This window comes from Patella vulgata, chromosome 1 (genome assembly GCF_932274485.2).
Source record: "Patella vulgata chromosome 1, xgPatVulg1.2, whole genome shotgun sequence".
Taxonomy (NCBI): Eukaryota; Metazoa; Mollusca; class Gastropoda; family Patellidae; genus Patella; species Patella vulgata.
Window position 1 is genome coordinate 85635027 of NC_065879.2, and position 72089 is coordinate 85707115.

The 72089-nt window shown below is 37.3% G+C and overlaps 2 protein-coding genes across 2 annotated transcripts; one reads left to right on the plus strand and one right to left on the minus strand.

Moving 5' to 3' along the window:
• Window positions 1–2998: 2998 nt before the first annotated feature.
• LOC126821309 (methylcrotonoyl-CoA carboxylase beta chain, mitochondrial) lies at window positions 2999–25931 on the minus strand. The gene is made up of 17 exons (XM_050549714.2): window positions 25737–25931; window positions 24975–25041; window positions 22353–22437; window positions 21727–21828; window positions 19541–19668; window positions 18683–18795; window positions 18236–18346; window positions 17469–17533; window positions 16468–16567; window positions 15406–15501; window positions 13521–13593; window positions 12619–12695; window positions 11557–11623; window positions 10246–10402; window positions 9431–9545; window positions 6602–6687; window positions 2999–5568 (listed from the first exon to the last, which is right to left on the minus strand). Exons 1-17 carry the CDS (start codon window positions 25872–25874, stop codon window positions 5451–5453), a joined length of 1698 nt encoding a protein of 565 aa, XP_050405671.1. The 5' UTR covers window positions 25875–25931; the 3' UTR covers window positions 2999–5450.
• A 274-nt stretch (window positions 25932–26205) lies between these two features.
• Window positions 26206–43544, plus strand: LOC126808603 (fumarylacetoacetase). Its single transcript, XM_050533429.2, has 13 exons — window positions 26206–26365; window positions 27304–27414; window positions 28325–28446; window positions 28954–29003; window positions 30296–30386; window positions 31421–31518; window positions 32765–32917; window positions 34603–34733; window positions 35722–35797; window positions 37187–37233; window positions 37540–37641; window positions 38151–38268; window positions 39550–43544. Exons 1-13 carry the CDS (start codon window positions 26285–26287, stop codon window positions 39627–39629), a joined length of 1260 nt encoding a protein of 419 aa, XP_050389386.1. The 5' UTR covers window positions 26206–26284; the 3' UTR covers window positions 39630–43544.
• Window positions 43545–72089: the final 28545 nt, after the last annotated feature.

Consider the following 72089-nt stretch of genomic DNA (forward strand, 5'->3'; position numbering starts at 1 on the left):
CGACTTAATATCTCGATATTATTTTTTTTTTATTATTTTTTTTTTGCATTTCCTAATTCAGCCACCGTACAATTATCAGTAAAAATACGCCGTATAAAATGATAATTCGTATATTATTCTACCGTATCCCGTATATTATTTATGTTTCCATTTTATCCAACGAACAATTTATTGTTAAATCACGTAGAAAGATACAGTGTTAAAACGTGTTTCAAATTTTAGTCGTAGAGCTTATTTTATGTGAATTAATTGGTATATTGGTATATTATTATTTTCCGTATTACTTGGTAGACCTTATCTTAAACAGATTAATTGATATATTATTTTACGGAAATACAAACGTTATCGGAAATAAAATGGACTAGAAAGATATAGTTTTAAAACGTGTTGCAAATTTCCGTATTATATGGTAGAGCTTATCTTGTGTAAATTAATTGGGATATTGGTATATTATTTTACAGGAATAAAAACGTTATCGGAAAGTAAATGGACTAGAAAGATATTGTTTTAAAACGTGTTGCAAATTTCCATATGGCTTATCTTCTATAAATTAATTGGTATATTTTTTTACAGGAATAAAAATGTTTCCGTTTTATCCAATGAACTATTTATTGTTAATTCGAGTGGGAAGATATGGTGTTAAACTATGGCGGTATATTAGATTCAAAATTCTAACATATCGTCTAATTTCTAACTTCTATTCGTGTAAATTCAAAATTAAGACAATGTATAATCCAACTTCTTTATTTTTATTTTTATTTTTTTTTTTAAGTGTAAATTTTAATTATGTTTCATCTTATTTCTATTATCAAGACGGAAAATGTCTACTTCATTGTCGCTTTATGTTAAGCATGAACATCGAACAAATTTAGAATTCTAATACTTCTACCCAGCAACCATCATTATTACGCCGTTTGGTGTCGCCACCGTGTGCTCATTTTGTAGATATTAGTAGATATATTTTAAAATAAATATCCACATGGAAAAATTCGCCAGTATGGATTCTATGTTGATTGCTGTTTCAAATGTGGTGGGGGGGGGGGGTCACGATGGCTAAGTGGGTAAGACGCTGGCTCGCTAGCCTGGAGGTCGGGTGTTCCATCCCTGCATTGGCCGACAAGGTTCATCCAGATTTTCCGGCGTGGTTCCCCCTTGTCAGTGATGCAGGACGGAAGGCCTGACAAATACAGCTGTCTAGTCGTTCGGATGGGACGAAAAACCGAGGTCCAGTGTACACATTGACGTGTGCGTAAAAGATCCCTTGACAGATGGAATTCGATATAAGAGTAGGCTGTAGTGCCTCAAAGCACAATGTATGGCGTATGCCCGTCTTCATTAGCCCAGTTCGGAATAGAACAATAGGACGTTAAACTCATTTCATTTCATTTTGTTTTAAATGTATACCCTCTGGGCTATTCAAATTAGATTAACCTTATAAAAGACATATTAAAAACTCTGTACAGCCGAAGATTGTTTTACTTGTCTGTACTACACTAGGATCTGGAAGAGTCGTTATATAACAGGCGTTCTGAATGGCGTGGTGGATTAGCCAATGAAACTATCTGTTACGGCGACTTCCTGGCGTGCCATGCACGGAACTGTGGGTAAACCACTAGAAACGTCAACGCTGATTGATTAATCAATGCCTGATGTCATAGGGTCAGCAGTCGCTTGCACGACCCCTGACGCGACCTTGTAGTACAACTTGTCAGATCTTCATGTAGTGAAGACCATCGAAAATATAAAAAGTCGAAACGAAATATAGATCTGTATATTAATCAGATTGGAGTATACCCTTCAGATAAAATTCCACGCAAACTTGTTTCCCCTTAGTCACGTGGTTTAATGGCGGGTACCATGACACGCTTACATAGTGCATTCCGCTCTGATACTGATATTAATTACTGGGGTGTGATTGGTCGTAAATAAAGAATTGACCAATCAGGTTTTTTCTTGAAATATTCATAGTAATCTTGCAGGGCAATATTCTATATTGTAGCGTAGTATTCTGTTTCCATATGATTGCGATTGGCATAGCATGGTCATTGAGGGGGAATATATGAAATACTTAAAAACATCTAATAAGAGATATCCACTTTAATCACCATTATTTCGTGATCAGTTATATATCCATCACATTAAAACTAGTTCAAAATGATTCAATAATGCATATTATTATAATGAACGCTGATAAATGTATACAGAGAGAGATAGAGAAATGGCATTTAACGTCCACTCGACACAAACTAGGTCATTTGGGGACTATAATACATGGTTCTATTTTATTTCAATAATTCGCTTGCGCGTAGGGCTCTTTAGCAGTGGGAGGAAACCGGAGGACCCGGAGAAAACCCACGAGGTTGGACAGGCGACCCTACTCTTTGTCACGTACAACCGGGAATCGAAACCCCGACAGTTGACTCAATGGCAGACCGTATGATACAGCGCACGCGTGCTAACCATTCGGCCATCCAACCCCCCTAAATGTATACAAGATTTCTCGTTTCCAAAGCATTGTTGTGAATATACAGCTAGATCTATTTGTTAAGGCCAACTCAATTTCGTCAAGATCACTAAGATGTAAATAGGGTTAGGGCACGTGATTGTAGGTTAGGTTTAGGGTAATGAAAACGGGCATACGCCATACAGTGTGCAATGAGCGAAATGTTTCCCGGGTGGCGGCACTGTGGCCTACTCTTATTTCGAATTCCAACTGCCAAGGGACCTTTTACGTGCATTCTAATGTATACACAGGGTCATGTTTTTTGTATCGTCCGAACGACTAGACAGCTAGCTGTCCTTGTCAGGCCCTCCATACTGCACCACTGACAAGAGGAAACCACGTTGGAAAACCCCGAGGAACCTTCGCGGCCAATGCAGAACACATAGAGATCAGATTTCTTGGAGTTGTTCTTTCGGATAAGCTGATGTGTGGCCGTATTTAAATCTTTTCTGCCCATGTTTTTGTTTCATGAAATTAATGACTCAACGACTATGATTTGTTTCCGGCTATTTCATTTGATTTATTATATTTTGATGTATTTACATCAATTATACATATTATATTGTTATTCTTTTTTATAAAATAACATTTAACACAATCTGCTGTAGTCATCAGGATTACAGTTTCAGTGACATAGCATTCTTCTAGGAGAGAGAGAGAGAGAGAGAGAGAGAGAGGTTTAACTTCCACTCGACACAAACTAGGTCATTTCGGGACTAACATATGCTTCAATTTTATTTACATAATTCGTTTGCGCGTAGGGGGTCTTTAGCAGTGGGAGGAAACCGGAGGATCCGGAGAAAACCCACGAAGTTGGACAGGCGACCCTACTCCTTGACACGTACAACCGGGGATTCGAAACCACGACAGTCGACTCAATGACAGACTTTATGATACAGCGCGCGCACGCTAACCATTCAGCCATCCAACACCCCCCCCCCCCTGAGAGAGAGAGAGAGAGAGAGAGAGAGAGAGAGAGAGAGATGCATAATTCAATGGGATTAAAATTTCACACAACACAACTATGTCATTTCGGAACAAAAATATATTACATTTCAATAATTTACTATTGCTAGGGCCAGAGGTTTTAAACCTAATCACGCGGCTAACGCCAACAAGGTCATGTATGCGATCTTACCACAAGGTTATGTGATCTAAAGTGCTTCCATTAGACCATTTGCTATTGCCAGGGCCAGAGATAAGAAACTGAAGCACGAGGTCAATATCAGCCCTTACAAAGGGCCGTAACTAGCTCAGAGCAACGACTCGAGGGGGGGGGGTGGGAAGAGTTCTCAGGGGTGTTGTAAAATTGACGGACAATGTATATCTATTGTTTTTATGGTCCTCAATCTTTTCACAGGGGGGGGGGGGAAACTTTTTGCAGGGGGACTTTGCCCCATCCTCCCTAGTTACGGATCTGCCCTTACCACGCCATTTTACGCAATGTAGTATTTTATGATCTAAACGGTTTCCATTAGACCACTTGGTCATCTGTCATTCTGAGAAAATTAAATATAATTCTACATTTTACATATGAACTAATTTATACAGATATAGTGGAGATTTCAAAATAGACTGCATAAAAAAAGCTGATACAAATGTGCAAACCTTTCCCTAAGAAAAAGACATTTTAAAATTCTATGCCAATCTATACTGAATTCAGCTGGCACTGGTGTAAAATGCCCTACTTCAAATAAGTGAGTTATTTGATAATTGGATCACATATTTTATAATTAAGTTAGTCTGGTTTGTTTTGTATAATATAAACTATAACTTATTATCTTGTTGAAAGTCATAATAACCCTTTAGGTGTATCATTTCTTTCATATTCCATAATCAAGTTATTCTGTGGGTTTTATACCTCATATGAGAGAGAGAGAGAGAGAGAGAGATTAACATCCACTGGCACAAACTAGGTCATTTCGGGACTAATATATGGTTCAATTTTATTTCAATAATTCGCTTGCATGTAGGGGTCTTTATTAGCAGTGGGAGGAAACCGGAGAGCCCGGAGAAAACCCACGAGGTTAGACAGGCAACCCTACTCCTTGTCACGTACAACCAGGATTCAAAACCACGCCAGTTGACTCAATGACAGGCCTCATGATACAGCGAGCGTGTGCTAACCATTCGGCCATACAACCCCCCTCATCATTTCAGAATAAAAATAAAGAAAAATATTTATAAGATATGTATTTTAATCAGATTTCATTTTTGTTAAAATTAATTTCTGATTTATTCCCTGAAAACTCGAAAGCCTGGAAAAAATGCACCTGTCACAGACAATATCAGGCAGAGATTCAGGCTAACCATTCACTCATACATCGAATAAAATAAAATAAAATTTTAAATGCATGGATTAGTTACTCATTTTCTTTCCTTTTTTTTAAATGTACTAAATTTTAGTGAATCAACAATCACTGGATCAGAAGTATACCATATGCCCAAAAGACATTTGTTTATAATACTTTTAAATCAATTCACTCAGAGTAATCTCCCTTTATCACTTCTAAATATAAACACAACAGGGATACTTGATTGAACATTCCAGAACTGAATTCTCTCAATCCCCAAAATAGTGTCAATCAGAGAGGATTTTGGGTTACAAGGCATGCACCAACCGCATAAGAAAATATTTGAACCAATCAAATTCGTTGTGTTTAATTCTTCTCACACCACCTCAAATTTTGGAACTGACGGAACTGTGACAGGATTGAATTCCCCATCACTTGATCGTAATTCTGTCATGTCATTTCGCGACATTCCAGACTGACAATCCAGCATCCCCAATTGTCTATAATACATTCATAATTCCATACACAGAGAGTAACCTCCCTTTATCATTTCTAAATATAACAACAATAAGTTATGGAGGTACACACATCAGTTTTTGGTATAAAATTAATCTCAATCCCTTGTGTCTTAGTTTTTGATATTTACTAAAAGTCTACATTCTAAATACACCAAATCTAGTTTTTTCCGGTGGTTTATTTACGGAGGCACTAAGACTCAATCCTAGAACGGTTCTAGTATCAGCTGGATCTATCACACCATCATCCCACAATCTGAAATTATAAATATATTTTACTTTCTTTGTCAGACGTTTTTATCGAGAATATTATAGAGGATAACAAAATGAATTGAAATAAAATGAGGTTTAAAATCCTCCTTTCTTCTCTAACTGGGCTAATGAAGATGGGTATACACCATACAGTGTGCTATAAGGGAAATTCTGCTTGGGCAGCAGCACTACGGCCTACTCGTATTTCAAATTCCAAATGTTAAGAGTCTTGACAAAGAGTCATTTGCCGACAAGTCTAGAATGAGAGAGAGATGGGGTGGGGTTTAACATCCACTCGTCACAAACAAGGTCATTTTGGGAAGAACATATGGTTCAGTTTTATTTCAGTAATTGACTTGCACATAGGGGGTCTTTAGCAGTGGGAGGAAACTGGAGGACCCGGAGAAAACCCCTGAGGCTGGGCAGGTCAATCCTTCTCCTTGTCACATACAAGCGGGGAGTTGAAACCACGCCACTTGACTCAATGGCAACCCTTCTGATTCAACGCACATACGTTAATTAAGAGAAGTCCTTAGTGGCCCTGTCCTGGCAAAATTTCCCTCATAGCCCACTGCGCAAGCCTAAACCCAAAATGCAGATAGATGAATTTTCAATATAGAAATAACCTCCTCTACATCAAACCAGATGATGTATATCAGGGTCTCCACATCAAAATTTTCCCTATCCGTCATTTTTAATAATGTAGGATGGTAGCCCCTCAAACCAGTGAAGATAGATGAACTCCTAGTAGGTTTAAAAGTTGAATTTCATCTATCTTCACTGGTTTGAGGGGCTAACAACCTACTTATTTCTACGCTTTCCTGAACCCCTTGTGCATCGCTGAGATCCCAGTTTAGATGTCCTCCAGTTACTAGCCGCCAGCTACATCGGACACATTGTACGAGAGCTTTTGTCGTCTTCCTCCGCATTTTTAATAATGCATGAAAACTTTACAAATTAAATTCATATGTCATGTTTTTTATTTCAGGTAGGGTATTGTGAATTGTCCTGTCTAAATCAAGGTGGAAGTAACTTACCTGGCACTAGCATAATAAGGGTTGCCTTCTATTTCATATTTCTTTATAACTGGGTCTTTAAGAGCTTGTTCTTCCGCTTCCGTCCACTGAAATATTTTAATAAAAACGTGACTTTTCATACAAACAGGGGCCATAATCCATGAAGGTTCGATCTGATACATGCCAATATCGAAAGCAGCCGAGATCGTTTGGAGATAAACCATTATTTCAAGTTTCGTCAAAATCAGATAAGAATTGTGCCCTGTAGAGTGTCCACAAACAATTGTGGACGGACGGACAAGGGCGACGACAATATACGTCCACATGAAAATGTGGGCGTATAAAAACATTCATGTCACAAATAAACATTTCTGATTAAAACACAGATCCTATTTCGTTTCGTTTTATATAGTTCAAAATTTCGTTTTACTTGTCTTTACTACACTACGATCTTGAAGAGTTGTTATATAACCCGCGTTCTGGATGCTGTCGTAGGGTCAAAAGTCGCTTGTATGACATCTGACGCGACGCGACCTTCCACTACAACTGGTCAGATCTTCATGTAGTGGAGGCCATAGAAAGTATAAAAAAACGAAACGAAATATAGATCTGGGTTTTAATCAGATTGCTGCCCCAACAAGTGCAGGTATTTAGAAGATTTTGAATATTTTGGGTTCAGATTTGAGTGTGCTGTTTCAATTCTCTTTCAAACGTCCAGGATCGAAAGGCTTTCGGGATACTTAATTGAACCTTCCGGAATTGAATTCTCTAAACACCAGAAATAGTATTAATTATGTGAAATGGGGGGATTTAGAGAGAGAGAGAGTGAAATGGGGTTTAATTTTATTTCCATAATTCGCTTGCGCGTAGGGGTCTTTAGCAGTGGGAGGAAACCGGAGGGCCCGGAGAAAACCCACGAGGTTGGACAGGCTATCGGACCCTACTCCTTGTCACCTACAACCGGGGATTCCAAACCACGCCAGTTGACTCAATGACAGACTTTATGATACAGCACGCACGTGGTAACCATTCAGCCATCCAAATCCCTTTCGAGATAGAAGGCATGAGCTGACTGCATAAGAAAATGTCTGAACTAACCATGACAATTGGAACATATATGAGAAAAGGGGGTTTCCGACTACAAACCAACTGAATAAAAAGAAAATATCTTACATCAATCATGACAGATGAAACATAAATGTTGTGTTTAATTACGTCACAATTCTATTCACACCACCTCAGTTGTCGGAACTGATAGAACTGTGAGAGAACTAAATTACTCGTCACTTGTTTGCAATTCAGGATGCTCTGGACTGACAATCTAGCATTCCCAAAGAGAATCGAGCTGGCCCTCATATTAGTGGAGATCTATACCAATATTCGTGATTGACATTTGTCTGTCTCTTTGTTTGTCTGTCTGTTCAGGATTGGCTGCGACACTAGCGCTGACATTAGGGGTAGCTCGGACCGGGGAAAAACATGGGGTAGGTGGCGTTGGACTACCCAGGGATCTTAATCGGCTGTTTTTTGTCAACTTTAGCCGATTGATCTTTAATCTAGCTGATTGGTAAAATAATGAACCGGCCACTAAGGTATCACAAATCAATCTACTTTCGGCCGATTTACAAAGAATTAATTATCAGGCCTATTGGTAAAACAATGAACCGGCCACTATGGTATCATAAATCAATCTACTTTCGGCCGATTACAAAGAGTTAATTATTACTCGTCGATTAAGAAACCCATCAATGAGTCAATCATTACAATGAATACCTTCGGCTTATTTCATAAATAAACAACTTAATTGAGGTAATCATGCCAAGTACTTGAACACCTCGCAGAATGACACCAGGAAACGTAAACAAGATTTAACTGAAGACAGTGATGGCGGCGTTGACCTTGAACTTCAAAAGCCGGAGATCCTCCCACGTCCAATATAGGTCAACCAAATTATCGGCAATAAAAGACCGTATTAATCTGACGATCATACCTGCGCAGCAAAGAAAGATGATGACAGAACAAAGAGTTTTATTCCCAAATCTATAGAAATTGTTTCAAACCGGGCGTTAATCCGAAATGCGTATTTCATAGCAAAAAGAAACATTGCCATCGAAAATTATGAACAATAATTGAACGATTTGACAGAACAGCAGGGACATGAAATGACAAAAAAACTATATCGTGATTTTAATTGTTGTGGTGAATTTATTTCTTTAATATCCAGTGAAATTGAGGAAGAGATCCTCTCAGATATCCAAACTAGTCCTGCTGCATTAAATCCCGACAATTGTATACGGGTAACGCTAAAAATAACTAACCGGAATCACGACAATTGGCCACGTGACCTTTCACCCGTACAGCATATTTCCGAGTTCCGACTATACACGGAAACCGATTTGTGCTACTTTGTTATTTATATACTTTGTTATTATATATATTAACATGAGCTTACGAATAAAATAATTAAAAAAAACATTTGTAACTACTTGTAGTTTTTACTAATTTATAACTTCCGTTTAGTTGGATGAAACCAAAAGTAGGAATATGCAATCCAAGTCGCTGAAATAATAATATGACTATAAATGTCGATATTATAGCGAGTATGAATACAAGTATGCAATTACAAAGGTCTTGTTTATACGGAGTTTTAGCTATTATTATCCCAAATACATTATGCTATTAGTGAATTATGCAATTACTGTCGTGAATAGAGTATGCATAAACTAACATGTTTGTTGTTGAAAAGACGACTATCTGTTGGGCCTAACCGTGGCCGATTCATTTAAAAATGGATTAAGAACCCTGGGACTACCGCTTCCGGTTTCGGAGTTAGTTTAACTAAGTTCTCACCATCTTTCCTTCTCGTTTTCTTTGTTCACTTGTTATCTGAGCTAGGACATTAGCTGCTTGTTCACCTCCCATCACAGATATTCTAGAGTTAGGCCACATGTATAAAAACCTCGGACTGAAATAATAAACAGACTATAGTTATAGATATTCTAGAGTTAGGCCATATATATATAAAAACCTTGGACTGAAATAATAAACAGACTATAGTTATAGATATAGACTATTCCACTTAAGAGGTCCCTTCCAATCCCCCCCCCCCCTCACGACTAGCGGAACATGAACGTATGTTTTAAACACAGTGTGTGTACGAAAGCCTTAATATGCACATTGGCCACAGCCCCTCCAAATCTTGAGGCCCTATGGCATTCCACCTGCCAAGCATACAGATAAAGCTGGCACACCATGTGTACCTGTGCGGGCAAAATTTCCCTAATAGTCCACTGTATGGCATATGCCCGTCTTCAATAGCCATGTTTGTGCAGAAAAGTAGAACTCTAAATCCCCAGTTAATTTCTTATAATCCCCTATAGTCGTACCTGTAAGCTCGACCACACATACCTGTAATTACCAGCACCATATGATCGTCCTATTATCACCATCCTACCTGTAAGCTTGGCCACACATTCCGTAATTACCAGTCCCAAATGATTGTCCTATTATCACTATCGACTTACCTGTAAGCTCGACCACACATACCTGTAATTACCAGCACTATATGATCATCCTATTATCACTATTGACCTACCTGTAAGCTCGACCACACATTCCGTAATTACCAGCACTATATGATCCTCCTATTATCACTATCGACCTACCTGTAAGCTCGACCACACATGCCATAATTACCAGCACCATATGATCCTCCTATTATCACAGTAAATTTTGGAACTTTAGCACAAGACACGGCTGTCACCATTTTTGCACCATTTTTAGCAATTCCACCTGCTTCTGCATCCCTTCCCACCATAAAACCTAAACAGAAATAATATTTGTACAGTCAGAATCCTTCATGTATAATGATCTACAGCCCACCGGAGTTAAATGATAAAACAACAAATAATATTAAAAATAAGCTTTGTTCGTTTGTTCCTAAGGTTCTAGTCCACTTCCACCTAAGGTGATATAGTAGTCAAAAAAATAAGCTTTAGTGTTTCTCCCTTTTATAGACTTGCCAACAATGAAAGAGAGAGAGAGAGAGAGAGAGAAAGAGAGAGAGAAAGAGAGATGGGTCACCTTTAGTGTCTCTCCCTTTTATAGACTTGCCAATAATAATAGAGAGAGAGAGAGAGAGAGAGAGAGAGAGAGAGAGAGAGCTTAATGTCCATTGACACAAACCAAGTCATTTTGGGACTAACATATGCTTTAATTTTATTTCGATAATTCGCTTGCACATCGGGGTCTTTAACAGTGGGAGGAAACCAGAGGGAGGACCGTGAGAAAACCCCCCGAGATTGGACAGGCCAAGAATGATACGGAAAAATGTCTTGTGTCTGACATATTAGTAATGTTAGAGGAGCATCTAAAAAAAATTTTGCTACTTTATGAACTTTGATCGGTACTTTGATGTTTATTCTTATTGAAATTTGGCGTTCAGATCTTGACCTCAGCTTTAGTCATAACAATAATATTGCTTCGACTGTTCATCATGTTTAATATAAATAACCCAACCATAATTATTTGTGTTTTCCAATAGTTCTGTGCATTTGTAAATATTTATGTTTACATTAGTTTCGTTCTTTAAGTCGATAAATTTACAATATACAACACTAATCCAATCTGATTAAAACACAGATACTATTTGGTTTCATTTTTTATAGTTCAAAATTTCGTTTTATTTGTCTGTACTACACTAGGATCTGGAAGAGTTGTTATATAACCTGTGTACTGGATGGCTTAGGGGATTAGCCAATGAAACCATCTGTTACGGCGACGTCTTGGTGTGTGATGCACGAAACTGTGGGTAAACCACTAGTAACATCAATGCTGAATGATTAATCAATGCTGAATGATTAATCAATGCTGAATGATTAATCAATGTCTGACACCATGAGGACAAAAGGCCATAGAAAGTATAACAAAATGAAACGAAATATAGATCTGTATTTCAATCAGATTGACATTAATACCTGTTATGTTTTGTAAGAATATTAAAGGTATTCCTCTCTGTGAACACAGTTCTATAAAATGAGCTCCCTACAAAAAAAAAAAAAATCAAATAGAGAGATAGAGAGAGAAATGGGGTTTTAATGTCCACTCGTTATGTTAGGCGCGAAATGGCTTAGTTTGTGTCGAGTGTTAAATTTTAACTTTTAAGAAAGAGAGAGGATAATGGGGTTTAACGTTCACTCGACGTAAACAAGGTCATTTCAGGACTAACACATGGTTCAATTTCATTTCAATAATTTGCTTGCACGTAGGGGTCTTTAGCAGTGGGAGGAAACAGGAGGACCCGGAGAAAACCCACGAGGTTGGACAGGCGACCCTACTCCCTGTCATGTATAACCGGGGAATTGAAACCCCGCCTGTTGACTCAATGACAGACCGTATGATACAGCGCGCACATGCTAACCAATACCATTCGGCCATCCAACCCCCCCCCGCCTAAAATCAAATAGATTTTTATCTACAACTCTTTTCTAGAGCTATTAGTCATAATCACAACTTTATGCAGTTTTGAATTTAGAAATATTTTTAAGTTATGGCTCTACTCTAATGGCTGTATTTCTAAATGTTGATTAAGAGATAATTAATGTTTCAACCCTGTTTATCACTGATCAAAGTTTGACAATATGATCCTCAGTAGAGGTCCTGTGAGTCCGACACAAATCCGACTTAAATTGCATCGAAGACCTGAATAGCGACTAGTCTTGAAATATTTGTCACGACTCAAGATTTGGCAGTCGTGACAATTCGAAACTTGAAAACACTAAGGATTCGGTACATAACTCAAACTTGCTTTTTTCGCCATTAATTACTGACTCATTTGATGAACTGGCGACTCGAACGGGACATAGGCTTTGTGAAAACTTTCAACTCGACTAAAGTCAGCGATTCGGGATGCGACTCAGATGTTGCAACTTGGGACTTGACTCGGACCTTGTCCCCACCTCTGGTCTTCAGAGATTGATATCATTTAATACTAAACTATCATTATGTAATACTTTATGAGAGGATCAAATATTTCTTACCTTTAACGCAGACTCAGAAAATAGTACACCATTATTTCCTACAATACCAACTGGATAACCCCATAACCTAGCAAAACCTGGTTAAATACAAAACAAAACCTGGTTAAATACAAACAAAACAAAACCTGGTTAAAAAAACAAAACCTGGTTAAATACAAAAAAAGACCTGGTTAAATACAAACAAAATCTGGTTAAATACAAACAAAACCAGGTTAAATACAAACAAAACCGGGTTAAATACAAACAAAACCAGGTTAAATACAAACAAAACTGGGTTATATATAAACAAAATCTGGTTAAATACACGGTTATAAAGACTCTCTCATGAGTCATGCACAAGCATTTTTCAGATTAAACTGTATAAAACTAGAGTCGGTAAAAAAATACCCATAATTTTACCAGAACCAAATTTATGGCCCTGCTAAAAAAGTCTTGCTGTCTAATTCCTAAGAACAAGTTCCTGTCTGTAGTACAGTCAGAGTTCATGTGCTTTCATAAATTCAGGCCAGTTTTGGTTATTGTACAACTTGTACGAAATGAAATGGGGTTTAACTACGACCTACTCTTACATTGAATTCCAGCTGCCAAGAGATCTTTAATGTGCACAGCAATGTGTGCACGAGACCTCAGTTTTTAGTCCTACCTGAACGACTATACATTGTCCATTGGTCCTGCACCACTGATAAGGAGAAAAATCCCTATGAACTTTCCCAGCCAACACAAGGATCTAACATGGGACCTCCAGGATATCGAGCCAACATCGTACTCACAGAGCCACCGTGGCCCCCTTGGTATGCAGAAGGAAGTATATACTGACTGTTTGGAACACCTGATACCACTTAGTACTGTGCTTATCTGTAGTGTGGAAGGTGCAAATGAGCGTATAAAAATATTAAACATACCAGTGACTAATGTTTCACCATACATAGCTTTAAATTCATCAAATTGACTACCATCGACAATACGTGCTATAACCTACAATTATATATTTAATATCATAAACTACCCTCTACAATATGTGATATAACCTGCAATTATATATATCACATCATATAGTATCATATAATATACTGACTACCCTCTACAATATGTGATACAACCTATAATTATATATATAACATCATATAGTATCATATAATATACTGACTACCCTCTACAATATGTGATATAACCTACAATTATATATATAACATCATATTATATAATATAATATACCGACTATGATAGGGTGACCCACCATAAATAAATATCTCCAAATATCTCGACAATTACGCCACAATATTTATATATATGCCAAGCCTCAAATCAGTTTCACACAATTATAGTCACTAAATAAATGATCATGTTGTACTTAATAAGCTATGACCATTAATCATCTATAAATAATAGACTGAAAACTGGTTCCAAGTTGCGTCCATAACATCCAGACACTTTTGAGTAAAAGATAGGTTACGTGCCCTTGTTTTGAAATTAGTCTCGCTTAACCAGTCTATCGACCATTCTACGTCTGATTGACAGGTCGGGATAATCAAGACTACTTTTTTACGAAACATAACAGAAAGCTAGAACAAGAAATTGAATTTAGAAATAAGCACTTTAGACAACTCAACAATTGTTTTAAGAAACTTGTAAAAGTAAAATGAAACTACTGCTAGTATCATGTTCCTGCTAAAGAAAGTGATTCAGAGATAGTATTTGTACTAAACCAAAAGATGCCGCTCTTAACGGTACAGTTAATGATAAAGCAATTTAAAAAATAAAACAAACGTAATTACTAAAGCTGCTGTAATAACCAAGAAGCTAAATTTTACTGCTATTCAAAATCGTCAACAATAGATTTTTTACGGCTGTAATAGTTGATATATTTGTAGAGAATTGCACGTGCCATGGCTATTTATCGACTCAAAGCGAGTGCGGGGTAGTCAGAAATCAGTTCGAGACACGCAACTGAAGCGTGCACATTTAGCCGTGTCGAGACCAACTTTCTGTAAAGTGCACGGGTCATCCTAACTATGATCTATAATATGTGATATAATGTACAATTATATATATAACATCATATCATATAATATACTGACGACCCTCTACAATATGTGATATAACCTGCAATTATATATATAACATATCATATAATATACTGACTACCCTCTACAATATGTGATATATATAACATCATATCATATAATATACTGACTACCCTCTACAATATGTGATATATATAACATCATATCATATACTACCCTCTGCAATATGTGACATATATTTAACAACATATCATATAATATCTATCATACTGAATACCCGTAGTGTCGCTGTCCCGGCAAAATTAGCCCAGTGGGTGCAGAAAAGTAGGACGCTGAACCCTGTTTTATTTGATTTACAGTATGTCCTATAACCTACCATCATATATATAACGGGTAGTCATCAGTCAACGGAGACTTGTTACTTCCAAATGAAATGAAATGGGGTTTAACGTCCTACTGTTCTGCTCCGACTGGCCTAACGAAAATGAGCAAACACCATACAGTGTGCAATGAGGGAAATTTTACCTGGGCAGCAGCCCTCTGGCCTACTCTTATATTGAATTCCAACTGCCACGGGATCATTTTCGTGCATGCCAATGTATACACGGGACCTTGGTTTTACGCACCATCCAAATGATTCGACAGCTGTCCTTGTCAGACCCTCCGTCCTGCACCACTGACAAGGTGAAACCACGTCGGAAAATCCAGTTACTTCCAATTTTTTAACTTTTAACGTAACAATTATTATAACTATAACACTCACTTCTTTAACATCGAAAGTTTTTTTAAGATTATCACCAACAATACCATATAATTCATCTGCTGGATAAAGTGGTTCTTTTGGTGGGGCTATCGTCATCTGAAACATAATGTATAATTTTATACATTTAACATTAACATAGTTTACAACATAAAATACAGAGAAAATCAACTTTAAACCTTTAACGTCAGTAGAAAGTGAAATGGGGTTTAACATCCACTCAACACAAACTAGGACTAACATATGGTTTAATTTTATTTCAATAATTCGCTTGCACGAGGGGTCTGTAGTGGGGGTCTGTAGTGGGAGGAAACCGGAGAATCCAGACAAAACCCACAAGGTTGGACAGGCGACTCTACTGCTTGTCACATACAAGCGGGGAATCAAAACCACACCCCTCGACTCAATGACAGGCCTTATGATACAGCGCACATGTGCTAACCATTCAGCCATCGAACCACCCTTCAGGTCAATCCATTTAACATTTACATAGTTTACAACAAAATTTAAGTTTAAGTCTTTATGGTCGACACAAGTGATCATTTCTCAGTTTACAAATCTTCTGTGAATGAAGAGGAAATGGTTGCCATAGGTTCACCATGGTTAGACAACTTTTTCACATGATGTATGTTAAAACCATATTTATATGCTTCACTTGAGTTGATTAGTCTAAGCTATATATTTGTGTCTTACTGTCTTTCTTTAACACAGAGCTACAAATTTTATGTTTTTCTGCAGTTGAATAATTGATTTTAGTTCTAATAAAATGCTGACATTTGGCTCAGCACCAAATAATTACTTAGAGCTTGTCTGGCTAGATATAACTTACACCTGGGTCTTTATTATAATTAGTATTACTAAGACCTCGTCTAGCTAGTTATAACTTACACCAGGGTCTTTATTATAATTAATATTACTTAGAGCTTGTCTAGCTAGATATAACTTACACCTGGGTCTTTATTATAATTAATATTACTTAGAGCTTGTCTAGCTAGATATAACTTACACCTGGGTCTTTATTATAATTAATATTACTTAGAGCTTGTCTAGCTAGATATAACTTACACCTGGTTCTTTATTATAATTAATATTACTTAGAGCTCGTCTAGCTAGATATAATGCATGTTCATCATCTTCAGCATAATAATCAGTTACACCAGATTTACTGAAATAAAATAAAAAACAGAATCAAAAATAACATATATTTACTGATATAAAATAACATATATAATCAAATATAACATATATTTAAAGTAGCTAAGTCTTTAACTCAATATCATCCAAAATCTTCGACATTGAATACACGAATAATTTGTTAATTTAAATCAACATTGATGTTGTGATCTTACCGGGAAAAGATGGCCTTCTGATATCCAATATTTAAGACAAAATAAACATTTTACAATTGGTACATGAATCGTGTACCATAATGCGTTTCAGTGCCATTTGTAATAAGGGACTCGAAAAACAAGACTAGGCATTTTCCACAAGTCATGTCAAAGGGTGACGCCATAGTCTTATCTGGAGAGCATGTGCAATAAATACTATCGGTGTAGACTGGAATAACCAGACGTTAGAGATTTCCATTCGATTGAGACTTCTAGCATATTTCGCTGAACATAACTGATTAGAAATTTCAGTAAAAATAGAAACGATTGAATGTAAATCAGTTTATATACATTCATATTACATTATCGTATGCGTTGTGACCCATTTGTGTCAATTCTAGGTCCCAAATATTATTGATTTAGCCCCTTTAATGGAATAAAATAAGACATATAATCAAATATTAACAGTTCACAACAAAACTCAACACAGGGGTCTTTACATGTAGCTGTGGGAGGAAACTGGAAGACCTTGATAAAATCCACAAGATAGGACAGGCAACCCTACTCTTTGTCACTCTCAGGCGAGGAATCACACCACTTGACTCAATGACAGATCTTATGGTTTCATGCGCACACTTTAAACCACTAGATTTGAAAAAAAAAGACTTTTGGAAATCAAGCAGTCTTCTGTGGAACAAAAGATTTGGTGTAAGGCATGATGGAAAGGTGTAGGCCTACCTGCAATGTAATTTAGCCCCACCTAATTCTTCTGCTGATATTTCTTCTCCTGTAGCTGCCTTTACCTATAAAATATATTCAACATTAATAATTTTATAGTTTTTGACAATAAACTAGTATAGATGACAAAAAAAACTTTTCCAACCATATCGACAATAACTCTAACACAAGTGAACTTTGCTCGTCATAAGGTCTATTTTTGTTATGGTTTATGAAGAAACTTGTGTGATCAGTTTTAATGTTCACAAGGTTTATGTTTCTGCTTAAGAGGCTTGCTTTAAAGCAATTTTTCTATTCATGCAGTGAACTTTATTGCTCAAGAGATGAGAGAGAGAGAGAGAGAGAGAGAGAGAGAGAGAGAGATGGGGTTTAAGAAAACTAGGTCTATGCGGGACTAACATAGGGTTGAATTTTATTTCAATAATTCGCGTGTGTAAGGGGTCTTTAGCAGTGGGACGAAACCGGAGGATCCGGAGATAACCCACGAAGTTGGACAGGCCTTGTAAATTGGACTGTACCTTAATAAATTTTCTTATCAACTTTTAACAATATTCTGCTTTTATGACAAACTTACAGCGGTCTCGGTCTGAATCTCACCAGAGGGCCTGTAGAAAACCCACGATGTTGGACAGGCGACCCTACTCCTTGTCACGTATATGCGGGGAATCAAAACCACTCCACTTGACTCAATCACAGACCTTTTGATCAGATGTGTTCACACCAACCTCACCTAAAATATCATAAATTTAGACCAAGAAGATACTTACCAATGGTGGACCAGCCAAATAAATAGTTCCTTTATTTACAATTATACTTTCATCTGCCATAGCAGGTACATATGCTCCACCAGCTGTACACATACCTAATACTACTGCTATCTGTAATATATACAAAAAATATACCCAATACATGCATAATCTGTAACAAATACACAAAAATATACCCAATATTACGTTATCTGTAACAAATATTATACAAAAATATACCCAATACTACGGCTATCCGTAATAAACAAAAATTTAACCAATACTACAGTTATCTGTAATAAATATTATACAAAAATATACCCAATACTACAGTTATCTGTAATAAATATTATGCAAAAATATACCCAATACTACAGTTTTTCTGTAATAAATATTATACAAAAATATACCCAATACTACTACTATCTGTAATAAATATACAAAAGTTGTATGAATTATGTACCTTACCTGAGGTATTCCTAATGCTGACATATTAGCTTGATTATAAAATATTCGACCAAAATGATCTCTGTCAGGAAAGACATCATCTTGTCTTGGTAGATTAGCACCACCAGAATCAACTGTGGTGAAAGAAAGAAATTTAAAGTTAACGAAGCGTCATGATATGAATTTTTCGCTAAAATATCAAATTTCTCACGGATTAATCCAAGCTTATAAATGATTATTTACCATTTAATTAAGAAAACAAAATAAAAATACGAACGCTAGATAATGTCCCGGTTTGGATTCAATCGGATTTAAAACAGGCCTATCAATAAATTTTCACGGACAACAAAATAGCGGCAAGCTTATTACATAGTGAGCAGCATCGATCGATAACATTTCAATTCCACATATCTTTATAAATAGAGAGAGAGAAATGTGGTTTAACATCCATCCGACACAAACTAGGTCATTTCGGGACTAACATATGGTTTCATTTTATTTCAATAATTCGCTTGCATGTAGGGCTCTTTAGCTAGGGAGGAAACCCAAGGGGCCCAGAGAAAACCCACGAGGTTGGACAGGTGACCCTTCCCCTGTGTCCACAATAGTGCTTCCACTGTGTCTTTAATTAATAATGCTTCACCTGTGTCCCCAATAATGCTTCACCTGTGTTCACAATAAAACTCAAATGTGTCCAGAATAATGCTTCCCCTATGTCCTGAAGAATACTTCAACTATGTACTCAATAATGTTTCCACTGTGCCTTTAATAATGCTTCACCCATGTCCACAATAATGGAACTAGTTTTACCCAAAATATTGACAGCAAAATGGCAAGTTACAATTCCAAAATTTTATGTCTACCCCCATAAGTACGTACCTAAATATATACAAGGTAAATTATTTTCTCTGGCTATGTCCTGAGCTCGTAAATGTTTTTTAACTGTAATAGGATAATATGTTCCCGCTTTTACTGTAGGATCATTTGTAACTATCATACACTCTACCCTGAAATAAAAACCATAATACATAGTCGTAACCATTTATCGAAGGCTCTGAAATAAAAACCATAATACATAGTAACAAGTTTGTATCAGAGTCTCTGAAATAAAAACCATAAAACATAGTCATAACTATTCATAACCATTTATCAGAGACTTTGAAATAAAAACCATAATACATAGTATTTCAAGCTTGTATCAAAGTTTCTGGGAGCTATAATCAGGAGCCAGGGTGGCATGGACTCACTAATCAGGAGTTCATGAGTAAGAGAGAGAGAGAGAGAGAGAGAGAGAGAGAGAGAGAGAGAGGTCAACTTGATATAAACTAGGTCATTTCGGGATTAACATATGGTTCAATTTTATTTCAATAGTTCGATAGCGTGTAGGGGTCTTTAGGAGTGGGAGGAAACCAGAGGACCCGGAGAAAGCCCACGAGGTTGGACCGGCGACCCTTCTCCTTGCCACACTTACTCAATGACAGACCTTAGCCACCCAACCCCCCTCGGTGCTCACCAAAAGTTCAAGGTGATATTTTCCGTCTATTTTTCACCTTGTCGGATGATCCAGAAACACAAAACTTTGCACATAGTTTCTTATTGAAGTTTTTGATACATTAAAACAACAGAAGTTTTATATTTTTGTTAAAATAAGGCGAACAATTTTGAGTAAATTCTTAACTTAAGTCTGAGAATGCTTTGTGAACTCGAGACCAGGTATCACAGAGTTCTTTGGTAGACCAATGTTTTGACTTTCTTAAATTGTCCGTAAGTAATTTTTTCCCTCTGAACCAAGCTATATCAAAGTGGTTTCCCAGACTTTTTTGTCAGACCAACGTTTCTGACACAGAGGTTAAAGGACAGTGTTGGTGTCAGCTATTATCACACACGTGACAGAACTGGTCAAAAATGTTCCAAATATAATTTTAACACAGAGATCATTGCTACAATAGATGCGTAACAAAGATTTCAAGTAAAGGAAGTGACAAACGCAAAAGGAGAACACAAGTTATCGTTCTATTTAACTGACTGAATTAACAAGTGATAACAGATACATGGGCGAATTTCTGCTCACTGATAAATTCCTTTGAAGACCAAAAGTTGTTATATATGAGACTGTAAGAATATATCAAACAATTTATAGAAAGAATTGACTGTCGACCAGTTTTAACATGTATGTGATAATGGCTGACAACAATATTGTCCTTTAAGAAAAAGATTAATATTTTTTCTATCTCTGTTTACACTTTTTCTTATTTCAATCTTTTGAAGTTATACCGGTATGTTACATCTTTTGAATTTAAATGTCATATTTTTTGAAGTTCTACCAGTATGTTACATCTTTAGAATTTATGTCACATCTTTTGAATTTATATGCCACATCTTTTGAAGTTACATGTCATACATTTTGAAGCCTTATGTCACATCTTTTGAATTTATATGTCATACTTTTTGAAGTTATATGTCATACTTTTTGAAGTTTTTTTGAAGTTACATGTTAGACTTTTTGAAGCTTTTTTGAAGTTACATGTTAGACTTTTTGAAGCTTTTTTGAAGTTACATGTTAGACTTTTTGAAGCTTTTTTGAAGTTACATGTTAGACTTTTTGAAGCTTTTTTGAAGTTACATGTTAGACTTTTTGAAGCTTTTTTGAAGTTACATGTCATACATTTTGAAGCCTTATGTCACATCTTTTGAATTTATATGTCATACTTTTTGAAGTTATATGTCATACTTTTTGAAGTTTTTTTGAAGTTACATGTTAGACTTTTTGAAGCTTTTTTGAAGTTACATGTTAGACTTTTTGAAGCTTTTTTGAAGTTACATGTTAGACTTTTTGAAGCTTTTTTGAAGTTACATGTTAGACTTTTTGAAGCTTTTTTGAAGTTACATGTTAGACTTTTTGAAGCTTTTTTGAAGTTACATGTTAGACTTTTTGAAGTTATGTCACACCTTTTAAAATTATATGTCACATCTTTTGAAGTTATAAGTTAAACAGACAATATTTGACACATGGAATGCAAAAGGTTGGTAACCTAACATGTTATACTACTGGGGAAGTTACATACCCAGAAACTCTACCAATACCAGTAATAATTCCACCTGCAGGTACTTCTTCTTTACCATATAACTCATAACCTGCTAACTGACTTAATTCTAGGAATGGAGACCTGAAACATACAACAGTATAGGATAGAAAGTGAATTCAAATCAAAAATTCACCTCCCAAATTAAATATTATAAATTATATAACCCGAGGGGGTCAGATTAGGCTCTGTTATTTTGATGTACATTGCATTAATATCTCGCGATAAGAGACAGAAAATAACATTTTGGAACTGTGACATTTCTTAAGACATTTCCAAACATTTTGCAGGATTTTGGTGAAGACAGAGCTTTATAAATGTTTTGAAATCATGCTAAAAATATATTTATCACCCAATAATACATTCTACAGTAGATATCGCTTGCGTGATGAATTTCATAATCTACTGTGATATCTTCTTCTTAGGAGATATCGCTTATTTATTTCGCACAGAATATTATGCTAATTGCTACGGTAGATCTACTACTAGATCTAACAATGTAGCGTTAAAAAAAAAAACAAAAAAAAAACCCTACCTACCGACCCTACCTTATTTTCCATCCGTTACAAGAAACAGAACCCTTTTTTGGGGGGCCTAATTTAACTTACTCAGGATCCAGTAGAGCATTGATTCTGTCACGAGGTAACATTTTACCACGAGAAACATGTCTCTCTATAGCTTTCTCACCACCACCTGTATACCAAAACAAACAAACAATATGGTGAGAAAAATATGAAATTAGCAAAAAATATTTCCACTTAAAGTAGCTAAGTCTCTAACTCAATATCATCCAAAGTCTTCGACATTGAAAACACGACTTATTTGTCAATTTAAATCAACATTGATGTTGTGATCTTACCGCGAAAAGATCGGCTTCTGATATCCAATATTTAAGACAAAATGAACATTTTACCATTGGTACACGAATCGTGTACCATAATGCGTTTCAGCACTATTTGTAACAAGGGACTCGAAGAACGAGGCTAGAAATATTTCACAAGTCATGTCAAATGGTGACCTCATATTCTTATCTGGAGAGCATGCGCAATAAATAGTATCGGCGTAGACTGGAATAACTAGACGCTAGAAATTGCCACTTCGGCTACTTCGCCGAACATAACTAATTTGAAATTAGAGTAAAAATGGAAACGATTGAACGTAAATCAGTTTATATACATTTATATCACATTATTGTATGCATTGCGACACATTTGTCTCAATTTCTAGGTCCCAAATATTAGGGATTTAGCTCCTTTAACAGTACACGCTGCCGTGTACTCTATGCTCTCAAAATAAATTTGTTATGATGCACCTTGACAAATGGGGCTGAACATCAGTGTGTAAGTGAAATGTCAAACCATACTTCCGAATGAAATGAAATAAAATAGGGTTTAACGTCCTACTGTTCTGCTGCGACTGGGCTAATGAAGACGGGCATATGCCATACAGTGTGCTATGAGGGAAATTTTCCCAGGGCAGCGACACTACAGCCTACTCTTATATCGAATTTCAACTGACAAAGGATCTTTTACATGCACACCAATGTGTACACAGGACCTCAGTTTTTCATACCATCCCAACAACTATACATTTTCCCTTGCCAGGCCCTTGATCCTGCACCACTGACAAGGAGAAACCACGCCGGAAAATCCTGATGAACTTTCTCGGCCAACTCAGGGATTGAACATGGGACCTCCAGGTTAGCGAGTCAACGTCTTACACACTGAGCCATCGTGACAAATAGACACCAACAGCTGCCATTCACTTATGGCTACTCACATTTTTCAACTAAGAAAACACTCATATTACATTTTACAGATTTACCTCTTGCATAATGTATGTTTAAACAAGTGATGGGATTTTGCCCGTATATTCCGGACATGTCTGACGCTATTTTCCAAAACGTCCTAAATTGTCCGACCAGGAATATGCCCAATCGGACATCAAGACATGGTAAATAATATTCAAAATTCCAAAATTAATATAGTGTACTGAGTGTATAACTACCACTCAACCCGATTATTGTTGATAATAGGCTGGATTGATTAGGTAATTAAGTGATCAACGTATTTATCATTTATACCGTCTATACACCTACCTTGATTAACTACTTAATCTGCCTTGATTGGCTGATTTAATTCTTTGTTGGACAATTCATCAATTCAATCCTAAACTACAGAAGTCATTGCTTCTCCTTTGTCGAACTATATATCAATCCAATAAACTTAATCTACAGGATTAACCCGTGATTTCTCCATTGTCTCACGTTTTAATTTCCTTGAAGTCGCTGTAGACATTAGTCATATATGTCAGATATCCTAATAGTAGATAACACCCCAAAGCACTATACATTGTGACCGATAACTTGTCTGTGATATTTCTTCAGTGGAAGCCGAAGTTAAATAAAGCTATTTCACACACACTCAAAATGAAAGAAGAAATCTCGCAAGACACGTGGAATTAAGAGGTGTAAACGTGCCGAATATAATATGTCTGATGTCGGGATAAAAGATTCTATTTTGATGGCATATTGTCGGATTTATGATCATATTTTGAATGGGGTTTATGTTTTTAAATAAATAAATAAACAAGCTAAGAAATGTTGAAGAATATTTCAATTGGAATAACGTAAGTAGTTAGTTACAGTAATTGTTTTAGACGATAGCGCGTGCTTAGAGTCGAATGGGATTATTTAGCAGTTGCTGTCACCCCGCTCGTTGTATTAGAGCGACGTTTACTACTGTTTACACTTTACGGTCAAATAAATTTCGGGATGTCATTTTTTTACCTTCCGTATATAAATCGAAACAGAGTATAAGACGAATGCCGGACTTTGCTGAAAAATGTATCGACTCATGACCCAAAAAATACAGTAATTTTGGCGAAATTTGAAACCGGTACGGATGGGCAATAGTCGGCACACTTTCATTCTATGGTATTATGATGTCGTGTAATTTTGTAGGAATATTATTGACATAAACTTGAATACCGTACGGGAATTAAATATGAAAAATAACGAGGTGGCCTACTTTTTCTTTAATTATGTATGAATTTGAATATTTTGTTGACACGTGATTCTTAATTGTGGTTTGAAAATACCTGCTTAAATAATGATAACAGTTATTTCCCTTTATTTTCGGGAAGAAAATGTCCGACAACTAAAACTTTGAAATCTCATCACTGGTTTAAACTAAAATCTACAATATTAATAATGATAGCTTTATTTTTACCTTCCAAAATCTTGGAAATCTTTGACTTTAAAGTGTTCACTAGATCTTTCATATTATTATATTTATCCTGAAACAAATGAAAAATTAATTTGAAATTGATTGACAGGTAACAAATGGAATTATAGGCCTAATGGTAAATAAAAAATAATAATCATCTTCTTATACAGCGCTGTGACCTCCAGTGTGTAATACTGCTCTGTGGTGCTTCACAGTACCCTTCACATACACCTGTAATTGTTTTAAAAAATTAATATAGGGATAAAATTATCACAGAATCATTGTAAAAGCTGAAAAAAAACAGGAAAATTTTGAAAATTGACAACCGCAAACCCATTTTCCAAGCATTTCGGACCAAAGCAGAAGAAGGCAAATTTTTGATTTCCTGATACAATTGGATAACAGACTGACCTAAGAGCACTATTATTAGGAAAGAAGGAAGGAGAGGACAGGACACAGCCTTTCTTTCTCTTTTCTTGTTTTTACTTTCCCTTTTTCTTTATGGTATAGGCTTAGGGCTAGGCCCCCTTTTTTTTTTAATGAGGTGCACTGATGTAGCCTACTATTGATAACTGTTTATGTGCATTGATACCTGAGTGTTTGACAGCAACAGAAGAAAATATAACTTTACTTGGGAATGCATTCAGTCACCGAGACCAAACCTAAGCAGACGAATTTTTTGTCCTTCGTACTTAACGCTTGACTTCTCATCTGAAGTTTGCTGCTACAGTGCTATCAGCCATTTTAGCATTTATCGGAAAATACCTGATAATCCGGCGATGAAACATCTTGTTCGGTTCCGATAACTGGTGCCTGATCCACAGAAAATCTCCGACACAACTGGAATTTGGTGCTAGCTTGTCTAAACCATCTGAAATATCGCACAGCAACTGCATTCTTCATTTTCAATAAATTAAAATTTGTTTTTACTCGGCCATTGAAAAAAAAATGTTCGAGTTATCTTCCCTAAAAAAAAGTAGAGCTATGACATTTATCGTCGTATTTAGCAAAAAAAGTGTGTTCTAGACCTTTGTTTAATAATTGGACTTTGTCAAAGTTTACTTTCAATATATATTCCAAACGGCTATCTTTATGGAACATAATATTTGAAAATTATCGAACATTTCTTTTCTTTAAAAATACATGTCCGAAAACAATTTAGTTAGATAGGTCAAAGTTCGAAATCTTTCTAATTTTGTTTTTCCAGACATAACATGTTCTCTGTATTTTGAACAAGAGAAAATGTCATGATAACAAAGACTTGTAGGTAAGCCTCGTGGATAGACAAGTGCTCTTTTCTCTAGGTCAGCAAAATGTCCTTCATAAATGTTACACCCGAATGTCATTTCTCAATCCAGAATTTGCCGTATGGTGTATTTTCTACCAAAGACAATGTATGTATCTATTTATTATGCTGTTATTTTAATATTTCATAAATTCGGCAGTGCTACAGAAAGAAAGCAACGTGCTTTGCAGGTCAAGAACAGCTATCGATTGTTTGATTGGTCAATAAATATGTTCAAGACAGTCTAGGCCAATCAAATTTCTGGAAAACGACCAAGCCCCCAACTGGTCCTATTACTGCTAGAATGTCAAAGCATGAAATGGAATTTTAGCCTCCAACTTCTCTGTTGTAACTAGACTAATAAATAAATAAATGCCATGTAGTATGCTATGAGGGAAATATTGCTATGATAGTGGCGTTAAACTCTTAAGCCCACTCTTCATACTTATTCATAGTCAAATTACATGCATGCCAACAGACAGGTCATCGCATGACCTCACTTTAACATCCCATCCAAACAACTAGGTAGCCTAGCTACTGCTCCTTTCCAGGCCCTACACCTTGCCAGGCCCTACATCCTGCACAACTGATAGTCAAAGCAAGCAATACTGAAATAGACCAATGCTAATAGTAAGTGGACCCGGCATGTACACTGGAAACAAACTCATGCAAACAAAAAATGAATTGGGGGTTTAAATCAAAATATTAATATGGCTGAACTGTTCTAATCTATTTAATATCGGAGAAATCCAATGCCATCGAGAGTTGATTATGGCCTGGATAAGTTAATTTATGTCTAATTAATAATTTAGAAAACATTTCAGGCCTAAAGAATGACCTGCAATAGGCAGATTTATCTCTTGCATAATGTATGTTTAAAAGAATCCTTGACAGTTGAATTTGAAATAAAGCTTACCTCTGTCAGGAAAAGATTTCCACCATAGCTCATTGATAGTGTATGCCCATTTTCATTAGCCCAGAAAAGTAGGATGTTTAAGTTGCTATTCAGGTTGATAACTTAATTTTTTTTTTTTTTTTTTTTCACAGAGTAAACGAAGAATTGGTGTTGCCATTGGAGATCAGATATTAGATTTGAGTTCTGTAGTCCAACTGTTTAATGGTCCCATTTTATCCAAAAATCAAAATGTCTTTTTACAGGTATTGTTTTTAGATTGTTCATTCTTTATAGGACATCATTTATCTGTATCTATGTTCAAACAAAAGAGGGGGGTTGGATGGCCGAATGGTTAGCGTGTGCACCCTGTATCATAAAGTCTTGTCATTGAGTCAACTGGCGGGGTTTTGATTCCCTGGTTGTACGTGACAACGAGTAGGCTCGCATGTCCAACCCTGTGGGTTTTCTCGGGGTCCTCCGATATCCTCCCACTGCTAAAGACCCCTATTCTTATTCTCCAACAATTAAAGCGGCCTTATGGATGATTAGATAAAGAGCTGTCGGTTCTCACTACAATAGATAAAAACTAGATAATGTAAAGGGGAAATGCTTAAAATTTCAATCAAATTGCTCTACTCTGAACCAAGACATTAGCAGTTGAATTTTAGGCTTAGCCTCGATCATCCATTTTTGGATTTAATCATCAATGAGCGTTGAGCAGCAGATCGGATCCAAATCCAGTGAAAATCAGCCGCATAAGATGTGATGTTAATAAATGTCTAATTAATAGTTTATATAACATTTCGGGCCCAAAGAAAGACCTCCAATAGGCAGGTTTAGCTCTTGCATAATGTATGTTTAAATGTATGCATTAGGTTGGGATATCTCTTGGTGTATGGAAGAAGCGGTTCCACCACTGACGTCTTCCGTCTTGCTCCTGTGGATGAGAGAGGACGTGTGTACAATAATGTAGCTATGTGTATAGTCTCTATCATCCAGAAAAATATTTAAGATACTTTAAACATGCAGCCTTTTCATTGGTTAGAGGTTAAAATCCTAGTATGAATTTTAGCTCTTGACTAATGAAAAGATAGCATTCTTAAAAGTTTAAATGAATAAAGCCAAGTGGACCATTACTTCACCTCATTGAAACTTATTTCTATTATCGTTCAGCCTGTTCTCAATGACTTCATGGGTCTTGGAAGACCAGCTTGGACCGAGGCCAGACAGACACTACAAAAACTGTTATCTTCATCTGAAAGTACTCTGAGAGATAATGCTGATTTGCGAAAAAAGTAAGTTTTGAATTGATCTTTTCAGGGTACAGATTAAATTATTGCTCTATTCTAAAGATTTGAGAAGCAATTTGGACATGTTTATTTTATAGCAGTTTTATAACTATTTTATCAAATTTTTCATGAGATAGCAGAAAATCGAGATGGTCAAACCCTTAAAATGTTTTTATCAGATATGTTGTTCTCCTGGTGGTTATAAAGATTAAAATGTATACAATGGGAGTGGATGGCTGAATGGTTAGCACAGGTATGTTGTATCATAAGGTCTGTCATTGAGTCAACTGGCATCGTTTCGATTCCCTGGTTGTATGTGACAAGTAGTAGGGTCGATTGCCCAACCTCATGGGTTTTCTCCGGGTCCTCTGGTTTCCTCCCACTGGTAAAGACCCCTACATGCAAGCAAATTATAGAAATAAAATTGAACCATATGTTAGTCTCAAAATGACCTAGTTTGTTTCTCTCCAAATGACCTAGTTTATACTTTGTCTATTTTTGTGTATTTTTCAGAGCATTTGTAAATCAGACAGACGCAACAATGCATCTTCCTGCCAATATAGGTAAATTGATGTATATTTACTTTTCTGCTTCGACTGGGCTAATGAAGATGGGGTATTTATAAACTGTAGCAAAGTGCGTAAGATGCTGGTTCGCTAGCCTGGCGGTCGGGGGTTCGATCCCTGCATTGGCCGAGAAAGTTCATGCAGATTTTCCAGCATGGTTTCCCCTTGTCAGTTGTGCAGGGCGAACTGCCTGACAACGGCAGCTTTCTAGTCGTTCGGATGGAATGAAAAACCGGGGGGGGGGGGGGCGTGTATACATAGGCATGCACGTAAAAGATCCCTTGGCAGTTCGATATAAGATCCCTTGGCAGTTCGATATAAGAGTAGGCCATAGTGCCGCTGCCCGTGCAAAATTTCCCTCATAAAACACTGTATGGCATATGCCAGTCATCATTATAGCCCAGTCAGAGCAGAACAGTAGGACGTTAAACTTCATTCCATGTTATTTTATAATTATGATGTCATATCAAAAATCGAAGTCCATCATTCAATGTGCAATTGTCCAAGGAACAAGCCTGCCAAGTTTTATGTATATCATAATTGAATTGAGCGAGCATAGCCATTATTGGAAAGCGTCACCTCCAAGAACAACAAGATGTGTAGTGCTTTGGGGTAGGGCTGGCAATTGATCCTGTTTCAAGTATCGATTATCGCGGACCATCCGCCGATCGATAATCGATAATATCGGCAAATTATTTTGACTTACAATTTTTTTGAAAAGAATCATAATTTGTACACGAATTATATGCGAGTTTATGCTGTGATATCATTCTGTATACATGTAGATTTTTTTTTTTCATTTATTTGACATTTGACAATAAAATAATAGCATTCCATAGCGAAGCCAAGGTGTAGAAAGAAACTCGATCAATCCACTTCGTTTGGAAGACAGAACCCGCCACCGCTCGGACTCGCCATATCTTTGTCGCTTATGACCTAAATAATACTGAGTAAAATGTAGTTATTTCCCTTTGATCACATCAAACGAATTCTTCAGTTCACCGTAACAGTTTATTTATTGCAGTGATTTCTTCGCACTGGGGAAATTAAAAATCTCCCTTCAGACATTTCTTCGCAAATTTCTTAATAAAATAATAAATTTTATGAAGGGAAAGTACGTGTTTGACTTAGAAACAGAGAAGACGAAAGAACTGAAAACTGTATCGATAATCGATTTTCAAAACACTTACCAACGATTATCGGCAATTATCGATTATTTCCGCCAGCCCTACTTTGGGGACCAATTTTTTGGTCAATAAGTACTGATGACTGTAATTCTATATTTTCAGGTGACTACACAGACTTTTATTCCTCTAAGAACCATGCTTACAATGTTGGTGTCATGTTCCGGGGTCCAGAAAATGCTTTGATGCCAAACTGGTAAGAAAATGGAAAATTCATTAAGCATTCTTTGTGGGCTGTTATTCAGAATTTATTTTACCCACGTGAACACCTGAAGAAAGATTAAAATGTTATAGGCCAGGGAGTAGCACGAATTTAACAGTCATGGGGGAGAGGATTACTAGTCTGAATTCATTCCCCAAAATCAGAGTTGTCTTCCCTTACAGTTCACACAAACTGCCATGTTCCGCAAGCAACGACTGCAAGTTTGACAACGTCATGACGTTGCTAGATCGCTTTACAATTCCCAAACTTATAGCTACGTTATCTCCCTTTACTGCAGACACATGAACAATAGCGTTGTCCAATCAGAGGTTCTGACACAATCACTTTCAAATCAAACGTGGCAACCTCCACAGAAACCTTGACATTGAACGAACCTTAAACTTTGCAACTCGATTATCGCTTGTAAACAGTTTACCCGGAAAGCACGAGACTTCGTATTCGCAATGATCGAGGTATCTGATAGGCTCTCAAGCTGGGTCAGTACCCAATCGAAATTAGTGCCGAAATATTCAGGGTGTTACTTGAAGGGCTTGATAAGATGTTGGCCTGTCCAACCTTGTGGGTTTTCTCCGGGCTTTCCGGTTTCCTCCCACTGCTAAAGACCCCTACGCGCAAGTGAATTATTGAAATAAAATTGGACCATATGTTAGTCCCAAAATGGCCTGGTTTGTGTCAAGTGGCGGTTAAACCCATCTTTTTAAAAGGGGAGGGGGGTGGATAACTGGTTAGCGCAGGCGCGTTGTATCATAAGGTCTGTCATTGAGTCGACTGGTGTGGTTTCTATTCCCCGGTTGTACATGACAAGGAGTAGGGTCGCCTGTCCAACCTAGTGGTTTTTCTCCCGGTCCTCTGGTTTCCTCCCACTGCTAAAGATCCTACGCGCAAATGAATTATTAAAATAAAATTGAACCATATGTTAGTCCCCGAAATGACTCCGCCTTGTAAAGGATCCTTTTAGATTGTTATTGTGATCAATTGGTTGATATTCTGTATCTTTAAATTTTCAGGACACATTTACCAGTAGGATATCATGGTAGAGCTTCATCTGTTGTTGTATCTGGTACAGATATCAGACGACCTAATGGTCAAACACGTCCAGATGAGAGTAAGTAGGCCTTAATTGATCCTTCATCTTTCCTTTATTGGGGGGCATAGTGACACAGTGAGTAAGACGTTGGCTCGCTAAGCAGGAGGTCTTTGGGTTCACTCCCCAATGTTAGCCAAAAAAATTCATCAGGATGTTTAGACATGGTTTTCCCTTATTAGTAGTGTATTTCGAAGGGCCTGACAACAAACAGTGTCTAGTCATTCAGATGGGACAGAAAACAGAGATTTTGATCTTTGATTTATTAGTCTTTATTGATTACCAGATCAAAATTGTGCTTAAAGAAGATAACAACACATGCGTTGGATAAGAAGTAGGAGATACAATCTGTAAAATTAATAATTAGCACTAAGTTACTGAGAATCTCAGAAAATATTTTGACGATAATTTTCGCCGATTTAAACATCTGAAATCTTGAAGAATCTCTTCTAAAAAAAAAGATAGTGGCCAATTTATAGATTCAGAAGATAGACTACAAATTCTTTTATTTTCCGACGTTTCCCCCTTGTCTGTCGTGCAGGACGGAGGGCTTGACGAGAACAGTTGTCGAGTCGTTTGGATGGCACGGAAAACCAAAGTCCTGTGTATACCTTAGCGTGCACACAAAAGATCTCTGGCAGATGGAATTCGATTTAAGAGTAGGCCATAGTGCTGCTGCCCGGGCAAAATTTCCCTCATAGCACACTGTGAGCCTGTCTTCATTAGCCCAGTAGGAGCAGAACAAAAGGACATTAAACCCCATTTCATTTTGACAACTTTTTTCAGTGAAAAACATTCAGACAGTTATTGCAGATTGCTGTCTGAAGAATTCAAGCAGCAAATTATAGCCTCTGTTTTTCACATTTGATTTCACAGATTCTATTTCGTTTCTTTTTTTATAGTTCAAAATTTCATTTTACTTGTCTTTACTACGTTAGGATCTGGAAGAGTTGTTATATAACCCGCATTCTGGTTGATGTGAGGGATTAGCCAATGAAACGGTCTGTTACACCAAGTTTTTGGTGTGAGATGCACGGAACTATGGGTAACCCATAGAAACATCAAAGCTGATTAGTTAATCAAATGTCTGACATCGTAGGGTAAAATGCCGCTGGTATGACCTCTGACACGACCTTCAATGACAACCGGTCAGATCTTCATATAGTGTAGGCCATCGAAAGTATAAAAAAACAAAACGAAATATAGATCTGTATTTTAATCAAATTGACAATAGATTAAAACTCATTATTTGGTTTTTGTTTTTCAGCCAAGCCTCCAGTATTTGGACCATGTAAATTAATGGATATAGAATTAGAAATGGCATTTTTAACAGGACCAGCCACCAAATTAGGAAACCCAGTTCCAATTGCAGACGCAGAAAATCATATTTTTGGAATGGTGTTAATGAACGATTGGAGTGGTAAGACGAACTTTACTCTAACTAGATCCTATATCAAAATGGGGTGGTAAGGCGAACTTTAATTTAACTAGATACTAAATCAAACTGGCAGTCCCTAAAATAATATCATCGTTAATTGGAGTGGTAAGACGAACTTTACTTTTACTAAATCAAATTTGTAGTCCCTAAAATAATATCGTGAATTGGAGTGGTAAGGCGAACTTTAATTTAACTAAATCAAATTTGTAGTCCCTAAAATAATATTGTTAATTGGAGTGTTAAGACGAACTTTAATTAAACTAAATCAAAATGGGGTGGTAAAGCAAACTATAGTTTTACTAGACACTAAAATCAAAATGTCAGTCCCTAAGATAATATCGTGAATTGATTTGTTTTCTGAAATGACATGACTTCCTCAAATTAAATATTGTATTGGACTGAGGTTTAATACCTTTAATTAAAGTGAAGTGAAGTGAAATGAAATGGGGTTTAACATCCTTTTCTGAACTTTCTGAGCTAATAAAAGACGGCGTTGTTCCTTTAATGATTGTCATAAAAAATATTTGGCGGCAAAATTTAAATTGCATACTTCAGATTATACTTGAGGTATGGACTTCCGACATCTGAATACTACAGCATTCTGTGAAATCCGTCATCATTTTCACGTCACAAATTATTTCCTTATTGGGGATCACGTGGCTAAGTGGGTAAGACGCTGGCTCGCTAACCCGGAGGTCGGGTGTTCGATCCCTGCATTGGCCAAGAAATTTCATCCAGATTTTCCCCTTGTCAGTGATGCAGGACGGAGGGCCTGACAAGGAGAGCTGTCTAGTGGTTCGAATGGGAAGAAAAACCAAGGTCCTGTGTACAAATTGGCGTGCACGTAAAAGATCCCTTGGCAGTTGGAATTCAATGAGTAGGCCGTAGCGCCGCTGCCCGGGCAAAATTTCCCTCATAGCACACTGTATGGCATATGCCCGTCTTCATTAGCCCAGTTTAGGAGCAAAACAGGACGTTAAACCCCATTTGATTTCATTTCATTTCTTTCCTTATTACTTCAACCAAGAAAGTTATGAGTATTCTGAATATTATGAATTACGACATCAGTCAGCGGCCCGGTCACACGATTTGCGTTGAATTAACATTGGATAATCAAGCCTTCAATCAGTGGGTGTTAACCGATAAGCAATCACCAATCAATTATCTATGGGCATAAAACATGTGTTGACCTTTGTTGATTACCTTGATAATTTTATAATCTCTTGTAAGAGAGCGCTTGGTATTTGATTTGAGTTTCTCAAGTCAAAAACAGCAACATTATATAAAAATTGCAGCGACGAAGAATCACTATCATTATAATATAATAATGTGTGATCGTATAGAATATACAGAATGCATTATCATATTTTAAATTCTGGTTTTTCGAGGGTGCATTATAACAATACTTCCGGTATTCGAATGTACAATAATACTTCCAGTATTGAGGCAATTGAGAATTCTGTAATGCTGTATAATCTGGCATATTGTATCCATCCCGTACAATGTCCACCATAGTTAAATGGGCCGCCATTCTTCTTTTGCAAGAGTGGTCCAGAAACGTAAGTCATTGAAATAAATACAACAGTCCTTTAAGACATGAAACCCCATTTCATCCCATTCATTTCTTCTTTTTTTAAAAAATTACTTCCATTTTTGATTGGTTTCAGCTCGGGATATACAGAAATGGGAATATGTTCCCTTGGGACCATTTTTAGGTAAAAATTTAGGAACCAGTATATCACCATGGGTGGTTACTATGGATGCACTGGCACCATTTAAAGTACCAAATGCAAAACAGGTTTGTTTTTACACATCACATTTGTTTTTATACGTCCACATTTTCATGTGGCGTATATTGTCGTCGCCCCTGTCCATCCGTCCGTCCACAGTTTGTTTGTGGACACTCTAAAGGTCACAATTTTGAGGAAACTTGCAATATAGGTTTATCTTCAAAGACCTTGGCAAGTATCGATTAAAACTTCATGGATTATGGCCCCTGATTTGGCTCGTGGACACTCTAGAGGTCACAATTTTTATCCGATTTAGATGAAACTTGGAATATATGTTTAACCGCTGGTTCTTTAAATGAAAATCTCTGAATTGGTAATAGTTTTATTTATAATAACATCAATAAATTGATTTTATTTGATATCTAATTTTTCCAAAAAATATCAGTTGTTGATCATTTTAAATATATAAGTAGGGTGGAGTCTGGGGCTAAGAGAGTGATGCAATGAAGCGCTTTACATCATGGTTTTGAGATTTTGTGCTTCTCGGAAATGGCAAAAAATCATGCGATTTTAATGCAGTTTTCAACATTATAATCATTATGCTCAACCAGTGTCAAACATATACCATGGGTCGGATATGCTACAAATCGACTCTAGCATGTTCCACACAGCCCAATATTACTCAGTGGCACTGGGAGGGACTACCACCAACCCCCTCCCCAGCACACACATTTAAATATTGTTTTTTGGGGGGCCTGGATGGGATCTTGTTCCTCACGCATTGAACGAACCTTTAACATTGCATCTCGATTATCACATGTAGACATTTTAGCCTGAAAGCGCGAGACTTGGTAATCACGACGATCATGAAGTTATTGCCGAAATATGCAGGGTATTATGTGAAGGCCTTGATAAGATGTACGTAGTTAAAGCGAGATCAAGCCTTCTATTGAAGATGACATGCCCCTGGATGGGGTGGAAATGGAACTGGATATTAAATTTATTAAAAGACTTAGCCTACATGAGATTGTCTATAATGTTATTTTAATTTGACAGGAACCAACACCATTGCCTTATTTACGACATGATGATCAGTATAGTTTTGATATTAAATTGGATATTGCTCTACAATGTAAGTATTCAATATGTGTTCGTTTGGCGTAGTGTGTAAGACACTGGCTCACTAATTAGTAGGTTATAGGGCCAATACCGGTAATATTTTGGAGAATAAAACTGCTTAATTTTGTGTTAAAATCCCGTAAAATCCTCTACACTAGGTCCGAGCAACTAACTCAAAGTATGTGATACGTTTTCAAACAACTTAAACCTGTCAGTCTCCATCTGGAAATGGAGACCGGTGTCCCAAGCTGTATTATGCGGTGTCTGGATAAAACCAGACTTTTACTTTATAAAAATAATGTGTCGGTGAAATATACCTTTCGTTATCAAGTATAGCACATGGGTCATTCACTGTATAAACCTCAAAAGGAACGGGAATCGATTATCAGGTCACCCATCAAAACAAATGACCCGAAATCTTAAAAGGGTTACGTGCCTGGATAAGCAGTTTTGATGTTCACGTCCAAACGACTCAGTATTTTGATCTAAAATTTTGAGACCAGGTAAATACATCATTCCTCTATATTTTGGCGTTTAAATTTCATACGTACTCAGACTTTTATTTCTGAGACTCTGTTCAAATCAGGATAGTCCCTTTAAGGGTTTGATCCCGGTCATGGTCGAGAAAGTTTCCTTGGTGCAAGTATTAAATATGTGTTCTTTGGCGCTTAGAGCCACTGTGGCTCAGTGTGTAAGGCACTGGCTCACTTACTGGTAGGTCAAGCTAGGGTTTGATCCCGGTTCTGGTCAAGTAAGTTCCCCCCTTGTCCATGGTGAAAGAAATAGGGCCTTGCCGAGAGAGTGAGAAATGGGGTTTAACGCCACTTGACACAAACTATTTCATTTCGGAACTAACATGGTTCAATATTATTTCAATAATTTGCTTGCGCATAGGGGTCTTTGCCAGTGGGAGGAAACCGAAGACCCCTGAGAAAACCCATGAGGTTGGACATGCGAACCTACTTCTTGTCACTTACAAGCAGGGAATCGAAACCATGCCAGTTGACTCAATGACGGACCTTATTCGGTCACCCAACCCCCTCCTTGCCAAGAAACCGATGTCCCTTGTACACATTGGCATGCATGTAAAAGAAGTCTTAATAGTTGGAAGTTGATTTAAGATTAGGCTGTAGTGCCATTGTCAATGCAGAATTTCTCCCATAGCACACTCATGGTGTATTCATGTAAAAGCTGTTCAACATCCTGACAACAAAAGTAATGATTATTGTTATACATTAAAAATCAGTAATGATTATTGTTATACATGGGGGAAAAAATAACTAATGATAATTGTAATATACACTAACAATAAGTAATGAATATTGTAATATACATTAACAATAAGTAATGATTATTGTTATGTACACAAACAATAACTAATGATTATTGTAATATTTTTCAGGTCATGATCTAAAAGAACCAGTAACAGTATCTAGAAGTAACTTTAAAGTAAGTTATTTCTTACACAGTTTATTCATTCATTCATTTATTTATTTCATTTTATTTTTTTTTTTTTTTCATTTTTTTTTTTTTTTTTTTTTTTTTTTTTTCATTTCATTTCATTTCATTTCATTTCATTTCATTTTTATTTAATTTAATTTTATTTTTTATTTAATTTCATTTTATTTTTTATTTAATTTCATTTTGTATTTAATTTAATTTTTTATTTAATTTTTTATTTAATTTTTTATTTGATTTTTTATTTAATTTATTTATTTATTTATTTATTGATTTTGTATTTATTTTATATTGTAGTATATGTATTGGACAATGAAACAACAGTTAGCCCATCATACAGTAACAGGTTGTAATATAAATCCAGGTGATCTCATGGCTTCTGGTACTATCAGTGGGGAGGTAAGATAAACTTATTATACTTATATAAACAATGGGGGGGGGGGGCGAGTGGTCTAAGGCATGCGCTGTAGATCATATGGTCTGTCAGGGAGTCTAGTTACATGTTTTTAATCCCACACTTGTGTATGGCAAGAATTAAAGTCACCTGTCTACTGCTAAAGACCCCCTAAGTGTACCATATGTTACGTCCCGGAAGTAACCTAGTTTGTTTTGAGTAGGTGTTAAACCGTATTTCCCTCTAGATACAATTACAAGCCTGTTCTCTAGCATACAGCTAGAGCTTGATTACCTCCCTTTTCCCACAAATTCTTTAAATTCATTAGCCCAGTCAGAGCAGAATAGTAGGACTTTAAACACCATTTCATTTCATGTTGTCGTTAGGATTTGACGTTAAACTGAAGTCCTGTGTACACACATTGGTGTGCACGTAAGATAGACCTCCCTGGAAGTCAAATAAGAGTAGACTGTAGTGCCACTCATTTTATTTTATTTCATCTTGTATTTTTTAGAAGGAGAATGAATTCGGTAGTTTATTAGAGCTGTGTTGGAAAGGTACGAAACCTATAGATTTGGGTAATGGTGTTACGAGGAAATTCCTTCAAGATGGTGATGAAGTAATTCTAACAGGTGAGATTTGGTATTTCATAAATTGAAATGTGCGACTGGAATCATGTGACATTGTAATGTGTAACTGGAATCATGTGACATCAAATCTGTGAAGAACCCTTACATGGGTGGGGGGGGGGTTGGATGGCCAAATGGTTCGCGCATGCGGGCTGTATCATAAGATCCGTCAGTGAGTCAACTGACATGGTTTCGATTCCCATGTGTTAGTCCCAAAATAACCTAGTTTGTGTCCAGTGGAGTTAAACTCTCTCTCTCTCTCTCTCTCTCTCTCTCTCTCTCTCTCTCTTGGGTGATCTAGCTCAAGAGCCATTTTGATTAATGATTAAACACATACATCATCCCATGTCATAAAATTTATTGTCATCATACTGGCAAGTTCATAATGAATTTTACTTGGCCGACTTTTTACATGGGCCCTTTTTAACCTATGTAGCCCCCCTCCCCCACCCAAGTTGTGGAATATCCCTTTAAACTATTCGGTCACCAAAGTTCCTTCTCAATGAAGGGGGTTTGTAGACAGTATGCTCTGTGTGTGCGGGTGAGGGGGGCATCAAATGGGCACAAAACCAGACCCAACTTTTCTATAGTAAAATTTTGCGTAGAATACGATGCCGAGTGGTATTGAAAGTGTGATTACTGTCGATCATTTTCATGATATAAGAATGACTGCACATTCACTTTCAGTGCAAATGACCTCATTTGACCTTTGACCCCGAATATCTCGAAAACGCCCCAACAGCGCTCTGATTACCAATCGGCATTGTATTCTACGCAAAATTTGACTATAGAAAGGTTGGGTCTGGTTTTGTGCCCATTTGATGAGCCTCCAGACTATTGGTATAATATGTGTTCGTTAGATCACATGGTCTGTCTTTGAAACAAGTTGCATAGTTTTGATTGTACATGACAAGTAGTAGGGTCGCCTGTCCAACCTTGTGGGTTTGTGACTGTCCCCTGGTTTCCTCCCACTGCTAAAGATCCCCACACGCAAGTGAATTATTGAAATAACATAATACCATGTTTTTTCCTGATATTACTTAGTTTGTGTCTGGAGTGGATGTTAACCTCCCTCTCTCTCTCTCTCTCTCTCTCTCTCTCTGGAGATTGTATGGAGTGGTTAAATCCTCCTCCCCCCACTCACTCTCCCCACCCACACACCTCTCACCTATCTTTCTCCTTCTCTCTCTCTCTCTCACTTTCTCTTCCCCTTTCTCTCTCTCCCAAACTCTTTCTCCAATTTCTCTCTCTCAGTATTTTATTATCACCTGTTTATAATTTCAGGATATTGTCAAGGAGAAGGATATAAAGTAGGATTTGGATCCTGTACAGGGAAGATTTTACCTGCTCATCCTATCTCATAAATTGATACAGTTATTACACAGATGGCTATTTCTTGCTTGATGAAAATATTTCATGGCAGCTATAAGAATGAAATTATGTATGATATATATTGTTAAATGGTCGAGAGCGAGACATTAAGTTATATATTGTAGCAACAATAGGGACATAGGTCCGAGTGTTTTTACAATATATTACGCAATGTCTGAAGCTCGAGACCATTAAACGACTTAAAATAGTGAAATACGTCACACGAGTCCAATATTTCACTAGTATAAATAATGTACGATTGGCAATTTGCCCGTACGATTATTTGAAATAATGGTACGCCAACATCAAAGGGTGACGTCACATCTGTATTTTAAATATGAATAATTAATGAAGGTCATGGAGGAATGTTTTGTGTTTCAATGTGAGCAATCCGTTTGTGTTCTTAACTAGAATCTGGTTTATCTTAAAGATACATTATGGGGGAATAGATAAAGAGCTGGCAGTTCTCACTATAATAGTTAAAAACTAGATAATGTAAAAGGGGATATGCTGACAATTTCAGTCAAATTGCTCCACTCTGAACCGAGATATTAGCGTTTGAATTTTAGACATAGTCTCGATCATCATTACTAAAGTCGTATGATAAAAAAACATAGTCTCGATTATCCATTTTTGGTATAAATCATCAATGATGTATCAAATCGGATTCAAATCCACTTAAAATCAGACACATCAGATGGCATGGAGAGTTGATTAGTCTTTTCATGTTAATGAATGTCTAATTAAATTGTCATTGAGGGTTGCACAACAAATCAGATTCAAATCCAGTGAAAATCCGACACATAAGATGGCATCAAGGGATGATTATGGTCTTTTCATGTTAATGAATGTCTAATTAATAGTTTATATAACATTTCAGGCCTAAATAAAGGAAGACCTACAATAGACAGATTTAGCTCTTGCATAATGCATAATTAGATATTTTTTCTGTCGAATATTTAGGCCAATCTCACTCTGGGTTAAATTCTGTGAATAAAATGAAAGTAGAGTGATAATATCAATACAGTCTACAGAGAATCATATATTGTAATATATTGATTTTATAATGGCCCCAACTCAAGCAAATTAATTATATATTTTTTTTCTGTACTCAATATAGGTCAATTCGTTAGTATGATCTATTATAATATTTCATTTTGCCCGAACTTTAGTAAATTAGAACTTGGTTATATTTGTAATCTAGGTCAGCCAGTAAGGGTGTTAAATTCTATATGGATGTGTAAGTAATTAATTCATGATATTGTTAATGGATATAGAAAATTGAAAATATATCAGTACACCGATTTCATATTGAGGATTACAATATATTGATTTTTAAAATAGTGCTAACTTAAAGATTCCCCAGTTGTACGTGACAAGGAGTATGGTTGCCTGTCCAACCTTGATGGTTTTCTGCGGTTTCCTCCCATTGCTAAAAACCTCTACGCACAAGCAAATTATTGAAATAAAATTGAACCATTTATAGTCCCAAAATGACCTAGTTTGTGTCGAGTGGACTTAAACCCGATCTCTCTCTCACTAAAATACTAATATGATGTACTCCTATATTCATTGCGTAACTTTAATTCAAATAAGGGTACAGGTAACAACGTGCCAAACATACATTATATTATACTATATGACGATTTTATACAAATTATGCATGTGTGAGATATAGTGTCTGTATTTTAGGTTGTTTATTGGTCCCAGGCAAGACATTTTTGTAATATATTGAATCAACACTCGGACTAATGTCCTCGTGTAGTATCAATATATAACTTAATGTCTCGACCATTAAATCACACTAAAAGATAAATATTATAAAATATCCTAGTCAGTATTTTCAATCTGATTAAAACACAGATCCTATTTCATTTCGTTTTTTATAGTTCAAAATTTCGTTTTACTTGTGTTTACTACACTAGGATCTAGAAGAGTTGTTATATAGCCTGTGTTCTGGATGATGTGAGAGATTAGCCAATGAAACAGTCTATTACGGTGAATTTTTGGCATGAGATGCATGGAACTGTGGGTAACCCACTAGAAATGTCAATGCTGATTGATTAACCAAATGTCTGACGTCATAGGGTCAAAAGCCGCTCGAATGATCTCTGACGCGATCTTCCACTACAATCGGTCAGATCCTCGTGTAGTGTAGGCCATCGAAAGTATAAAAAATGAAACGAAATATAGATCTGTACTTTAACCATATTGTCAGTATTATCTAACTGTGGCCTTATATATATATATATATATTATATTTTATATTAATTAAATTGGTGTGTTATATATATTGGTACAGGTAAATATATACTTATATTAATTAATGTGGTGTGTTATATAGGTACAGGACTTAAATATATACTTATCAGTATTTTATTTCACTCGGGTTTATTTTTTTTTACAATTAATTTTTTTATGATTTGATAAACCTGATTTTCATCTTTGTCAGATTTTATTTTCACAATTTGAAGTACACTGTCTTAATTTATTAAGTGCACTTTGTCAGATCTTGGAAACATATATAGATGTACATTTAAAAATGACGTTATCCAATGATATTGGTGTACCAATATTTCAATCTGATTAAAACACAGATCTAATTTGGTTTAATTTTCGTTTTACTTCTCTTTACTACACTAGGATCTGGAAAAGTTGTTAAATAACAAGCGTTCTAGTTGATGTCAGGAATTAGCCATTGAAAGGGTCTGTTGCGGCAAGTTCTTGACATGCTCTGCATGCACAGAACTGTGGGTAAACCCCTAGAAACGTTAACACTGATTGATTAATCAATGTCTGACTTCAAAGGGTCAAAAGCCGCTCGTATGACCCCTGATGCAACCTCCCAGTACAACTGGTCATATCTTCATGTAGTGTATAAAAAAACGAAATATAGATCTGTATTTTAATCTGATTGCTTTATAAAGAATGAGTAATTAAATTACAGATAAAACAATGGAATAAGAATCTCTGGTATTATATTTCAAATTTTTGTTGCGTTTTTCGATATCAATGTTTCTGATTATTTGCCATTTAATGTGGGCAGAGTTTTAACACCTGAACAGAATCTGCTATAAATAATACAGTATACATGTATAATGATTTACACCTGTACAATGATTTACACCAGTACAATGTTATTACCTGTATTGATTTTATCACCAGATTTATTATACAACCTGTTAAAAGGACATTCCCTGGTGTATTAAAGTGATAATTTCAGGCCGAATGACTCTGGTATTTCACAAGTTATAATATTACTTATTAAAGGGGCATTCCCAGGTGTATTTCAGTGAATAAAACTGGAGAATTCAAGGTGAATGACTCTTTCAAACCTTTAATTCTAGAAAAGATGTATACTTTGATATTAATTTAATTGTGGTGTATTTCTGTTAGTTTAAAGATGCATTATGTAAGAACTAAATCTGCATATTGCACGTTTTTATTTTGGCTTCAATAAATCTTACATAATGCATATTTAATTTCTTGGGAGGTGTTTCTGTTAGTTTAAAAATGCATTATTTAAGAGCTAAATCTAACCAACTCTTTTATCTAAATCTTACATACATAATGCATCTTTAATTGTGGTATATTTCTGATAGTTTTGAAGATGCATTATGTAAGAGCTATCTATATCTGCAGGTCTTTATTTTGGCTTACATAAATCTTACATATGCATCTTTATTTTAATTGTGGTGTTTGTTAAAGGATGTTGTTTTTGTTAGGTAATGGGTGAGCTTAGTTAATATGAATAAATATATAGCCCGCTTTAAATATATATAAATGTCAACTATACATTAACACTTTTTTGTCACAAGTAAGACAATAATTTGTTGTATTTATAGTAAGCTAGAAATGGAATTGGTGCAACGAACATTATACTCAGTAAATAATATATTTGTAAAAGATATCAGTGTTTGTTTTTTTTTTTGTGATCAGATGTGGGGATTTTCATTATGCATTAACTACACCCACAACAAGGCTTCTGGAAATGAAATGAAATGGGGTTTCACGTCCCACTGTTCTTCTCCGACTGGGCTAATGAAGACAGGCTTACACCATACATTGTGCTATGAGGGAGAAATTTTGCTCGGACAGTGGCGCTACGGCCTATTCTTACATCGAATTACAATTGTCAAGGGTTCTTTTACGTGCACACCAATGTATACATGGAACCGCAGTTTTTCGTCCCATCCAAATGAATATGCGTTGGCCCTTGCTTTGTCCTCCGTCCTACACCACTGACAAGGGTGGAATCACGCCGGAAAATCTTGAACTTTCTTGGCCCACATAGGGATCAAAAGCGACCTACAAGTTAGCCAGCCAACCTCCTACTGTTAGAGCCACCGTGTTTCCCAAAGGCTACTGGAGAGGCAGATTTAGACAAGTAATCCGCCCCTCCCTTCCCCTTTTTGCATGGTGTGTTTTGTTGAATTTTTTCTCTAGAATCGAAGAGGAATGTTTGAATTTAACTTTTCTGACATGTTTGGGTGAATATTCATGATTTGGTACAAGAAGAATCTGGAGGGAATTATGAAAATTACATCACAGCAGAGATGGTCCACCCCCTTTAATATTTTTATCAGATGTTTGTGACCTGTTCGGCTGTTTGTGGTTGTGATTCAAATGCTAGAGGGGCATGGAAATAACATTGACGTCAAACGGGAACGAATTACTGGTCTGAATCCTTATCCTACTGGATTACCTCCCCTTGATAAGGTGACGACCATGGTCTCGTATTATTAAACAGAGAGAAATGGGGTTTAACGTCAACTCGACACAAACCAGGTCATTTCGGGTCTAACATGGTTCAATTTTATTTCAATAATTCGCTTGAGCGTAGGGGTCTTTAGCAGTGGGAGGAAACCGGAGAAAACCCACGAAGTTGAGAGTATTACAAGAACTTAACAAGAACGTGTAGAACATTATATTCATAATACGGCCGAAGTTGGACGTTTTTAATTTGTTCTCCAGGGCTATGTTGGTAGAAATAAGAATGAATGAGACGGTGTTTAACGACGTACTTAACGATACAGTGTGCTATAAGGGAAATTTTGCCCAGACAGTGGCTACTGTCTACTCTTATTTCGAATTCCAACTGTGAAGGGTTCTTTTACCTGCGGGGGGTCTCGGTGGCTAAGTGGGTAAGACGCTGGCTCGCTAGCCTGGAGGTCGGGTCTTTGATCCCTGCATTGGCCGAGAAAGTTCATCCAGACTTTCCGGCATGGTTCCCCCTTGTCAGTGATGCAGGACGGAGGGCCTGACAAGGACAGCTGTCTAGTTGTTCGGATGGTACAAAAAAAACGAGATTCCGTGTAAACATGGGCGTGCACGTAAAAGATCCCTTGACAATTGGAATTCGATATAAGAGCAGGCCGAAGTGCCGCTGTCCGGGCGAAATTTCACTCATAGCACACTGTATTGTGTATGCCCGTCTTCATTAGCCCAGTTTAGGAGCAGAACAGTAGGACGTTAAACCCCATTTCATTCCATTTCATTTACCTGCACGCCAATGTGTACACTTTTAAAATCCGCTGTGATAATATTAAAATTACAAATTAACGAAAGTTAACTTGTCCAGTACTCTACACAAACATATATCGAGTCAATTAAAACGGATGTTAAATTTTCCAGTGATTTGGTTTGTATTTGTTTTTTTTTACATTTTAAAAAAAAAAGAGGGTGGGGGTGCAGAGAGAAACGGGATTTAATTTTATATAAATTATTAATTAGACATAAATTAACTTATCCAGACTACAATCAGCTCTCGATGTCATCGCCAGCCTGTGATATTTAGCGGATTAGAATACATTTTTTGAAAAATAATTAAAAGTAAAAGTGGATAATCGGGACTGTTTTTTTGTACTGGCTTTAGTAATGATGATCGAGGCTAGCCTAAAATTCAAAAGCTAATATCTCGATTCAGAGTGGAGCAATTTATCTGTTGTGACTATTATAGCGAGATTTATAATCTCAATTAAAATACAGATATGACGTCATCCTTTGATGTTGGCGTATCATTATTTTAAATAATGGTATGGGTAATGTGCCAAGTGTAACTAGTTAAAATATTGGACCCGGGTGACGTTGAAACAACAGCTCGTGACTACGTCCCTCTTGTTGTTTCAATACATTACTTAATGTCTCGCTCTCGACCATTAAACCACACGTGATACCCCTTTAATAAGTTACGTGATGTTAACACGAGACTTCAAACAAATTCCTCTAGATTGAAGGTCAACCCAGGTCGACCAAACGATTAGCAATTTGAGTTATTTCATAGGCCACGGTAGCTCAATGAGTAGAATATTGGTTCATTAATCTCAATCCCTGCGTTGGCCGAGAAAGTTCATCGGAATTTTCCTGCGTGGTTCCTCCTTGTCATGGCAGTGGTGTAGGACGGATAGCCTTGCAAGGGACAACGTATAGTCGTTCGGATGGGACACATTGGCGTGCACGTTAAAGATCCCTTGGCAGTAGGAATTCGGTGTAAGAGTAGGCCATAGTGCCACTGCCCGGGCAAAATTCCAATCATAGCGCGTATGCCCGTCTTCATTAACCCAGTTGGAGCAGAGCAGTTGAACATTTAACCCCATTTCATTTCATTTCATGTTTCTTGCATGTTTTCGAACTTTTATTTTTTATTTTAAAATATGCTGCATAGAATAGTTAAAGATGTGATAAAATAAATCTTAAAAATAAATGATTTTAATGATTAAATTAATTGTAATAAATGAATGAAATTTAATAATTGAATTGATTTTTGAATGAATTTTAATAATTGAATTGATTTTTGAATGAATTTTAATAATTGAATTAATTTTAATTAAAAACAATAGACTGAATATGTTTAGATTAAAATGAATGTTTATCAATGCAGGATAACTAACCTTAGTGGAGGTGGGAGGGGGTGTAATTAAAGATAAGATGGGGGCAAAGCCTGATTCGAACTCTATCCACCCCGACCATTGGCGTAGATATTTATGTCGCCCGGGTAGGTCCTTGAGCTTGCCACCCTTATGAGAAAACCACAAACTCCATCAAAATACTTCTACTGCGGTAGACCAAAGGTATCACCTGGTACGCCCCCCCCCCCCCACGCGATCACGAGAAAACGCCCATTAAAGGCACAACCAGCCATAAGCCAAATAATATTACGTATTTAACTTAAATGCCGATTTGTGCAGAGAAATGGTTGGCTTTAAAATCCGAGAAAGAATTATCATAGAAATGAAAATCTTTTGGAAAATCTAACGTTGAATAGTTGCCATTTTAGATTTATTAGAGAAGGCTAAAATTATTTAATGAATTTAACACAATGATTTGAATATACATTGCGCATATAATAATAAAGACTGGATAGGCAATTCTGTGAATATTTGAATAATTGATTTAGATACAATTTCTTGAAGATAAGAACTGTTTTGGAAAAAGTGTTTAGTTATATGAAATTAATTATATTTACATCAGTTATATTTAAATTTATTAATTATATTTACATCAGTTATATTTAAATTAATTAATTATATTTACATCAGTTATATTTAAATTAATTAATTATATTTACATCAGTTATATTTAAATTGATTAATTATATTTACATCAGTTATATTTAAATTAATTAATTATATTTACATCAGTTATATTTAAATTGATTAATTATATTTACATCCGTTATATTTAAATTAATTAATTATATTTACACCCGTTATATTTAAATTAATTATATTTACATCCGTTATATTTAAATTAATTATATTTACATCCGTTATATTTAAATTAATTATATTTACATCCGTTATATTTAAATTATTATATTTACATCCGTTATATTTAAATTAATTATATTTACATTAGTTATATTTAAATAAATTATAAATATTTAATTTAATTATATTTACATGAGTTATACTGAAATTAATTATATTTACATCAAGACCATTGTATAGCGTACAAATATTTTTAAAAAACGGGAATAAAATAAGCCAGTGTCGAAATAGTATTCTCAAAATGTGACCAAGATAAAAAAAAATATTATTAAAAGATATTAATAATCTATTTTCAAATATCGTACAATACTTGCGTTGTGAATTTAAAATTAATAGTTTAAACTAAAATAAATCAGTGTTGAAACGAAATTCTCTAAATGTAACTAAAATAAAATATTAAAAGGTGTTAAAGGTCTATATTTTAAAAAATTAGTGGGGATTATATTATGATAAATAATAATAATAATAAAAACTTTATTGAGAAAACAAAACTGTTATGTGTTGTCAATTTTAAAAAAAAAATAATGTAAATGTATTCTAAAGACAGGTCCACGGTCGCAATTTATTGTCCTAATGGTATTGTATGGGAGAAATTGCCAAACGTTAAGATTTTAAAAAATCAAAAGAGTACCAACAATTTCTTTCTATTATTTGTCATAAATTCAATTTTATCTTTAAAAATGTCTTGGGGACTTAAAATCATATTTCTCCAATCCACTACCTCCTATGATTGCTTATAATTAAAAAGTAATAAAAATAACGTTTATAAACAAAATCGTGCGAATCACAAAAAAAATATGAAAACATATAATAAATCACATAAATCCCTTTTTTATTCCAATTCAAAAAAAAATCACGGGTCTCATGTCCGTCCGAAACTATAAAAAAAAACTCAAGAGATTTTCAAGTACCTTCCTATAGCGAGATAATATTGTATAAAGGGAGAATAGGGCCACACAAAGAAAAGAATAAAAGTTGTTATGCCACTTGTACGAAACGGACATGTGTTAGGTCGGGTTCTGGGTCACCGCCCCCTTTTAAAAGACTTCAAAGAAGAACATGATCCAGGAGAAAACATGACAATAAAGGTCAAGCCACTCTGGGTCATCGTTTCTATGGAGGTGGCAACCCGAGGGGATCAGGTAATTTTTTTGTCTTTTTGAATAACAAGAGGGGAATGAAAAAAAGAATATAGAACTTTTTTTGTGTTCCTCCACGCGTCGCGGTTAAGATGGAATTAACTTAGTGGTATTTCGAATGAATGGAAAAAAAAAAATAATGCTCGCTGGCCCGTGTGGTTAATTTTGATAATAGATTTATGAGCTAAGAGATGAATGGGAAATTTGGGGTTTAATTGTTAGTGAGAAATTGCGGCGGTTAGTTTTGACCCCCGCGGGTTACCCTTGTGTTATTGAGACGGGTTTGAGCAGTTGTTCTAATGGATTCCTACTCCGTGTTAGGACAGCTTGAAATTGTCTGACAATGAAACCAATTCCACAAGTTCCTTTTGTACCTGGTTTCTAAAGTACATTTTAATTCCAATGATTTTTTTTTTCTATTTTTAAGGCGACACAAAAAATTACACCGATCTTTTTGTCGGAACTGTATGCCAGATTTTTACAGCAAGTTTATACTTCCAGGTGAAAACCAGATCATTGTCGCAATATGTACATTCAGAAAATATATTTATATACTGCTCTTGTATGCATATAACCATATTCTTTTCATTTTTTTTTTGTTATATATGTATATGCTTGATAACGACTTGTGAAATCTTGTTTAAACGTCGCAGTAAAATAAACCATAGGAATTGTTTTCCATAAATAGTGTGTTGTTTGATTATGTTCCAATTACTAAATGCCATTCAAAGAATATCAATGTTTTAACACTATTACAGGGAAACCAATTAAGATGAGCTATAGATAAACAATAATTTAAAGAAAATGTGTGTATGTGGGGGAGGTGTGTGGGAGGGGGTGGTTGGTGGAATGAGTGAACAAGGGTGAACTCTGATGCAAGGGAAACCGTAAATATATTAATTCAATAAACTGAAATTCTTGAAAGATAAAACCCATTTTATTAGACAGTAAACGAGGACGAGGGGGACCGTAATTATATTATATTTATATAGTACATTTTCTTTATATTCTTATAAAATATGCATGACAAATATATTTTTAATATATTGTATTCTCGAAAATATATAGTACATTTTGCTTGTTTTCGTTTAATATATGCATGAAAAATATATTAATATAATTGCATTCTTGAACAATATTGTAAATTTTGCCTATACTTTGTAAATATGTTGTGCTTATATTTTGGGGGGATTTGATGGCCGAATGGTTGTATCATAAGGTCTGTCATTGACTCAACTGGCGTGGTTTCGATTGCCCGGTTGTACGTGACAAGGAGTAGGGTCGTCTGTCCATCCTCGTGGGTTTTATCCGGGTCCTCGGGTTTCCTCCCACTGCCCAAGATCCCTACGCGCAAGCGAATTATTGAAATAAAATTAAACCATAAATATATTGGTCCCGAAATGACCTAGTTTGTGTGGAGTGGATGTTAAACACTATTTCTCTCTCCCCTTCTCCCCCGTTTTAAGTGGGGGCTTGGATGGCTGAATGGTTAGCGTGCGTGCGCTGTATCATAAAGTCTGTCATTGAGTCGACTGGCGTGGTTTTGAATCACTGGCGTGGTTGTACGTGACAAGGAGTAGGGACGTCTGTCCAACCTCGTGGGTTTTCTCCGGGTCCTCCGGTTTCCTACCACTGCTAAAGATTGAAATAAAATTAAACCATATGTTAGTCCCGAAATGACCTAGTTTGTGTCGAGTGGACGTTAAACCCCATTTCTCTCTCTCTCCCTTTTTAAGTTCGTTATATATTTATTTTCATATACCCTCGTAGCGCCACTGTACAGGCAAACTATCCCCCATAGCACACTCTTGTTACATGAGTATATTTAATTGTAAATGGATGCCCGGAGCCGTCGCCCCCCCCCCCCCCCTTTACCCTCTTCCTGTACACATTAGCGTGTACGTAAATCAAATGAAATAGAAATGAAATGGGGTTTAACGTCCTACTGCTCTGCTCCTAAACTATAGGCTAACGAAGACGGGCATATGCCATACAGTGTGCTATGAGGGAAATTTTGCCCGGGTAGCGGCGCTACGGCCTACTCTTATATCGAATTCTAACTGCCAAGGGATCTTTTACGTGCACGCCAATGTACACGGGACCTCGGTTTTTCCGTCCCATCCGAACGAATGGACAGTTGTCCTTGTCAGGCCTTCCATCCTGCATCAAGGCTAGCGAGCCAGCGTCTTACCCACTTAGCCACGTGATCCCCCGTGTACGTAAAAGAACCCTTGGCAGTTAGAATTCGAAATTAGAGCAGGTCCGGTCAAAATTTCCCTCATAGCACACTGTTAGGCGAATTCCCATCTTCATTAGCCCAGTAAATATATGCTTATTTTTATCAGTATTTCTATAGCGGCATTAGCCATAGATTATAATGACTGTCTCTATGAATACATTTTTCACAGAGCTACTTTCACGAGGAGAATTGGTATTTTTATTTCTAACATAATTACAAACTGGACAGACAAACAGCGATTGTTTACCAAGATAACAAGTCGGTTATGTTTGAGGCAGGTGGTCATTATGAATCGCGTATATAAAACATAAACCACAAATAGCCGCGTTGAAAGCGAGGCAGATGGGCATTATGGACAATAGACCACGTCTGTGTCAGGTTACCAACCGGGTAGTCTGATAATTCCTAAATGTTTGATATTAGTTATCGAGATCAACGGGAAAAACACGAATAGATAAGAAATGTCAAGCAAGCTGAACAAGTTAAAAGTAACAATTATTTTATTAATAAATGAAATGGGGTTTAACGTCCTACTGTTCTGCTCCGACTGGGCTAATGAAGACGGGGAACTGTTGGAACATGTCTAAACACACCATACTTATACCTGGCATCATTTAATTAAATTAACATATTTATTCATTGAAACTCTTTATAGAGAGAGAGAGAGAAATGGGGTTTAACGTCCACTCGACACAAACTAGGTCATTTCGGGACTAACATATGGTTTAATTTTATTTACATAATTCGCTTGCGCGTAGGGGTCTTTAGCAGTGGGAGGAAACCGGAGGACCCGGAGAAAACCCACGAGGTTGGACAGGCGACCCTACTCCTAGCCACGTACAAACCGGGAATTCGAAACCACGCCAGTCGACTCAATGACAGACTTTATGATACAGCGCGCGCACGCTAACCATTCAGCCATCCAACCCCCCAACTCTTTATAGAGATAAAACAAAGTTATTATGTAACGATATATTATATATAAAATAAATGAAATGAGGTTTAATGTTCTACGGTTCTGCTCCGACTCGACTAATGAAGACGGGCATACGCTATACAGTGTGCTATGAGGGAAATTTTACCCCGACAGCGGCACTATATACGGCCGACTCTTATATCAAATTCCAACTGTCAAGGGATCTTTGACGTGCACGCCACTGTGTACACGGGACAACGGGTTTTACGTTCCATCCGAACGACTAGACAGCTGTACTTGTCAGATCCTTCGTTCTGCACCACTGACAAGGAAGAGCCACGGCGGAAAATTCCGATGAACTCTCTCGGCCAACGAAGGGATCGAGGGCGGGACGTCCAGATTAGTGAGCCAACGTCTTACTCACTGAGCTACCGTGGCTCTAGCAAGTAAGGGAGATCACGGTTTCCGGTGTTTTCGGATTCCGTGAACATTTCCAGAATTTGACTTCCGATAACACGATATCACGCTTACACTTTTGTAACCAAAATATAAGAGAATGAACAGATCTATTCATAACCGTGTGTCAGCATCATTAACAGTCCAAACAAATATCCAAAGGCAAACAAACTTTCGTTGATGACGTTTTGCTATCTAATTTTCGTGTGTTAGGTGGTGATAGGAATACGTCTACAATACAAAACTTTCAAAACAGAAATCCAAAGTGGTCGATGATCATTATGATAGCTAAGTTTCCCCATACAATCTTGCTTGATTCACAAAGCTAAACATAGCATTTTTTCAAAGCACGGATTTCAGATTTTCAAAGCACGGATTTTTTCATCCAGAGGCACGTTCGTGTTTCAAGGCACGTTAAAATAGGCCCCGTGAGAGAGAGTGTGTGTTGTGAAGTCCACACGACACAAACTTGGTCATTTCGTAACTAACATACATGTATTATTCAATTTTATTTTAATAATGCGCTGGAGCGGTCTTTATAGCAGTGGAAGTTAATAGAAGAAACCGGGGATAACCCACGAGGTTAGACAGGCGACCATACTCCGTGGCACGTACAAACGAGGAATCGAAACCACGTTCGTGCCTGCATCCACGTTAAAACGGGCCCTGTATAACTGACATTTTACATTAGGAAAAGAAGATTAAATGACACAGATATATAAGTCCTATTGTATATTATATATAACTCAACAATAGTTATTGATTAACTCAATCCCGTTCTCTTTTGACCATGGGTGATCCATTATCGATAGACAAATTGCAATGTTTTTGCCAGAATTTCGCAATATAATTTGTCGTTTCTGTACTCAAAGAAAACGGGTGTTTCAACATCAGTCATTTGTCAGCCTTCATCTATCAGAAAAACCAATACGCGTGTATGTTTGATAAAATACAGGTTTCGGTCTACAAACAAATGGCGGAGACAAAATATCAACACTTTCACTAACTAGGCTCGTTTAGACTAATGGTCTGTTTTTCCGTGAGCGATGGTTGGTGGGAGGGGGGGGGGTAACTGTTAAGGGTTAATTTACGTGCACATACGTGTATATACGCCCGGATAGACACTTTTCCTTGCAAAGCCCCCAGTTCTGCACCACTGACAAGTGAAATTCACGCTAGATAATTCCGGGGAACTTTCAGGGCCAATTCCGAGATCAAACACCTGATCCCCCCCTCTCTCTCTCCCTCTCTCCCTCTCTCTCTCTCTCTCTCCTATTAAGTTTAAACGATCTAGTTTGTGTCGAGTGGACGTTAATCGATTAACGGATGAGAGAGAGAGAGAGAGAGAGAGAGAGATCCCCTTTAAGATAATCCAATAAGACACACACCCACACAAGTACATTGTTTTCTTATTTATAATGATTGGCCTCCCTCACTCTTCCCCCTCTCTCTCTCTCTCATCCGATAATCCCTTTAATCCATTAACGTCAACTCAACACAAACTAGATCGTTTAAACTACCCCCCCCCCCGCCCTCTCTCTCTCTCTCTCTCTCTCTCTCATCCGTTAATCGATTAACGTCCACTCGACACAAACTAGATCGTTTAAACTTAACAGGAGAGAGAGAGAGAGAGAGAGAGAGAGAGAGGGCGGGGGGGGATTTAGTTTAAACGATCTAGTTTGTGTTGAGTTGACGTTAATGGATTATCTTTAACGGGATTCTCGGATATGAGAGAGGGGGGGGGGGGTCCCCTTTAAGATAAACCGATAAGACCCCCAAGTACATTGTTTTCTTAGTTATAAAGATTGGCGTCCCTCTCTCTCTCTCTCTCTCTCTCTCTCTCTCTCCCTCCCCTCTCTCTCTCTCTCTCTCTCCCTCCCTCTCTCTCTCTCTCTCTCTCTCTCTCTGCTAGTTTTTAGTTTTGTTACCCCCCTCTCTCTCTCTCTCTCTCTCTCTCGCTCTCTCTCTCTCTCTCTCTCTCTCTTTCTCTCTCTCTCTCTTTCTCATCTTTAGTTTAAACGATCTAGTTTGTGTCGAATTATGTTACGGAATTCTCTGATGAGAGAGGGAGAGAGACGGAGATCCCCTTTTAGATAATCCAATAAGACACACACAAGTACATTGTTTTCTTGTTTTATAAAGATCGGCGTGTCTGGTTTGTTTGTGTTATCTCGTTTAAAAAATACCAGTCATACCAGACAGCAGTGACCAGACAGTATACTGACCAATCGAATTGACCAGTGTCCAGTCAGACGATTGATAGATAGCGTCTAGGTCTATGAACTGTGGTATATAACACAGTGATATATCATGGCTGTGTGCTATAAATAGACACAGATTCGATTAACCCACGAGTGATTATGATCTATGGGCAGTGTCTATAAAGGTGATGGATTATAATTATTATATATATACGACGAATAGTTTTGTTAAATGTCTTACATTATCGGGAGCCACGGTGGCTAAGTGGGTAAGAAGCTGGCTCGCTAGCCTGGAGGTCGCGTGTTCGATCCATCCCTGCATTGGCATTGGCCGAGAAAGTTCATCGGGATTTTCCGACGTGGTTTCAACTTGTCAGTAGTAAAGGACGGAGGGCCTGACAAGAAGAGCTGTCTAGTCGTTCGGATGGGACCAAAAACCGATCTCCCGTATATACATTGGCGTGCACGTCAAATATCAGTGGTGTAGGACGGATAGCCTTGCAAGGGACAACATATAGTCGTTCGGATGGGACACATTGGCGTGTACGTTAAAGATCCCTTGGCAGTTGGAATTCGATATAAGAGTAGGCCATAGTACCGCTGCCCGGGCAAAATTTCCCTCATGTTATATAGCACACTGTATGGCGTATGCCCGTCTTCATTAGCCCAGTATAGGAGCAAAACAGGAGCACGTTAAACCCCATTTCATTTTAGTCTATATGGTGTTTGATAATATAATATTATGGTTCAATTCTATATATTTCAATAGTTCGCTGGTGCGTATGTGGGGGGGGACCTGGATAAAACCCACGAGATTGGACGGGCGATCCCATTCCTTTGCATGCACGCCACTTGACTCAGTGAGAGAGAGAGAGAGCGAGATAGACAGACAGGCAGACAGACAGACAGGCAGAGAGAGACACACACAAACCAGGTCATTTCGGGACTAACACATTTTTCAATTTTATTCAATAATTCGCTTGCGCGTAGGGGTCTTTAGCAGTGGGAGGAAACCGGAGGACCCGGAGAAAACCCACGAGGTTGGACAGGCGATCCTATTCCTTGTCACGTACAACCGGGGAATCGAAACCCCTCCAGTTGACTCAATGACAGACGGTATGATACAGCGCGCGCGTGCTAACCATTCGGCCATCCACCCATCCCACCCCATCTCAATAGCTGGGTTGCAAACCTGAGAATTAAACATACATTATTTAAGAGCTAAATCTTTCTATTATATGGCTTTCTTTATAGGCCTGAAATGTTATCTAAATTATTACTTAGACATTTATTAACATAAAAGACCATAATCAACACTCGGTGCCATCTTATGTGTCCGATTTTCATTGGATATGAATCCGATCTGCTGTTCAATGTCCGTTGATGATTAAACGCAAAAGTGGATAATCGAGACTTTGTTAATTATCGTGACAGCTGTAACAATGACAATCGAGACTACAGTGATTTTAAAATAAGGTTTTCTCGGCTTAGAGTGAAGCAATTTGACTGAAATTTTGAACATATTCCATTTACATCATTTAGTTTTTAACTAGCGAGAACTGTCATATCTTTATCTAATCTTCCATAATGTATAGAGTACGTATAATAATAAAGACCTCCGCCCCTCTCCATCCCATCCAGGCACTGTACCATTTGTTATAATACTTAAGACCACCGCCCCTCCAACCCCACCCAGGCGCTGTACCAATCAAGCCCCCCCCCCCCACATACACTGTACCAATACATATAATATTATGAATATTCGTCCAGGCTTTATCATAATTATGATCTATAGCCAATATTTGGCTTGCTAAACATCCAGCCATATTATACAGCTAACTCGCAATTATTATAATAACATAGCCAATGTCCAGTCTTTAATTCAATTTCTCAACGAATATGAATTTAAAATGATGGTCATTTTGAACACTATGTAAAAACATGTCCCGAGTTTTAATCTTGGCGTGGAGCCAGAAGACATTATGCACACGGGGGACTATCTACTCTTCGAGAATAAATCTCTGCCCTAAATGACCGCCATATCCAACAATTAGTATACTGTTTCGTAATGCGGTCCTACTTCGATTCACATCTGTTATACACTAAAAGACCAATTGAACTTTTTCTATTTTATAAAATGAAAGCAGAATATATATTTCTCAAAATTCTCGCAATATGATTAATGTTTTCGACTATCGTCGATATTTCCGACTTAAAATGTCGGTCACCTAGCTTAGTGTCTGTTCTCGATTGGAGCTAGTTGTAGATAGACAGCGCAAGTTTAGTATGCGGGCAAAACAGTACATTGGGGCCTATATATACCCAGACAACCTCGCACATCAATAAAAATGTAAATGGTTCATAAAATTAAACATGTTTGCTGTAGTTTATTATAGTATAGTATTTATTTATTGACAAGCAAGGGCGGATTTAGTAGGGCGTACCCGGCGCACGCCCCCTATCTGGATTCAGGGAGGGGGTGTACTTTAGAACCGGTTTTTTGTCTCAGACCGCTGGAAATGGCTTTTCCGGGCTTCTAGTTTTCGACATTTTCCGCTGTATGACGAATTCCGACATTGGAACTGCTTTCAAGTACCCGGATTAAAAATGGCGGCGCCCATGAAGTTAGATACACAATCTTGACCATCATACAATTATTTCAATGTCTGAAGCTGTTTTTCTTTCACGTTTATCCGATTTTCTTTAAACAAAGGACAACTTTGCAATGAAAACTCTACACACTCTTCAAACGAAGCCATTTTGAGAACTTCTTTCTAAAAGCGGCACGGGTAGGGTTAGGGTAAGCATTAGGGCTAGGGCCAGGATTAGGTTTAGGGTTGAGATAAGCGCTAGCCATGTTTACATAGATCTAGTAGGTGTTATTGGCATGACATTATGATTGGCGTGGGCTAGTGTGTGCTTCATTTTGTCAATTGCCCCGGGAATCAAAGCTATACATAACTCTCAGCTTTAATGAGTTTTTGAAGTTATAATACTAGATTATTATCGTTTTGACAAGAATGGCTTATATGTGGAACTAAAGGAGTTAAAGATGGCGGGAACTTATTATTGGAGATCTTGAAAAAGAATGTCGATTTTGTCGGCTATTTTAAAGGACAATATTGGTGCCAGTCATTATCATATATGTGATAGAGCTGGTTAAACACATTCCAAATATAATTTTAACACAGAGATCATTGCTACGATAGCTGAGTAATACAGGTTTCCTGAGTCGGAAGCAGTGGCGGATTAAGCTCCACCAAGGCCTGAGGCGGCAGTTGCTGGAGGGCCTATTTAGTTTTTAAAGTTAGAGCCAAGGTAGTTGCTAACATTCAAAACGGGATTCGTTACTGAGGTTATAATATTATTAAAATATTAGTTATAACTATTGAAATTTGTCGTACAAAATGCTTTGACAGCAGAAACGTCACCGGAAACCAACTGTACATACACCTATTTTCAAGGATAATATTTCCTCATGATGGGGTGTTTACATCGAAACTAGCGCAAGATCTTTTGCTAGATATTTTTTTCTTAAGCCAAAGTCGTTTGATATTGGTAATGTAACTTTATATGCCCATAAATGACGTCACGTGGATACAATATATTAAAGTAATATCATCCAAAATCTTCGACAATGAAAACACGAATTTGTCAATTTAAATCATCAATGATGTTGTGATCTTACCGGGAAAAGATGGACTTCTGATATCCAATATTTAAGACAAAATAAAAAAAATACGATTGGTACACGAATCGTGTACCATAATGCGTTTCAGGCCGATTTTTAACAAGGGACTTGAAGAACGAGGCTAGACGGTGACGCATAATTCTTACCTGGAGAGCATACGCAATACATGCTATGTAGACTAGAATGACCAGACACTAGAGATTTACTTTAAATTGAGACTTCAGGCGTATTTCGCCGAACATAAATGATTTGCAATGAGAGTAAAGACGGAAATAATTGAATGTAAATCAGTTTATATACAATCAGCTTACATTATTATATGCGTTGTGACCCATTTGTGTCAATTTTTAGGTCCCAAATATTAGCGATTTAGCTCCTTTAAGCAAGACATAACCGAAAACTTACAAGGATTTAACGTACATTGTAGGCCTACGTTTAAAAAATAAGATCAGATCTCCAAACAATAGGGCCTATTTAAAATGGCGTGGGCCTAATTAATTTCGGATGAGGGCCTTTGTTGATTCCCGTTGGGCCTAAGCCCCACCCCCTAACATCCATTGTCTATGCGTTTTTAATCGTATCAAACAAGTCTAAAAAAAATTTTTTTACAAAATCTTTGGGCCTGAGGCTGCAGCCTCATCAGCCTCACTGATAATCCGCTACTGGTCGGAAGTGACGAACGCCAAAGGAAAACACGTGGCATCTCTCTATATAACCGACTGATGTGACGAGTGACAACGGATATACGGCCGAATTTCTGCTCACTAATAATTCCTTCGAAGACCAAAAGTTGATATATGGGACTGTAAGAGGATACCTGACAATTCAGTAAAGTAATTGAATGTCATTAGATAAGAGAACACGAGAAAAATAGAAATAGTCCGTACATTCCCTTGTTTATATTCATTCTATATCTTATAAAAACATGGTAATGCACGGACTTTTTCTGTTTTTCTTTCGTGTTCACTTATCTAGTGGCAGTCAATTCTTTTTATGAATTGTCAGATATCCTCTCACAATCTCATACAACAACTTTTGGTCTTCGAATGAATTATTAGTGAGCAGAAATTCGCCCGTATATCCGTTATATAGAAAGATGCCTCGTGTTTTCCTTTGGCGTTCGTCACTTCAGATTCTGGAAAACTGTATTACTCGGCTATCGTAGCAATGATCTCTGTGTTAAAATTATATTTGGAATGTGTTTAACCAGCTCTATCCCATATGTGATAATGACTGGCACCAATTTTGTCCTTTAAAGTTTTGACACTGGTGGACAAAGGATAATTCTTTGTGAAAATGTCCATATCAAACATTTAGCTGGGTGGATCCAAGGGCGAATCCAGAGGCTATGGACAGGGAAGGGCCGAAGGCGCGAAGCTCACACCAGGGGATCTGGGGGACCTAGCCCGGACAATTCCGAAAACTAGAAGCCCCAAAATGCCATTTCCAGTGATCGGAGACAGGAATCCGGTTCTAAAATAATGACCGGTGAGCCCACTGGATCCAGATTTGGGGGGGGGGGGGGGTGGTCTTGTGATCGTCGCTTTTTTTTTTACCGAACCGTCTCGTAAAACAAGATGCGCACCGAATAGTTCAACGACCCGTTATTCCGTGAGCCTACGATCTTTACGGTACTCGTCTTCAATTTGGTTGTCTATCCGCACAGCTCTATATGACTATATCCCAATTTAGTTGTCTATCCGCACAGCTCTATATGACTATATCCCAATTTAGTTGTCTATCCGCACAGCTCTATATGACTATATCCCAATTTAGTTGTCTATCCGCACAGCTCTATATGACTATATCCCAATTAATTCATCTATCTGCGAATGACTAGTGGATTTGTATCTGAATAGTGATTTAAAAAGGGAACAGGCATAGCCTATATTTGGCCACCACCCCCTCTCCCTGTCAGATATATACATTCAGTGACCTTGTTTAGAGGAGTTTTGAAAATTATTACGAAGGGCGACCCCATGGAGCATCGGATATACCCCACAGACTACCATTTCAGGTCGAAATTTCAAAAATCGGGTGACGACCCCCTTCAACCCAGGGGGCTAGGGTGTCAACTTGTCTCCGGGTCCTACGGTTCCTTCCCACTGCTAAAGATGCCTACGCGCAAGCGAATTATTGAAACAAAATTGAACCGTATGTTAGTCCCGAAATGACCTGTTTGTGTCGCGTGGACGTTAACCCCCATTTCTCTCTCTCTCTCTCTCTCTTCTCTCTTTCTCTCTCGCTCACACACGCCACTGGAGGCTCGGAGTTGTAAGTTGGGCTGATTGATGAACGCTGACCGACAGGTAGAAAATAACCTAATTGTGGTCCGAACAGATAAAGCCTGTATTGTATTAATGACGCCTGTGAAGACAATGATTACATGGTCCGATAATGACAACAATACGTAGGTATATCATAACTATACCCATCGTTTCACGGTCAACTTTACCTTGAGAGAGAAAGAGAGAGAGAGAGAGGGGGGGGGGGGTAACGTCCACTCGACACAAACCGGGTCATTTCGGAACTAACATACGATTCAATTTGATTGACTCATTGACAGACCCATGGGGACGGCCCTTTTAATGTTTCATATATGTATATCATAACCAAAGCCATCATTTCACACTTAGAACGAAGAATGAAAGTTGACAAAAAATTAGGTTAAAACAATCCGACTATAACTGTCTACCCACATATCCAACTAAATCAGAGTTCTACCAAGCTTTGGCGGCATTGTTGCATGTTTGGGCGAGATTTTTTTTTTTGGAAAAATATTCGTCTACCTGCGCTAGGAGAAGACTTTCTCTACATGTAAAAATGTAATGTAATGGGGGCATAACGTCCTACTTTTTTGCAACGACTGGGCTAATGAAAACGGGCATGCGTCATACAGGGTGCTATGAGGGAAAGAAATTTTGCCCGGACAGCGGCGCTACGGCCTACTCTTATATCGAATTCCAACTGTCAAGTGTTCTTTTACGTGCACACCAACCTGTACAACATAATGACTAGACGTTGCTCCTTGCCAGACCCTCCACTCGAAAGTCGACATAAGGGTCCCAATTCTGGGGTGTCCGGGATTGGGGGGGGGGGGGTCTCCCTCTAGGGACGAATATATTTAATGGTGCTATCTAGAGCATTATATCATGCACAAATTTGGTGTATGGTAATCTTACTAATTAATGAAAAAAAAACCGACGTAAAAACTCCCCAAAAAACAAACCAACAAACTATGTGAGAACTTTAACTTCTTTGTTGGGGCCCCAGATCCTAAACTACAATTAGCTCCGCTTGAGATCAGACACTAAGCTAGTTGACCGACATCTTAAGTCTTAAATCGACGATTTTAGTGGAAAACATTACATGTAAGCATATTTCGAGAATTTTGAGAAGTATATATTCTGTTTTCATTTACTAAAATTGAAAAGATTTAATTGGTCTTTTTGTGTATAATAGATGTGAAGCGGAGAAGAACCACATTACAAAACGGTATATTAATTGTTGGATAATATGGCGGACTTATTCTAGAAGTAAAGTAGTTCTCAATTGGTGTGCCGCGAGATCTTCCTGAGTGTGCCGCGAAATTTTGAAAGGGACACTAAGAAAATTATTCACTAAAGAAGCCAGCTATTGGACTGATGAAATTCGAAACACTGGAATAAAGTAAGTTTTTTCTTTATTTAGTTTGAGTCATTCTACGTCACAGGCACTTGAAGGGATTAAAATAAAACTTCTTACTACTGCTTGACTATTATAGTACTATAATATATAGTCAAGCAGTAGTAAGAAGATTTATTTTAATCTCTTCAAGTGCCTGTGTTCTAAGTATCTCTGTCTACGGTTGTATGCCGTCTGACTTACCATGTTTTTATTTTGCAAAATTCAAATATTTTTCACATATATTTAGCCAGGTGTGCCGCTATGTTTTCATGTGTACCATGGTGTGCCGTTGACAAACAAAAGTTAAGAACCATTGCTCTACTGCATAACAGATACAGATACGTATAAATCCCCTTTGATTAAGAGGGGGGGGGGTGGATGGCCGAATGGTTAACACGTGCGCGCTGTATCATACGGCCTGTCATTGAGTCAACTGGTGGGGTTTCGATTCCCTGTCGAGCCTCGTGGGTTTTCTCCGCGTCCTCCGGTTTGCTCCCACTGCTAAAGACCCCTACGCGCACGCAAGCGAATTATTGAAATAAAATTGAACCATGCGTTAGTCCCGAAATGACCTAGTTTGTGTCGAGTGGACGTTAAACCCCATTTCTCTCTCCCTCTCCCCCCTTTTGATTAATTACAACGGTTTTTTTTTTGTAAGTGCGAGTTTATAATTTCTCTTTTTATCAGCGTACTAAGAAATGATGTATTTTTGTAAATGTGGCTAATTTCCTTCCGTAATATCCTTACTTGACCCGATAAAAGAAATGTCTAACGGAGAGAAATTGGCCGTTTTTATGAATGATATATTTTCGCCATTAGGACAATATATGAGAGAGAGAGAGAGAGAGAGACAGACAGACAGACAGAGAGAGAGAGGCGAGAGAGAGAGAGAGAAATTTTCGCTATAGGACATTATACAAGACCTAGAGACAAGAGAGAGAGGGAGAAATGGGGTTTAACGTCCATTCGACACAAACTAGGTCATTTCGGGACTAACATATGGTTCAATTTTATTTCCATAATTCGCTTGCGCGTAGGGGTCTTAAGCAGTGGAAGGAAACCGGAGGACCCGGAGAAAACCCACGAGGTTGTACAGGCGACCCTACTCCTTGTCACGTACAACCGGGATTCGAAACCACGCCAGTTGACTCAATGACAGACTTAATGATACAGCGCGCACGTGCTAACCATTAAGCCATCCAACCCCCCACCTTGAGACAAAAGAGAGAAATGAAATGAAATGGGGTTTAACGTCCTACTGTTCTGTTCCGACTGGGATAATGAAGTCGGGCATCCATACTGTGTGCTTTGAGAGAATTTGGCATGGGCAGCTGTACTATGGCTTACCCTTATATCGAATTCGATATGCCAAGGGCTCTTTTCCTGCACGCCAATGTATATACAGGACCTCGTTGTTTCGTCCCATCCGAACGACTAGAAAAAAGACATCAATTGGAGATAATAGTATCCATGATGGGCGTGTCTTTTACGAATAGTGCAAAAAGGACAGTTTCATGAAAGAAACATTATGGGAGATTAGATAAAGGGCTGACAGTTCTCACTATAGTTAAAAACTAGATAACGTGAATAGAATATGCTGAACATTTCAGTCCAATTAATCCACTCTGAACCGAGAATTTGTTCTCGATCATTATTACTAAAGTCGGTGCGATAAAAAGCATAGTCTCGATTATCCATTTTTTGATTTAATCATCAATGAGCGTTGATCAGCAGATCGGATTCTAATCCAGTAAATATCGCAGGGTAGCGATGACATCGAAAGCTGATTATGGTCTGGATAAGTTAATTAATGTCTAATTAATAATTTAGATAACATTTCAGGCCTAAAGAAAGACCCGCAAATGGCAGATTTAACTCTTGCATAATGTATGTTTAACGCATAATGTATGGATATTGTCAGGGGCGGGTCTAGGAATTTTTGCAGGAGGGGGTTTGCCACTGCCAGGCTCCTGTTATGGAAGTTTGACAGTTGACAATGCAGGATATCATCATCGTCTCTAAATTACGTATATACATTGAGCTATTTAAAAAGGAATCCAACACCCTGTTTGATGTCAATTTTTATAATGAATTAATAAGATCACATTGTGATTCAATTTCATTGATGTAAAGCATTAATTCCCACCATCTGATGATAAAGAAGGATAAGGCACACGACCGTTACCCTTTGCTCATAAAGTGTTGATTAACAATTTTTTTTTATGTAGCTGAGCAGGGTGAGGTTTGCCCCCCCCCCCTCCGGGTCCGCTCTTGATTGTATGATTGTTTATGTTTCCTGATTGCGCGTGTCTTTTAGAACATATGAAGTCACGATAATACTTCAACGGGACAACTTACGGGAAATATTATCAATATCTGATCATACATGTTGCAGACATAGTACTTCAGTTAGTTTCTACATCACGGTAGCTAAGTGGACTGGCTGGCTATTCGATCCCTGCATTGGCCGAGAAAGTTCATCCAGATTTTCCGGCGTGGTTTCCCCTTGTCAGTGATGCAGAACGGCTGTCTAGTTGTTCGGATGGAACGAAAACCCGAGGTCCCGTGTACACATTGGCGTGCACGTAGTACAACCCTTGACAGTTGGAATTCGGGCAAAATGTCCCTCATAGCACACTGTATGGCGTATGCCCGTCTTCAATAGCCCAGTCGGAGCAGAACAGTAGGACATTAAACCACATTTCATTTCATTTCCCACATCCTATTGACGTTTATTTATATATACTGTATTTAATGTTTCCGCTAATGTTCTACCATTTCACCATACTAAACTAACGCTGCCTGTCTACAATTAGCTCCGCTTCAGATCAGGCACTAAACTAGTTGGCAGACATTTTATGTCCTAAATCGACAGTTTTAGTGACTCAACTGTCTATACGAGTCGGCCATAGTACCGCTGCCCCGGCAAAATTCCCCTCATAGCACATTGTATCGACATACCCGTCTACATTATCCCAGTTGGAGCAGAGCTGTACTCCATTGCATTTCATTTCACTTTTTCATTTACATTATTCGATATTTACGATTATTGATTAATGCTCGCAATGTATATTTGTAATGTGTGCGTTCTATTGTCCGCTGGTTTGTCTAATGGGCATTGTTTGTATGTAGTGTGGTCCTCCTGCACTTTATATCCATATAAAAGACATTTTACTTTAAAAAAAAAATTCTACATTCATTTTTCTTTATTTGCACCTGAGCGTGTATCTCATTATCTACAGGCCTATCTAATGGTTATTGTTGGTTTGTAGTGCGGTCCTCCTCTTGTTTCTGAAGCAACGACTGCGAGTACGTGTAGTTAGAGCGAAATAAAGCCTTCTATTGAAGATGGGTCCTCCTGCGCTATAAAAAAAATCATTTTACTCTAAAAAAAACCTTTTTCTACCTTTTTTTTCTGCACTGATGGGTTTTTTTTACCCGTGTTTTTCGTCTCACATATTGATTGGTATTCTTGATTATTTATTGCTGGTGATGTTTTTGCACCTGAGTGTGCGACTCATTTTATCTACAGGCCTATTTAATGGTTATTTTTGGTTTGTAGTGCATGCGGTCCTCCTACGCTTACCATTCATACAAAAGACATTTTGCTTTAAAAACAATTTTTTACATTCAGATTTTTTTGTTTGTTTTTCATTTATTTGCATTCTGTTTGTTTTTTCTCTTTATTTTTTTGTGTGTTTTTCGTCTGATATATGGCTTTGTATTCATTTCGTTTATACTTTTTGTCTTGATGGATTTAATGTCTGTAATATATGGTACAATATCGAGTTTAAGAGAGTCAAAAATACTCTTTATCTAAAAAGAAAACCCGTTAGGTTGAACAGGCGATGCGGAGTTTGTAAACGCCAAGGTTGTTCAGTGAATTAGGCGTTGGTTCGCTGACCAGGGTTCGATCCTGGTCGTGGTCGAGAAAGATTTCAGCTTAATTGGTGTCCCTTTCTCAGTCGGTGCAGAAAAGAAAATTCATTTTAATGCACTTCAACATTCGGAAAACCTCAACAAACTCCGGTTCGTTAGATGTATAAGTACTCTTATCTAAAAAGAAAACAACGATATTGATTTAAAATCGATCAATTTATTAACCTTATTTGATGTTTGGGGGAGTTGGATGGTCGAATGGTTAGCGTGTACGCGCTGTATCATAAAGTCTGTCACTGAGTCAACTGCATGACGTGGTTTCCCGGTTGTACGTGACAAAGAGTAGGGTCGCCTGTCCAACATCGTGGGTTTTCTCCAGGTCCCCATGACTCACTTGGGGAGCCACGGTGGCTAAGTTGGTAAGAAGCTGGCTTGCTAGCCTGGAGGTCGGGTGTTTGATCCCTGCATTGGCCGAGAAAGTTCATCCAGATTTTCCGGCGTGGTCCCACTTGTCAGTGATACAGGACGGAGGGCCTGGCAAGTACAGCTGTCTAGTCGCTCTGATGGGACGAAAAACCTAGGTTCCGTGTACACATTGACGTGCACGTAAAAGATCCCTTGACAGCTGGAGTCCGATATAAGAGTAGACCGTAGTGCCGCTGTTCGGGCCAAATTTCCCTCATAGCACATTGTATGACGTATGCCCGCTTTCATTAGCTCAGTCGGAACAGAAAAGTAGGACGTTAATCTCCATTTCATTTCATTTCTAACTCTCTTGCAATGTAACCTGCCTGCATAACAGTCCCCCTAACTCCCCTGCAATCTAACCCGCCTGCATAACTGTTGTACTCCCCTTGCAATCTAACCCGCCTGCATAACTGTTGCACGTCCCTTGCAATCTAACCCGCCTGCCGCCTGAATAGGTTTTGCATGTCCCCTGTAACACCGTTGTAACTTAATCTACCCGGATAGCCGTTGCATGTCCAATCCATGTCCTATCTGTGTATCACATTTCATTTTAGATCTTATCAGAATTATCAAGATATGTACAATAAATAAAACGTTTATATCGTATTTAGATCTAACATAATGATAATGCGACATACGTCTCATTATAAAACCACACAGCTCCGAGCTACTCTCGTGACACAAGGGTGACGCTTAGTATTAAAGAGATGGTCATGAGTTATCATTGTTATCCAGTGACCCCTAAACAATGAAATACCATAATAATAGAATGACCGAGGCTATTATTAACTTTTGCGTGTTATTATGAGCGGTGTTAACAGAAGAAAAAAGAACTGAGCGTTGTCATATTGAATGACGTTTGTTTGTTAGCTGGGGCCAGGTGGACCGTTGAAACCTGGCTTTGCTTGAGGTTACCCGAGCCTTGACCTAGGGCAGGTGTCCACGACTTCGGCTTTTGTTAAATAACCCGATTCCTTTTTTTTCTCTTAAATAATACGTTGACCTGAAGCTGAAATCTCCGCCCACCTAATATGCTATCATAATAAGCCCCATTATTGGGGCCATGACGTGGGTGCCTATTTACATGTGCTAGTATAATGAGAATATTAAAACTTCCCGAAGATCCTTTGAGATATTTTTATTGAAGGGGATAGAAGGGGATCAGTTGATGAGACATATAATATTATTATTTTTAAAGTTAAGATAATTTCAACAGTATAATGGTCGTACATGTGACAGAAAGGAAAATTTGAAATGAATTGGGAACAAAAGATGTTTTTTCACCATTATTATTGAAATAAATACGTAGGTCTAACCACATGTGGACATAATCTGAACTAGATTATTGTTTTGGAAATGGCAAAATAAGAGAAGGTCAATCAGAAGCGTTATTTAGATAGTAATTTAGAACATGAAGAAAAAAGTAAAAAAACAACTAATGTATATATTTAAGTTAAATGTAAATAATGACCGGTAAGCTTTGTTTTGATAGTCATTTAGGAAATAATTTTTAAAAAAAAAAACTAAAAAAATAAATGTTTATATCTAAGTTAAATGTAAATAATGGCTAGTAAGGTTTATTCAGATAGTAATTTAGAGCATTAAATAGCAAAACAAAACAAAACAAATGTTCATATCTAAGTTAAATATAAAAAATGGCTCGTAAGGTTTATTTACATAGTAATTTAGAAAATAATTTTTAAAAAAAACGAAAAAAATAAATGTTTATATATAAGTTAAATATGAATAATGGCTGGTAAGGTTTGTTTAGATATTCATTTAGAAAATGAAGACAAAAAAAAACCCCAAAACAACAAATTTTTATATTTAAGTTGAATATAAATAATGTAGTAAGCTTTATTTAGTTCGTAATTTAGGAAATAATTTTTAAAAAAAACGAAAAAAATAAATGTTCATATCTAAGTTAAATATAAATAATGACTAGTAAGGTTTATTCAGAAAGTTAGAACATTAAAAAACAAAACAAATGTTAATATCTAAGTTAAATATAAATAATGACTTATAAGTTTTATTTATAGATAGTAATTTAGGAAATGATTTAAAAGAAAACTAAAAAAATAAATGTTTATATCTAAGTTAAATGTAAATAATGGCTAGCAAGGTTTATTCAGAAAGTTAGAACATTAAAAAACCAAACAAAACAAATGTTAATATCTAAGTTAAATATAAAAAATGACTGGTAAGCTTTAATTAGATAGTGATTTAGGAAATAATTTAAAAAAAAACAAAAAAAAACAAATGTTAATATCTAAGTGAAATATAAAAAATGACTAGTAAGGTTTATTCAGATAGTAATTTGGAACATTAAAAAACAAAACATAACAAATGTTAATATCTAAATCTAATATCTTTGTTTTGATAGTAATTTAAAAATTCTAAGTTAAATATAAATGACTGGTAAATAATTTGAAATGATATATAATATATGGTAAATAATATATATATATATATAAAAACGAAAAAAATATATCACATGAAATAAGGTCTACACTCTTACTTAGTCCAACTTTGAAAGCATTTTCCTGCGTAGTTCCTCCTGCCTTGTCAGTGGTGCGGGACCGAGGGCTTGGAAAGAGACAACGCATAGTCGTTCGGATGGGACGAAAATTCGAGATCCCGTGTACACATTGGCGTGCACGTTAAAATTTTCCTCATAGCACTCTGGCATATGTCCCTCTTTATTAGCCCATTAGCAGTTGGAGGAAACCGGAGGACCCGGAGAAAACCCACGAGGTTGGACAGGCGACCCTACTCCTTATTATGTACAACCGGGGAATCGAAACCAAGCCAGTTGACTCAATGACAGACCTTATGATACAGCGCGCACGTGCTAACCATTCGGCCATCCACCTCCCCTCCCCCAATATGTATAGGGCCCGGAGTATGGGACCCCCGTACAATAAGTAGCCCCACGGTGGTCTTCAATTGGTGGTCCCACTGAAGAGTTTGGCTTAGGTCCCTCAAGTAGATAACTATAGCCCTGGTTGTAATTCATATATTCAAATCCATAGTTAACAATTGGATGAGTACTGACCATTTGCCAGTTATTATATCTAAGACTGGGACTGTTGTTTTTACAAATGCAAATGGGTCTCTTCAGTGTAACAAAGATTCTATATTGACATGTATACACGAAGAAGTCAAGAATGCTTTTTCATATAGCTGCGACAAACCTGTCCAAACGTAATATTGTCAGTTCCGTTCCATAGCTACAGATGTTTGATCATTCTACTTAGAAATTCCTTGTGTCGGAAATGTGTGGATGGAGATTGGGATCCAGTCGGAAAATATTCTGAGATATATTGAGACAATTAGGACCATCATTATGCAGTGCTTTGCCAACTTTTCACTGCTTCATCGGCTGCGACTATACTGCTGCATTCTTCAGGATGGGAAAGATTCGTCCATTAAAAGTTCTTGGGGGCAATTCAGAGTCCCAAGAATAATTTTCCAACTTTTGATGATACCAAGATATGGATGATGAAGATACATACCTACAATAGAAAAGTTTGTTTGTTGCACATGCGGATTAGGTCATTTAACAAGTGTAAATGAGGCCAGGCATAGAAAACTTTTAAAGGTTTATAAACCAAACAGAACCTACTTACAGACAATTTGCACACATTTGAATCATATTTCATCAGTTTGTAGATTTAACTTTTAAGTGATAACAAAATGCGTATTCACCTTGCCGGTGTGGTGGGTTGTGATATTTAAGTAGTCAGATTAGGGGTTTGCCCCACTGATACCAGTCAGATTTGATATTTTTAGAACAGACTAATACACAGCTAACATTTGACACCAGTTTCAGTCATATTACTTATGAGGCAAAATTTGACCCCCCCCCCTCTTTTGGGCGTGGCAGATGAGGAACATTTAAGTGGTCAGATTAGGGGTTTGCCCCACCAAAACCAGTCAGATTTGATACTTTTAGAACCGTCTCATAATTAGCTAACATTTGGCACCAATTTTAATCTTATTACTTATGAGGCATTTTTAGGCCCCCGTCCGCACTTTTTAGGGCAGTCAGAAAGGGGTTTGGCCCCATTTTTTTCCGGTCAGATTTTGCATTTTAAGATTCAGATATAGCACCACAACATTTCAAAACTATTTCTGATTGTATTACTTATGATGCAAATTTTGACCTTTTTTTTATTGGCGTGGCAGATCGGGCAGATTTTAAGTGGTCAGGTTAGGGAAGTGCCCCGCTGAAACCAGTCAGATTTGATATTTTTAGAATCGGCTCGTACATAGCTAACATTTGGCACCAATTATAACTTTATTACTTATGAGGCAAATTTTGGCCCCCGTCCACACTTTTTATGTCAGTCAGAAAAGGAAGTGGTCCCACTTTTTTCCGGTCAGATTTATATTCATACATTGTATGGCAACATTTTAGAAATAGTTCTGATCCTATTACATATGAGGCAAATTTGAGCCCTTTTTGGCGCTTTTTATCCGCCCCTACCAGCCAAATGCCCCACTGAAACCTCGTAAGACTGGGTGTTTTAAATTTGCCCTATCAATAGCTGCCAATTAATATGGTCAAACCTTTTATTACTTGTGAGGCGGTTTTTTCGTCACTGGCTCTTGGTCTATAAGAAGATAACTATGGCCCTGGTTTGTGAGTATTTCATATATTTAAACCCATATATAAGGCCCCCTGTACAATAATTATAGGGCCCGGCCGGAGTATAGGACCCCCGTACAATAAGTAGCCCCACGGTGATCATCAATTGGTGGGCCCGCTGATGAGTTTGTCCTAGAGTCCATAAGTAGGATATTTTAAGACTTACTGATAAATAGGCCAAGATATGTACTATGAATTACCGACATGCTATATATATAAACTAGGTCAATAATCAATGCTGTGATACACTAAGAAGCTTATTATAAATCATAGTGGGTTTTACAGTATACACGACTTCTCTACCACACCATCGTCGTTAACCAGGAGAGAGAGAGAGAGAGTTTAACATTCACTCGACACATTCACTCGCTAAATTTATATAAATGTTTTATCTTTTCATATTTCTCTGGTAATAAATGTTTTTTTTCGTTTCGTATCACTAAAAATAATTCTTTATCTTTTCATATTTCTCTGTTAATAAATGTTTTTTTCGTTTCGTATCTCTTAAAATAATTCACCCGTGCGAGAAAAAGGAGAGAGAGAGAGAGAGAGAGAGAGAGAGACTAGAGAGAGAGAGAGAGAGAGACGAGAGAGAGAGAGAGACTAGAGAAAGCCCACGAGGTTGGACAAGCGATCCTACTCCTTGCCACCTACAACCAGGGAATCGAAACAACGCCAGTTGACTCAATGACAGACCTTATGATACAGCACACACGCGCTAACCATTCGGCCATTCCGTTGTTAAGCAGTAGCGCGGGAACCCGGTCGGTCGTACACGACGTCTTCAAGCTTTATACCAGATCAGCGTTAAGCAGTCGCGCGGGAACCCGGTCGGCTGGGTTGACGTTCGCCGACCAGTTTTTGCAGGTTTATTTTGGCAACCTACATTTTTTGAGAGAGCCTTTTGACGTATGTACTGACCTCAAAATAGAAATGAAATGGGGTTTAACGACCTACCGTCTTCAAAATAGAGCTATTGTAGTAGTCGCCAGCAATGAACCCATATAACATGTACAGTTATGTAGATTTCAGCCGTCAGGAGTATGTATTTTGTAGGTATATTCCCGCAGATAGTATAGTAAATGACACTAGGATACAACAATGTCCAAGTATGTGCCAAAGGAAAAGGGAGGGGACCCTAGGGAGAACCACCTTCATCCTACCCCGGATTTAAAGTCAGCCGTTAAGCTGTATACACCCATTGTCTCCGTGATCACTTAAGTTTCCCGGTCAATGCACCATTTTTCTAGAGGTGGGGGGGGGGGAGAGAATGGTTAACGCATGTGTCTTGCATATCTCCCCCCCCCTCTCGCCCTCTCTCTCTCTCTCTCTCTCGTGATCACAGAGATATCAAAGCATTTAAACTATAGTTTTCGAC

Excerpts from the sequence above, each read along its gene's own strand:
- LOC126808603 (XM_050533429.2), top strand. The coding sequence starts at position 26,285 with ATGTCCTTCATAAATGTTACACCCGAATGTCATTTCTCAATCCAGAAT. Across the intron at positions 30,387-31,420 it reads AATGCTTTGATGCCAAACTG|GACACATTTACCAGTAGGAT; the intron begins GTAAGAAAATGG and ends TTAAATTTTCAG. Across the intron at positions 34,734-35,721 it reads AAGTACCAAATGCAAAACAG|GAACCAACACCATTGCCTTA; the intron begins GTTTGTTTTTAC and ends TTAATTTGACAG.
- LOC126821309 (XM_050549714.2), bottom strand. The coding sequence starts at position 25,874 with ATGAAGAATGCAGTTGCTGTGCGATATTTCAGATGGTTTAGACAAGCT. Across the intron at positions 18,347-18,682 it reads CAGCATTAGGAATACCTCAG|ATAGCAGTAGTATTAGGTAT; the intron begins GTAAGGTACATA and ends TATATATTACAG. Across the intron at positions 5,569-6,601 it reads CCTTATTATGCTAGTGCCAG|ATTGTGGGATGATGGTGTGA; the intron begins GTAAGTTACTTC and ends TTATAATTTCAG.